General features: G+C 33.1%; 2 pseudogenes; one reads left to right on the top strand and one right to left on the bottom strand.

Moving 5' to 3' along the window:
• Positions 1-45,721: 45,721 nt before the first annotated feature.
• LOC118603162 lies at positions 45,722-45,839 on the bottom strand (annotated as a pseudogene).
• Positions 45,840-55,194: 9,355 nt separating this feature from the next.
• Positions 55,195-55,313, top strand: LOC118603536 (annotated as a pseudogene).
• The last annotated feature ends 16,776 nt before the right edge of the window (positions 55,314-72,089 follow it).

The raw sequence follows: 72,089 nt of genomic DNA, 5'->3' as shown, positions 1-72,089 counted from the left end.
AACATTTATACATATATGTTTTGTTCTCTTTTATATTGTGGGAAAATCACATGGAGGAATTAAGGTCCAATCTCTCTGTCTGTCTTTGTCTCTGTCTCTGTGTGTCTCTGTGTCTGTCTGTCTGTCTGTCTGTCTCTCTATCTTCTTAAAGGTATATTCTTCCATTCCTTTGAAATTTGAATATTGTTTTAGCTTTTAACATTGATTCAAAGTGAGACCCAATGTAAAAAAAAAAAAGTGTGTCTGTCTATGAGGGGAGGAAAAAGTAAAAATGATGGAGTTATCTAAGAGAAGAAATGTCTGAGAAATCTTTGTGCAAACCCATTAATTTACTGCTTAGGAAAATGCAAAAAGATACTTCTTGGGAGTTTGGTTAGTTAGGGTAAGTTGAGTCCTGGTGCTGGAGAAGGTTCAAAAGCAGTAAGCACAGACTGAAAATCCTGCATTGTTCCTGATATTCATGAACCACAGACAACTGCTTTATAAGAAATACCCAAGAGCCAGCCAATTCTGAGTTCAATCTGCAAATGTCTAGATCTTGTGTCTTTGTTTTCCTATTTTACTAGATTTTTTCTTTGCAGACAACTTAATGAGAATTGTGTTTTTTTTTTTCTCTTCTCATATCCAAATCTGTGTCATTCTTCCTAGTAATAATCAGTTACCTTCAAAAGCCAGTATTTTTGAGTATAAATGTCTTTGCTGTGCTTTGCCTTATAAAGTTCCTAGGTGATTACTGTAGACAAGCTTTTCAACCTGACTACATCAGTCCTCCCTAATTTACTATAACATAGTTCCTCGGCTGGAGACTATTTCATTTTGGAGAGAGGGTGATATATATTTTAAAGTTTGTGAAAGGTCTAAATGGGAACAAAGGCTTTTCGCATACTTTAATTGCCTGTAGCATACTTGAAATTTTATCTGGATGTAAAAATAAATCTCAAACATCAAGTTTTGTTGTTTTATAGCATTATGAAAGCTTGGAGTCATTAAGAAATATATTTAGCATTGACAATAAATCATTTGAAATAAAGGCAACCATTATGAATGCTTTCTCCTTTCCTGATGGATAGTGGCTTGGGGGATAAGTGCCCAGGAATCATTATTCTTAAAAGAAAAATAATACTTTATTAATAAAACTCAAAAGTGTCATTTAAAGACTTTTAGTTCCTATATTTTCTAGGAGAAATTTTTTTTTGTCTTTTAAAATATAAGTAAATGGATGTATGTGTTAAATGATTTATCCCAGGTCTGACTAAATGATTTATGCTTAGTTTCTATTTTTGTTTATGTTCATGTCTTGCCCATCCCTCAGGTGGTAATCCACAGCTTAAAGGAGGTGTGGCCAGATGTCCACCTCATGGGTTTCCCTGATACATTTACCTTTCACCAAATAATCTGCTACATTCTCTTGTGTATTAGCTTTTTGGTCTTTTAAGAAAAGATAGTGATATGACATTAAAAACTAAAGCTCACGATCTCTGATAATCTTCAAGATTTCAACATGAGATTCCTTTGATTGAAATTTTAAAATAAGATATTTGACATTACTCCCTACTATGAAAGAAATTAGAAATGCTGAAATTGATAGTAAAAACTGGCAAATTAAAGAAAAATATTTCCCATGAAGAGTCAAAAAAAAAAGTGGAAGAGAATATTTAGGTTCTTACATGTATGGCAAAAAGAATATAAATGTAGGAGAATAGAAAGATAATTATAAAGACTGATCAGTTTTCTTACAGATGCCTCTACAGATAAAATTACAAATTCATAAATTATCCTGTCCTAATTTGCAGTTAACATATCATTTGCTTTTTTTCTATCATGTCTATGTTATGCTTTCATTCGAGGTGTCAGAAGTACAATAAAAACTAAAATTCACTTGAAATTTACAAGTTGTTGGAATTTCCTGATTCTATATTTCACCTCAGGAACCTTACTTTTTATTGATTAACAACCTGTATTTCAGGCTTGAAACAGAAATAAACTGACTTATGTTTTATTTCTAATTGAAATTTAAGCAGAAGACAAATTCATGAAAATGATTATCATCCCCTGGAAAATGCATTATTTGTTGCTGGACTGTTAGTATCATTATCAATGTTTTGACCAGAAGCTCCAAATATAAACCAATGAAGTGTTCGACAACTGCTGATTCTTTTATCTAAAATCACTGATGTAAATTATCAATCATTTATTGAGTACTTATTCTAACCCTATTGTTGGATGCAGTATTGTGAGCATAAAATAATGATCTATCCAAAAGGCCATGGCACTCCATGTCCAGAACTATCCTCTTTTTCACTGATGTGTTCTTTCCAGTCATAATTAACTCCTCTCTTGTTTTCTGCCTTCAAACTCTAGTAAATTTAAGCCTTAGAAATAAATTATTATGTCAGAAACAAAACTTTCCATCTAGAATTTTCCCAGGACTCATTATCCATGGCCTGGAGCTCTTTGAGTTAGGGATCTAAAACTATAGCACTGAGGTAGGAGCAGACAACAGGAAGGCTCTATGTTCTTTGCTCCTCATTCTATCTTAATGAACACAATGTCCTTCATGTATTTTTTGTTGGCACAATGAGAGGGGCACCAATGCCAAGGTGATAGGCAAAGATGCCAGTATTTCTACAATATTCTGGAGTATTCCACTTATTAAAACACTGTACCGCATTCTAGGGAACTTTCAAATATATTTGAACATGTTTTTTAATGTACAAAAGTAGTATAGTATGTTGTATAAACAATACTAAAACATATCTTTATATAACATTTAAATCTATAGTAGCTTTTCAGAATTTCAATATTTGTAAATTTTCTAGGTACCATATAAACAGATGGAATATAACATATTTTATTTTGTTGCAATGTTGACATGATTTGTTCACTTTTAGAAAAATCACATCATGGGTAGCAATGACAGTTTCAGGCATTCAAGTTATCAATATAACAATCAGTTGGAATTTATGGCCAATTCATTAATATTTATTCTATCTATAAAAACAAGCATATCACTATTTCATTACATATTCTATTGTAACTATGCTAAAGCATTACATATTGAATGACAATTATAATCATAATTTATTTTATTTCTTTTGTTGATTACTTTTAGGATATTTTTGATTTTTAAGTAATATAAATGTTTAATATTTGTTGTAAATTTCATTAGGATACTAAAGGGGACATTATATCATAAAGTTATTAAAAAAGAACATTGGGCCTGCTAGAATTAAGAATCACAGTTCTATTACATATGAAGTGAGCATGAAAAAGTAAAGGCAAAACTGAGAATTGCCCCCATCATTTGGTGCTGAATTCAAGTCAGAATACTGGATAGAAGATCCAAAAGAAATCTGACATTAAATGTTATTTTTACTCAACTAGACAGGTTGCAAAAGTGGTTTCATGTGACTGGCTGGTTAATTCAAAGGACTTTACTCTAAGAATGGAGAAAGAAGAGGGTAAAAATTAAAAGAGGCAGGATCTGAAGGACCTTGTAGCTGAGTGGAGAGAAGGTGCAATTTGTGGTGAGGTCAAAGTAAGAACACTGTTTGAAAACTTTCCATTCAACACGGAGGCTTGCTGTGCTACTAACTCCTCTCTGGGCTATTTGGCTTTTTCATAAAGGAAACCTGAGTAACAAGATGACTCTGCTCCGGTGCCTCCTTTCTATTTCTTCTTTCACTCTCTCTTACACTTTGTTTCCATGAGCTCTTATTTCTTGGTTTCCTCCCTGCATTGCCTTTCTTCAGGTCCTTTTATTTTTACCCGGATGTGCAATTCCTGAGGTGCTTTTTATTCCAACTTTCTGTATCTACCTGTGCCTGATGTAGTGCTCTCACCAAACTATATTATCGAATATGGGAGAACTGTGAAGATCAAAATTTTTATGTTTGCTGAACTCCCACTTAGCAAGACCTTTCATGTCAAATATAGTCAACTATCTTTGACCTAATTTTTATTTTTTTATCACTGCTCTAGATTCAGTGCACTCACATATATAGGGAGGTTAAAATGAGTCTTTTAGAAATTAATTAACTCTTTTAGGTTGTTTAGGTATTTTTTAACTAATGGCTATCTTAGTGCAACGCATAGAAATTGTTCATTTTTGAGCTCTGTAACAATATGCAGATCCCATGGAAAATACTTAACAGAAAATAAGCATCGCGTGCCATATGACATAATATGAGAGTAGTGAACTATTACAGGGGTTAGAAAAATTTTCTTTAAAGGACAAGATAGTAAATATTTTAGACTTTGAGGACAAATTGTCTTTGTCACAGCTACTCAATATTGTCACTGTAGTGTAAAAGCAGCTCCATGAAATGTATAAGATACAGATGGTAGGCTGTATTTGGCCCCTAGGCCTAACCTCAGACTATTACATTGACAACTATGAATTTGTGAATAGTGAATTAATTTGAAGCTAAATGTGTTTTATCAACTTTTTTCCTTTTGTGTAATCTGTGTCCAAGATGTTTCCAGTATTAAACCACCACTTTTCCCACCAAATTGAATCAACTTGAACTCATATGAAATAGTTTGCAATATATAGTGTTATATTTACTGAATATCTATGTAAAAATTGTTAAATGTTGCCAAATTTCTGTACACAGGAATGAATAATAAATCTTAAAAGTGGGAGTTTTAAGATTTATAGTTATAAGGAACATTCTACATTTTTTACCCCCTTTTCTTAACTATGTAAAATATTTTGCTATAAGTAAATCGTATACCAAACCACTCTTTTCCAATGAAAGGTAATTTAAAAAGTGTCAAAGCTCCACATAATTAAAAAGACATAAATGTTAAGAATATGGAGTTAAAGAAAATAATGGCAGGACATTTATCTAGACACTAGTATTACATTTATCCATTCTTGGCCTGGCCAAGAATTGTGTGTGTGTATGTGTGAACACAAATGGCTAAGTCTTTTAACATTTTTCAAATTTTTTCACATGGCAGATAGAACTTATGGCCACAAAATTAAAACCAGAACCTGAAAAACATATGTATACTGAATTTAATTCACATTTAACATTTCTCTTTTGGATGACTTCTACTTTAAAATACTTGCCCAAATTATCTCAGTGTTAGTATTAAGTAATTTAAAATTAGCACAAAGGAAGGTAATCATGCCAATTATGAAAACATGGTTGGACCTTATGCTAAGTGAAATAAGTCAGAGAAAGACAAATACTGTATACCACTTTGTGAAATCTAAAAAAAATAAAATAAAAATAACGAACTCATAAAACAAAGGTCAGATTTGTGGTTGTCAGAGGTGGCGGGGTGGAGGTGGGGAGAATTATACAACGATGTTCAAAAGGTATAAACTTTCATTTAAATAAATCCTGAAATGTAAATTTTTAAAAAAGGTCAATGTGATGAGGTAGTAAGAATCCTAAGTAACTTTTAATGTTACAATAGGGGTTTTCAATTTAATTATTAGTAAAAAGAGAAATGACTGAAGAGAAATGCATATGATCTCACATGTGTTTTAAGAGGAAATTCTGGATATTTCATATGGAGCCAAAAGTGTTGAGAGGAGACCATTTAGGGAACTACATTGTTGGAACAGGAGAGTGGTATAAAAAGAAACTGACAAATCTGAGAGATACTTTAAAGGAAGAATTAACAGGATTTTGCATTCATTTATTCAACACATACTTATTGATCATATGAAACACAACTAGGTTCTTATGAAGGCAGCCAGACTGAATACAACTAAAAATTTTTAAAAATATCGAATCGGATTATTTAATAATACTGAATAATTTGGACCTTAACTAGAATTTTTGTTGTCACTCAGATAAACTTATTTCTTATTAAAAAAAAAAAAAGATGTGGTGAAAGAGTCAGAGCATAAAGAAAGTCCTCCTTTAGTTCAGAACTGCCTTAAACCAGAATGAAGACTTCCTGAATAAATGTAAACTGTTGGTTTTCATGATATTCCTTTGTTTCTTTTTTGTTTCACAAACATTCTAGGGAAGAAAACACTTTATGAAATAGCTCTAATAGTTAAATTAGACATTTCCTAATCTTCCATGTCAATTGAATTTCATTAAATATTCATTCGATTGGTGGGCAATGTCTAGAATGATCAATAATGCAAAGTGCCTGCTTTACATTCTGACATCCTTTGACAGATAATAGTAATAAAAGTCAAAACAACCATTTTCTTTTAACATATTTTCTATCCTATTGACAATAATTTTGTGTTTTATTTAATGCTATGACTCATTATAAGGTCAAATGTTATAGCAAATATTAGGATACGTGTATGTTTCTGTTCGATCTTGGATTTGTTTTAGTAAATTTAGATTTCTTAATTTACCTTTAATATTAGTTTTAGACATTGAATACATTCATTTAGAAGTGATACATTTTTTAATGGAAAGTTTTTCAAAAGGATATAGGTAGACAGCCCTTGTTTTCAAGTTCCTTTTCAGAAAATGTTTTATTTCTTGTTAAGGAAAGTTGATTTGACCCTTGTAAGAAATAATATAAATCATTATTCAGATTTTTGTGTTTATCATGGAAATGTTATCATATTCTTATTTGTGCATTAAAGATTATAGTGTTAGAATTTCTTGGAAATGATACTAGCATTAAGATTTTAAAATCTATTGTAGCATAACACTCGCACAATGACTGAAGCACTCTAAGGTTCTAGCTGAGATTGTTTAATTTTTTGAAAGAAGAACCTAATATTTCCATCATGCAAACCTTCACTATCAAGGCCACAACTGAGACTTTTAACCTTTTGTCAATTAGGTCTACATCCTGAATTCAGACTAACACTCCTGAAATTTTCCTAACAACAAAAAAAGAGAGTTATACTATCTCTACTACCTAGAATTCAGTTTCTTATGAAATAGACCAGAAAATCCAACATAATTTAAAATGACGTAACATTTGAAAGTTCTATCCTATATGCATCCATTGGAATCCTATACATGTCAATTTTTGAAACCGAATCCTACAAAGAGGATATCAATAGAAGTTGATATTTTTTTCAAGAATTAAATGAAACTTCAGAATATGATTAAATGCTTGATTCACTGTTGGTAAGAAAATATTCTTATATAATTATTTCTCCAGAGTGCCTAGTGCCTCTTGGAATAAATTTCTCCACTCCTTTTTGAGCCTCCTATCCCAATTTGTCCAGTATTATTCTTTGACCTACAACCAGGCTTTCTCTTCAAAGTTCTTTAGCTGACATTCAACAACCCACACCTCTTTCTCTGGGACCTAAAAGAGGATGTCAATTTTGGCAGAATGAATTCAGGGGAAAAATACCTGCCACTCGCATCATCTAGTTTGTTTGTGAAACATCAAAACTCTTGTGAAGACATATACCTTAAATATAACAATTATTTTAACAGGATTTTGGTTCCAGCATTGAAGCAGAGAGGTCAGAAAGACAATCTATTCCACAGTGTAGAGGAAAGTGGTAAAAACAAAAGCCAAAACAAACAAAAAAATTCGTATTCATAATCATGTCTTTTTGAACAACTTTTTCTTCTCTCAACTCTAGGATATAAGCATAGAATAATGATAGCCTCTGACCAGTTGGTTGGTCAGAAATTAGCCTTTCATACATATGTAGAAAGAGGTGTCCTCATTGAACCAACTGTATGTATCTAGGATGAACATTGTAGAAGAAAAGAGGATGGTAAATTAGCAGGCATATTTCTTTCCTGATATGGCAGCATAAGAATTTTACTACTAGAATGAAAGGTCTTTGAAGGCAAGATCTGAATTTTTTCATTTTATTCTCCAACATCATCGCCAGCTTAGTACTTTCCCAGTATAGTAATGCAACATAAATAATTATTGATTGAAAGCTCATTTAATCATTCACCTAAAATGTATGTATTGCTTACTGTCAGACATAAACAGATAAGGTCACTATCCTCATGCATACTGGGCCATTCTATTCTTCCAATTGATAAATAATTATGCAAACATTCTTTTGTGTACTTTACTGAGTTTTCAAGACAGATTTTAAGGCGTGACTGTGGCACATAACTTTGTAAATTATCAGAGCTGTGGATATTACAATATTTTAGCTCAAGGATGCACTTTACAATGCACAGCTGAGAAGCAAACATAGATTATATTCCTTTGCTTACTATAATTGAGAAATAAAATATCCCTAGGCCTTTGGGCAAAAGTATTCTAATGTGCGCATTTAATAAAAAATAAAGGTTCCTAAACCTACCTAGACATCAGAAGCAACCAACAATATTATATGCCCAAATCTCTCAGGGTAGTACCTTGTAAACTGATTTTTTAACATTTTTCAGATGGAAAATCAAGTAGCAATCATGAAGCATGCTTATAAAATAGAAATATCTTGGATATAAAAAAGCAACTAGACATAAAATAATTGAAACTTGTTTTATAGATTTAATGTGATATCTCTGAATTTATGATATTGTGATTTATTCACTCATTTGTACATCTTTAATTCAATATCCTTATTATTTAGCATGGAATTCAGTACAAAGTAGTCACTTGAGAGATTTCTTTGCTGAATAATTGAGTAAACTAAAAAAAAAATTAATAAATGGAATAGAATAAATCTTACACTCCTCCATACCTTTTAGGGGAAGATAACAAAATCCAGAGTCTCTACAATGTATCATCCATTATTTCTACCTCACATTGAATAATATCAGGCATGTAAAAAAAATAAGAAAACATGACACAGTAAAAAAAATTTAATGTAATAAAAAAGTTGTGCTAAAAATCCAGATGTTAGAATTAGTAGGTAGAGTATCAGCGAACTGGTAGATAGATAAATATTATTCTAAAGGGAAAATATAAATAGAACATCATTTGTTGGTGAGACACTATTACATTATTTAATATATGTATAATTAGAATACCAGGAGAAATTAGTGCAAAAAATATCTAAGAAAATATTGCCTAAAAATATTCTAAATTTGATCAAAAGGATAAACTTACATATCCAAGCTCAGTAAACACCAAGCGAATACAAAGCAAATTGCACCCAAGAATATCATAGTCAAACTTTAAAACAGAATAAAGAGAAAAATATTAATAGCAATAGGAGAAAAATACACATTACATATCTTAAAATGTTAATATAGAAGGTGAATTTCATCAGAACAATGGAAGTCAAAAGAACTTTAAAGAAATTCTTTCTTTGAAAAAAGGTCTTTTCATGTAGAATTTTATAACCCGTGATATTATGCTTCAAAATAAAGACAAAATAAAAACATTTTTGGAAAAATTGAAAGCTGAAATTGTCACAAACAGACTTGTACTACCAAAAACAAAATAAAACCAAAACAAAAAACTACAGGGAAGTCTTCAGGCTCAAAGAAAATGAGACCACTTGGAAATCAAATTCTACATAAAGAAAGGAATAGAAGAATCTGAAACATTAAATATGTGGATAGATATGACATAATTTTCTGTATTTCTTAAATTCTTAAAATCGATTAATTAAAACAAAAATAAAAATATATACATATGAACAAATGTGGAATATTTAAGATATTAAAGTAATGACAACAACAATACAAAGAATGGGTAGGACTAGACATTTCATTAAACTTGTGCATACTTATTACATTATGAATGAAATAATGTAACGTAAAATCAAGATAGTCAATGGTAAGTTAAGAATCCAAATTATAATCACTAGTGCAACTACTTAAAAAATGTAGAGTTAGAGATGTAAAGTCAAAAGAAATGTGGAAGAGTAAAATTGGAAGAGTAAAATTTATTTGCTTTATCAGGAAACCTAAAAACAAAACACACGAACAAAAAAAAAAAAAACAACAATGACAGAAGGAACAAATAGAATACATAAAAGGATGGAACTAAATCAATCATATCAATAATTAAATTCTATTTAAACGGGCCAAACATTCTGATGAAAGATTAGACTCCAGAAAATAGGAAAATTTGACTAAATGCTGACTAGAAAAGATGCAACTAAAATTGGAAGTCACAAAAATGTTGATAGCAAAAGTACATAATGCAAAATACATTATAGAAAAGCCCAAAATGACCATACTAATACAAAGTGACTCCAAAATAGTATTGCCAGAGATAAAAAAAAGTTGATTGTATATAAATATAAAAGTTAATTCATCAAGAAATGTATCAATTCTATATAGACATGCACTTAATAACAAAGCTTCACACCATATGAAGGAAAAATTGATAAGCTCAAGTAGAGAAATAGACAAATTCACAATCATAATTGCATATTTTATCAATCCTCTCTTATTGACTGACAAGAAAAGTAGAAATAAAGAGAAAATCAATAATGACATAGGAAAATTGAACAATCCCTAAGCTATTTGACTAAATTAATATTTAAAGATTTTCAAATCTAAAAATCTCCAGAATATACATCCTTTCCAAGTAACCATGTAATATGTACCAAAACAGAACATATACCTTTAAAATTCTCAGAGTTTAAGGCTTGAAGTCATGCAAATTATGTTCTCTGATTATACAAAATTAAATGAGAACTAAATAACCAAACTGTCTAGAAAATACCAAAATATTTAGAAAATTAAATCAAGCAACTTTAAGTAATCTATGGGTTAAATAATAAATTACAAGAGACATTAAACATTAATTTGACCTGAATGATGATAAAAGTACAACATAACATTTGTGGGATACAAATAAAGCTGTGTTTAGAGAAACATTTATAGAATTATATACTTATAATAGAAAGGAGGAAAGAGTCAAAATCAATTACCTAAACTTCCATCTTAAGAAACTAAAAAATAAGACTTGAAAATCAAATGGAAAATGAGTAGAAGGAAGGGAATAATAAATAAAAGAGTTGAAGTCAATAGGCTAGCATATAAATGACAGAATAAATCTATAACGCCAAAAGCTTGCTCTTTAAAGACTGACACAATTGCTAATACTAGCAAGTCTATTCAAGAAAGAATGAGAATGAGAATGAATGAGAGAAGAAACACATTACTAATATCAATAATATCTGTAAAGATCTCATCATGGATCCTACAGAAATTAGAAAGATAATGAGATATTAATTGCAGCTTCATGCCAATAACTTTAAAACTTAGATGATACAGAAATATTTCTTGAAAAACACAGCTTTGAAATGTAACAAGAAATTTTAAAAATCTAAATAGTTGCATGTTTTTTCGAGAGATCGAATATGTAATAAAAGTCATACAATAGGGAAGGTAAAGGTTTTTTTCAATAGCATGTAAAAAGTACTAAGTATTAAAGATAAATTATTCACTGGAATTTATCAAGATTTAAACCTTCTGCTTTTCTAAAGTAAGCATGAGAACATGAAAAGATAAGCTATATATTGGGAGAAATATTTCTAATACACTAATCTAATAAATGACAATCAGATTTTACAGAGAATCACAAACTAATAAAAATATTAAAGATCCTACTAACGAATACACAGAAATGGCTAATAAGTATAAGAAAAGATGTTCACTGTCATTAATGAAATACATATGAACTAATCATCATTTTACTACCAATGTAATGGCAGCAAACAAACAAAAACTGACAATTACAAATGTCAAGAATACGGAGCAATGACCATTTTCACATATTTTTTAGAATATAAAATGGTACAGACATTGGAAAACACTTCTGTGAATTCTTTAAAATTAAACATGCACTTATTTTCTGAACAAGAAATATCATCCTAATTATCTACCCCTAGAAATGAAGACATATCACCACACAAGGACTTTGTCTACACTTAAAAACCAAACAACTGTTGAAGGTGAGCAAATAACAGTGTGCCATTCACACACAACAACAGAATGGAATGCATTTCAGGTATGTAAAACAATGCAGATGAATATACACAATATTTCATTAAATAAAAGAAGCTAGAGATACAAAAATACTATTGTTAGATTTCATTTATACAAACTGATAAATGTAGGCTATTTTGATAGAAATAAAAAGTGTCATTGTCTCCTGGGTGCAGGATTGCCAACAAAGGGCACAAAAGGTTGTCTGTGATGATAGAAAATTTATCTCTCTACATATACATATATGTTTCTTTTTTGTATAGCAGTAACTATATATAGTAGTCAAAATTTATCTAAACATACCTTTAAAATCTGTACATTTTATTTGTACACTTTAGCTCAATAAGCTAAAAATGTATAGAAAGAAGAAAATATAGACTCTGTAGGTATTTAACATATAATAAACACTCATGCATGAGAATATAATGATACTATTTCAATATTGTATGTGTTGTAATGTGAAAAAAGGGCTACATATGAGCAAAAGGAAATGATCTTTTCTCCTGGAGCTATAATAAAGAGGATTGAGGCAGAATAGGATTAGGCAAGAGAGGAAGTATCCAGGTGAGGAGAGCTGTTAGAAAAAGAGGTGAAAATATTTTGGACTTCCCAGGAATCTATAGGAATTGGGCTTAGAGTTGCCTCTCGACAATGTAAAGTATTGTGAGATAAATGGACTTGTGTAAGCTTCTCTTTCTCTCTCTGTAGGTGTATGTATATGTGTATGCACTCGCGCGCGCACACGTACACACACACACAGTGTCTCGTAAGAGAACTATAAAGAAATTATTATTTTTATGGTTAAAGAAACATAAAAAAATGAAATTCATAAGCTATGATCTATTAGAAAGGCTATTGAAAAATCTGATTAAGGTATTATTTCTAAAATTAGAATCATGTTTCCTCTTTGTGGGATAATTTCTATGTCCCATAGGAAATGGACATATGGTTTCTAAAACTGACTGGGCATAAGAATTACTCTCAGGATTTTTTTAAAACAGGGCTTCCAGGCTACAACACTGGGAGATTGACTCAATAAGACAGGTATAGGGTTTTGGAATCTTGTTAACAAGCTCAGTTAGGTAATTCTCATGCAACCAACATGATGTCAGTATTCTATAAGCTACTATATGGAACAACTGAGCCAGATGAGTACTCTAAGGCCTCATCTATTCCTCCATCCTAAGTTACTTAGTGAATAAAAAAGGCACCATTTAAAATTTTGCAACCCTTTTGAAATTAATTTGTATTAAAATGAAAAAATTTTGGTAGAAACAGCACATGACATAATTTAAAGAAGTAGTAGATTCTCTCCAGGTAAAATGACTTCTATTATTTTGCATTCTTATAGAAACAATTTGGTTAACAAAAATATTTTGTGGTTTGAATGACTTTTTAAAAAGTTTTGACTACCATCTGTCAAGATCAATGGCTCGAGTTGACTTATGAAAGTGCTAATATGTGACTTAGACATAGACTTAAGTTAAATGTATTCAGTTAATTTTTCTAAAATTGTCTCTTCCATGTGGTTGAGCAAGAAATTGTATTGGGTAAATGTTTCCCAGGAATCAAAGTGCCTTCTTGTGTACTGAGTTCCCCTACAAACAATAACAGCAATCTTAACAAAATATACTTCCCAACTGCAAAGGAAGTGATAGTTTATTAAGCATATTTATAGCATAGCACAGTCATATGGTATTTGAAGCAACAGTTTTTCAAAGCAAATAACCAGTTTATTATATTTTAGGTTTCTGTTAAAGGAAAGACAAGTAAATAAAGGACTATTTCCATTTGTCTTATTTTTAGTGTTATGATATGTAAGATCTCTCACTTGCATATACTGCTATAGGTACAATAACTATGGAACATGAAAAAATAAAAAATATAAGTGAACAAAAGTTAAAAAGAGGAGATGTATAAGACTGAATAATAGTTAAACTTTGGCATTGATTTGACATTGGGAATGCTATTCCTTGCTTTAAGTGGTCCTCATGTGAATTCATCCCACAAAGGCTGCAATCTCATTGAAATTCATGACCACTTTAAAAGTGAAGGGAAAAAGGGTCAAGATGGTGGAGTAGGTAAATGATGTGCTTGCCTCCTCTCACACCCACATCAAAAACTACAACTACTACAGAACAATCATTGATAATGAAATGGCCTGAAGTCTAGCTGAATATAAGCTCTACAACTAAAGACATATAGAAGAGGCCATGTTGAGACTGGTAGGAGGGGAGGAGATGCAGAATGGATCAGTTCGGGAGGGATATCTCAGTGGTGGAGGCACCCAGGAAGAGCAGGGGGTTCCAGTTCCACACCAGGCTCCCCAGCCCAAGTTTCCAGTGCCAAGAAGACAAGTTCCCACAAGTTCTGGCTGTGAACAACAGTGGAGGTTGTGGCTGAGACAAGGGCAACTGAAGCCCTAGGTGTCCCTCTTAATGGGCTCACACACAGACTTACTCACTGATGGACTCACTTTCTCTGAGCTCCACTGCTGGGGCAGCAGCTTGAAAGGGACATATGAGGAGAAACAGAAATGTTTGGCTTCAGGGTAGGAGGTAGCTTTTTCTCAGACAGATATGCTGGCAGAAGCCATTATTCCTTTATTGAACCCTACTCCCTCTCAGCATGCAGACTTAGTGGCTGCCATGGCTGAGTCTCCATCAACCTAACACTGATCGCCCCACCTAGATGATTCCCTCAGACTCTGCCTCACCCAACTGTATGGCTACCCACACCACTTCCAATGACTTTTCCATACAAACACCTTGTGTTGGCTTGTGTTGCAGACTTTCCTAAAATCTCTCAAAAGTTCACAAAGCTCGAACAAGCAGCATACGGCCTTGGTATGTTCCATATCTCTTGCTGTGTAGGCCCAAGACTAGTACTAGCAGCAGCTGGCCGTGGTCTGCAGCTCGGACACCTGAAGCAACTCCAAGCACATTGCAGTTGATGGATATCTGAGGATTGTGTGATGGCTCATTCCAGATGGCCCTGGGAAGGGCACAGGCTGTGGCTAACCTGGCCTGCAGCAAGTCCCATCCCAGGATACCCTGGGCTCAGTACACCTGGTGGCTGACTCAGGACTGAGTTAGAGTATCACCTGGGGCTGCATCTGAGGACAACAAAACCAAATGGCAGACTGGGCAGGCACCAGGCCCCCTGATAAAGCAAATCCTGCTCCTTAGGATCAGCCCCTGTACAACAACTCCTCCACTGTTATTACCAGACAGTTTTCATAACCAATCAGCCAGAGGGTTGCTATCTCATTGACGTGCAAATAACAACCAAGGTTAGACTGCAACAGGAAGACACACACAACCCATACAAGGGATACACTTGGAACACCTGGCCCAGGTGACCAGGGCAACTGCATCACGGGGACTCGCAGCACATCTACTACATAAGGCCACTCTACTACAACCAGGAGAGACAGCAGCTCTACCTAATACATAGAAATAAACACAGAGAGTCAGTCAAAATGAGAAGACAAAGAAACATGTCCCAATGAAAGAACTGGAGAAAGCTCCAGAGAAAGAAATGAACGCAATAGAGACAAGCAATTTACTAGATGCAGAGTTCAAAACACTGGTTATAAAGATGCTCTATGATCTCGGTGAGAACAGTAAAGAGGTAGAAGACATAAAAATGGATATAGAAAATATGAGTGGAGATAGAAAACATAAAAAGAACCAGTCAGAAATGAAGAATGCAATGAGTAAAATGAAGACTACATCAGAGGAAATTAACAGTAGATTAGATGAAGCAGACGATTGAATCAGATCAAATTAGAAGACAAGGGAGCAGAAAACACTGAATTGAAACATAAATTTTTTTTTTTTTTTTTAGTGAGGATTAAGGAGCCTCTGGGACATTGCAAAATAGGGGTATCAGAGAGAGAAGAGAGAGCAAGGGATAGAGAACCTATCTGAAAATAAAATGTCAGAAAATTTCTCCAAACTAATTAGGGAAATAGGCATACAAGCCCAAACAAAATGAACCCAAAGAGGCCCACACCAAGATACAATATAATTAAAATGCCAGTTTAAAGGCAAAGAGAGAATCTTAAAAGCAGCAAGAGGAAAGCAATTAGTTACCTACAGGAGCTATCACATAAAACTGTCAGTTGAGTTCACAACAGAAACTTTACAGGCCAGAAGAGAATGGCAGGAAATATTCAAAGTGATGAAAAGCAAGGACCTGCAACCAAGATTACTCTATCCAGCAAAGCTATCATTTAGAAACAAAGGAGAGATAAAAAGCTTCCCAGACAAGAAAAAGCTAAAAGAGTTCAACATCATCAGATCAGTATTATAAGAAACATCAGAGGGATTTCTTTAAGAAGAAAAAAATATGAATAATAAAATGGCAATATCTATACAGCTATTAATTAATTAATGTAAATGGATTAAGTGCTTCAATCAAAAGATATAGGGCAGATGGATAAGTAAACAAATTCCTTATATGCTGTCTATAAGAGATTCACTTCAGATGAAAAGACACACACAGACTGAAAGGAAAAGGGTGGAAAAATATATCTTATGAAAACGGAAAGAAAAAAAAAAGCTGGGGTAGCATCATTTATACTGGACAAAACATACTTTTAAACAAAAGCTATAACAAGAGACAAAGAAGAGCCCAGCTATCCCATTTCTGGGTATTTATTCAAAGAAACTCAAAACACTACTTCAAAGATACATACACATATGCATTCATGCGTTCATTGCAGCATTAGTTACAATAGCCAAGATTGTGGGGCCACTTGGGTGTTCATCAATGGATGAACAGATAAAGAAAAGGTGGTATATATATACAATGGAATATTACTCAACCATAAAAAACGAAATCTTGCCATCTGCAAAAATATGGCTGGACCTAGAGGGTATTGTGCTGATTGGAATAGGTCAGACAGAGAAAGACAAATGCCATGACATCATTTATATGTAGAATCTAAAGAACAAAACAAGCAAACAAACAAAGAAAACAGAAGCAGACTCAGAGACACAGAGACATTTTGATGGCTGACAGGTAGGAGAGGTTTAGGGGGATGGGTAGAAAGAGAAACTGTAATTAAAAGAAGTATTTAAAAAAATTTTTTCAAAAGAGGGGAAAGATGGGGGGTGGGGAGGAGAGAGGTTGTCAAGTAACAGGTTACTGTAACTAAATTAGACCAATTTGTTCAGTCGAGAATATGTAGAGAGATAATAAAATATTTGGAGTTAGAAGATCTGGGTTAAAATAACATCTTTTACATAGTTTTAAAATCGCGAACAAATTATTTGAAATGCTTGCCCCTTGGTGTTCTAATTTATAAAATATAGATAATGAAACTTTTGACATGTTTGTGCACAAAACTTTTTTTTTAAAAAAAAAAATCTAGCATGATGTCTATAATATAGAGCAAGCTCAACATTCTCAGGTAGGGTCTAATTTGGATTTTTTCCTTTGGCAAGTGGCTGTTCTTGTGACCTGACAGGCTAGAAGATGATTATCTAAAACTAACTGAGAGGTACGACACACAGAAACAATAGTTGCAACAAATATCAGGCAATATTTATTGAACGCCTATGAACTACATGTGGTAAACACTTTCCATTTTTAATCCTTGGAAGAGTCCACTAAAGTCAGCAATATCGCTTTCATGTTGCAGGAGAAAATTGTGGCGCAGAGAGGTGAGTTCAATTGCCCAAGATCAGCTAATGGCTCCATGACATGCCAAAAGGAGAATGTGATGTTACCAGTGCAGTGCCTTTTACATTTAACTGGTCCCCTCTGACAATGCAACCTCACATACATAACGGTACTTATTTGATTGGTTTCACAGATTCAGGGAATGGTATTGTTGGAAGAAATAGCAGAGATGATATAACTCAGTGATTCCCAAACTCCATATACTAGGGAAGTTCCATGACAATAAGAGTAAAATGAGAAAAATAAGAAAAGGTTTTTTTAAAAACTAAATATATTCCATTTAATGAACTGTTTGCCGTTAATAATTCTTTAATAATTATGTATTAATTGAATTAATAGCTTTTTAAATAAAATAAGGTAGATCTATGTGACAAAAATCAAAGTAAACCTCTTTGCCAATATCACCCCATCTCCTTTTTTTCTTTAAGTTTTAGTAAACCATGAAATTAAAAACTTTTGATATTATTGTGAGTGCCAATTTTATGTGTTAATCTGGCTAAACTATAATCCCAGTTATTCAATCAAACCCTAATCCAGGTGTTACTGTGAGGATATTTTGTAGACGTAATAAAATTCAGTAACCAGTTGACTTTAAAGAGATATCCTAGATAATCTAGAGAGGCCCAGTTCTATCAGTTGAAAGGCCTTAAGAGTAGAACTGAAGTTGCCCTAAAGGAAAAGAAATCCTGCCTGCAGACTGCAGCTTCAGTTCTGGCTCAAGAATTTCAGCCTGCCCTTAGCAATGACCTACTATACAGATTTTGGACCTAGCCAGTCTGCAGAATCACCTAAACTCATTATTTGCAATAAATCATATATACATATATATATGATTTATATATATATACACACACATATATACATATATATGTATATATGTAATTTATCTATAAAAATATATAGTTTTTTATATATAAAAATATGTATTTTTTCAAACTTATAATTACATATATGTGTATATATACATGTGTGTGTGTGTATTCTTCCTGCTGGTTCTGTTTCTCTAGTAGAACCCTAATTGATAAATACATCAACCAACATCAACTCACCCATTTCATATGTGGGAAAATTATGGTCCACAGACAATGAGATTTGTTTAAGATCACATAGAATTTTAGAAGCAGAAATGGAGCCTGAAGTCTTTTCCCTGCAAATTCTATGCTTGTTTCTCTATCACATTGTCTAATTTAGACATTTTAATCAGGAGATGCCATGTTCTTCATTATAATTTCAAGTTTCACAGAACATTTAGCTAGAAAGTCTCATGACATTTGGAAAAACAGACACAGATATCTTTTAAATAATTATTCTATATTATATAGGAAAAAAAGTCAAATAGTTGATGAAAGTTTTTTATATTATCGTTTACCTTTAGCATTGAATTGAAAGTTTCATTAGACATTAAAGGCACGTGGTAAACTTTCACACCTACAAAGTGCGATCCTTGGTTTGGCTGTTATTCTAATGCTGAAATATTTTAATACTTTCCATATTTTCTATTTCTACCAGATTTCATGAATGAGGAAAAAGTATGTCTAACAAGGAATCATCTGTCTCTAAAATACACTGAGAATACATTTATTTTCCTACCCTGACTTCAAAGTTTTATACATATTTGCCTAAATCAATATAGCAAATTAATTGCTGCTTAAAAATTTATACTCTGTGGGACGTGATTGAACTATTTCAGGTCACCGAGATATGGCAAGTGTCACCCAAGAGTAAATTATTAGTGAATTTTCAAAAGGCCGGTGCATTTCCATTGGCAGAGAAAAGATAAACAGAATGAAAAAGTGAGAAATAGAAAAAAAAATATATTGATTCCCAATCACATATGTTTTTGCTCAACACATGTATGTATAATTATCCTCTGAGACATATTTTAGAAAACTACTCCTAGGGCACAGGGTTTTCATGTATTAAGTGAATAAATAAATAAATAGCTTCTTTTGTAACAGGTAAGGTCAATTTATTAAGTGAGAAAAAAGCCATAGTATTTTAACAAAGTGTATAGCCCAATAACAGAGACATCATTTAACTGACAAAGACCTGGTTTTGAATTCTACTCCTGCTACTACTATACAACCTTAGAGAGGCTTATTTACTCACCTATAAAATCAGGATAATATTTACTTCAAAATGGTTGCTATAAGAAACACATGAATTGTTCTTGTAAATAATGTGGTAGTGTTCCAGGAAACTTGAAGTGCTTGTCTAATGCCCTCTAAAAGACCTCATGATAATAACCTGCCTATGTCTTTATCCTTGAGTTATTTCACTCTCTGAGCCCCTTCTTACCAAGCTAATAAACTCGAGTACACTTTCAGTTCAGTTTCTCAAAAACTCTCTAAAAACCTTTACCCTTTCATAGACTCTTCTTTCTTTCTTCCTTATATTTATACAGAACTCTTCTATCACTTTTAATCTAGCTGTTCCTTCTTATATTTCATGTTTGGACTTAAATGCTTCTTTCTAAAAAAGGCTCTTCCTGGGCACTTCCTCAAAATATGTTTCCCTATTTTTCACAAATATAAATATTTGTGACTTTTTCTACTGAATTTATCAAAACTTTATTTTACTGTTTTACAGGATTATAAACTGAGATCACAAATTGTTTTTCTCCAGTAAACTGTATGTTCATTCAATGTAGAGATGAGTATGTAGTACATTCGAAACTTTTTTTTTTACTAAATCAATGAATAAATGAATAAATGAATTGAATGGATGCTAAAATTGCTGTTTGTTTTAAAATAAACTTAGAGTTACAAAGTTAATAAGAAGCACTGAGATGGGAAACAGGAGAATCAGTTTCTTGCCTTGTTTTTGCCAGATGTTGGATATACAATTTTGCTAATACAGAAACCTTAGTTTCCTCATCTGTAAAATATGCAGTTTGGAATAAACTGTCTTGCGAAGGTATATGTCAAAGAAGTTCTTAACCTTGACTGTGACATGGACCCCTTAAAGGAAATATGTACATATTTATGCAAAATAATGATACAATTTCGGTAGGATTTCCAAACCCACTGAAACCTATCTAGAGAACACTACGGATCCATAGACCTCAGGTAAAAAACAATTCTCCTTTAGAGTACACATATTCAATGAAATTATAATTATCTGCAGGATCTGGCAAATCTTCAAATCATTTTAAATTTAGCCAGAAAATTAAACAAAATTCAGAAGGTTAAGTACAGAAATATGATCTGATATTTTCATTAAGGATCTTTTCTTGATAATAAGTTCTTATATTGTTTCAGTATTTCTTTGGTCTGTTAAAATCATTTATAATATTTGCTTTTCTCTTTCTTTTACATCACTGTTTTCTTTAAACAAGTAACTCTCATAACATATTATGTGACATTCAGTCTCCTTTGTTTCAATCAACTATAGACACAAATACATAACAGAAACATTTCAATCACTATATCTATTGCTTACCAGGCATTTAATTATGAAACTATGATTACAGATATCTATGAGAGAATATATATAGCAAACATACTTGGTAAAAGAAACATACCTGATTATAGCATCAGCAATCAAAAAAACTAAACATATCTCTTATAAATTCATACAAAATTTAATATACTACGTATATAACTTTTTTTCTAAGATGCAGTTTGAGAAAGAAAAAAGAGGTATCAAAATTGAAACACAAAACAATTAACATGTGTTGATCATTACAAAATTTAGTAAATCCTAGCCAGAAGAAAGAATTCAATTGGAGAAACTAGCAGAATTTGTGTTTTCTCTAAAGAGCATTTTCATTTGTGTTTTCTCTAAAGAGTATTTGCATTTTTCTTTAATTGGCTGTTGTTTGGTGGGGAACAGTGGTTAATACTGTGAACTGATATTAGCAAATTAGAAAAAAAAAATCAGGAAATAAGTAATTTAAGGGAGCTTTCACAACCTGAGGAAATTGGAGGAAAAAAATCTCTAATATTTTTAATTTTGTACTAACTAGTTTCTATGGGTAGGTAGCTTTAAAATAAAGTGATTATTTGCATTTAGATACATCAGTTTAAAACCTTACTCAGACTATCACCCCTCGCTGACCTCAATAAAATTAAAACAAACAAACAAAAAATTCAGGAAGCCACATTTGAAGTATCTTAACTGTTATATACTTACTGAGGATGCATCATGCACTAAACTGTTTTAGTTTCTACGTAATAATTTTGTTTTTTCTGTGCTCAAATTTCTTGGAGGTAAATCTGGGGGAAGGGGTAGTTGGGAAAGACCTGGTAACTGGAATACAGTGGGATTTGTGTCGTTATGGAGCCAAGATGGAGGAACTAGTTTGATAAAGAAAGGAAGTATAATTATTAAAGTAATTTAGGCTCTAAATCACACTTAGGCACTGAGGCACCCCATAATTGGTTCATTCTCTATTGTGTGTTGCACACATAGCCTTAATCTGAAAGCATCATTATCTTTCCTTTTGGAGCCAAACTATGTGTTGTTTCAGACCTCCCAACCTCCTTGGCTCCCCACTTGTGTGGCAGCCCAGCATGCCTTTCGATTATGAGGACCATGAACCACTGCACATTGCCAGAGCACACAGATGGGTGGCAGCAGTGGTTTTTCTTTCCCTTAGTCCAGCTATTATGTAAGGCGCATCAGGGAAGTGTGTATAAAATTGGCATCCGGGTGTTAAGAAAAAAGAAAGAAAATACACTGAATGTGCCAGGCTCAATTGAACTTATTATACTGTCTAGAAACCTCTCTTGCTCCAACTGCCCTTGAAACTGTCTGGAAGAATCACAGCAGAGCTGGGGCAAAGTACAAAGAAAGGTTAAAGGGTTGCTCTTTTAAAAGAAAGTTTATTTATATATATATATATATATATATATATATATATATATATCTGTTAGCTAACTTATAAATAAAGAAGATATAAATGGTCTTTTCTTTCTTTTATTGTAAAGAGACAATAACACTTCAGAACACTATAAAGGGGGTAATAATGCCCTCCAAATAGTACAACTCTAAAAAAGATGATCACTTTCGCCCTTCTATTGTCCCTATGCCTTATACAAAGTGTGTAATTCTTGGAATTGCTTATTTTTTCCTGTGGTATTTGCTTGCTTCCCTTTCCTTCAAAACTTTTTAATGGTTTTGCTGAAGAGCGTCTTATAATTGTAATAAGAAACACAAGGGTTGATTCAGTTGTAACACCGACTAGAAAGTGGAGATGTTTGTGGGAAGCTCACCCTGGCCCAGGTGGGTGCTCCTAGGCATTTGGAGCCAACGACATTTCTATTGATGGACTGTGACTGGCACAAAACAGAAGTGCTTTGCACTACAACCTAACTATGGCTACAAGATCACTAGGTGAAAGAAATTTTTCAGCTTTATTATAATTTTATGGGACCACTTCATATATGTGGTCCATTGTTGACTGAATAGTCATTATGTGGCACATGACTGTATACAAATACCAAGGATTAAGTTTAACTTTTTTTCACTACTTTGGCCAGTTATTTGAGACCTTTAAATCTCAAAGAAGTAGAGAGTTGTGTTCTATATAAACAAACATCTTTGCATCTAAATTTGTAAACGAGAACATGAAGTTTGATGTTGCTAGAGTGAAGGTAGGAGAGGCAAGAGGTGAGGCACAGTGTAAAATAAAACGGAATGCTGAGGGTCCTTTCATAACAAAGGATCTAGAGCTTTATCCCAGGGACAACACGTACTATTAAAGTTTTAGGCCAAGGTGTTACAAAATAAGGCCTCTTATTGAGACTCTTCTGAGTGCCAACCATGGCAATGGGCACTGAGATGCCCAGATTGAATAAAATTTGACAAGCTCCTACTAGTAAGAAACAATGATAATTTAGGGTAAAAAAAAAAAAAAGCAGCAATATTAGAATAAAAGCATAGGGTGAGTCGTTTGGATCATAAGGATGGGTAAGGAAGGAGATAAATATCACTGGGCTAGGCATCAGTAAGTATAAATGATGACTAATCATTGGAAACTTTTTTATACAGGGATACTTCTTATAAAGATGGTTCTTTTTCTCGTTGAATAGAAATATGTATTTGGGCTCATAATATTATCCTAAGAGATTAGTTTAAGTTAAACATAATCTACGTAAGTAATCCAGAACAGTGGCTGACACAAGATTAGGTCTCAAATAATAATTGAAAATTTCGCACAACTTATAAGTATTGGTCTCAAATGTCATCCTAGGTTATTTTTTTTCTTAAATATTAGTAAGTCTTGGTTAGAAGTCAGGCCTGATCATCTGAACAGTACACAGAAGAAATTCCTTCCTCAGTCAGTAGACACTGTAGCTAAAGTGTATTTCTGTATCTCCTTTTCGAAGTCTCAGTGCTTGAATATACTTCTCATACTAATGAATGACCTATCACTTAGTTCTGCCCAAATCTAAAACCAAAGGCACCCAGATGAAACTGCATCCCTAATCAAAACTGAACATATCCCAGTTTTCTGCATATATTCTTTTCTTCATTTATTTAGTTTTTTTAGAACAAGGCATCCATTGTTTTATTGCCTTGACCTTCTAAAAGAAGTACAGACCTTGTCAAAGAATTTATTGTTGTTTAAAATATGGCTCTAATCTAAAATGGTTAAGATTTTGTGACCATAGTCAGATTTGAATTGCAGTCTCTGAAACCCAAAATTCATCTGTACGTGTCAATAGAACTTTGATTTATATAACAAACAAAGCCCTTTCAAATCCTTATGTTGTGATAATGTATTGACAAAAGACTGGAAACTGCTTTTTTAAAATGTATAACTAATACATTGCAGTAGAATGTCAGAATTCATAGTTCGCACATATTTTTTCAATTTAAACTTACAATGTTCTGTGTAGTATTTTAGATAAGTATTAACACTTTTATAATAAATGGCTGAACTATAACCAATAATTAGCACAATTAGGTGCTGGAAAGGCTGTATAGCTATGTGCAGGGGTTACAAATGCAGACATTGGAGTGCAAGACATCGGGTTTGAATTCTAACAGTATTACTGTGTGAGTAATAAGTTTTCATCAGTGCAATGAGAATAACCATATCTATTTCACATGGTTATTCTGAGTTTAAATAAGAATGTTCATAAAACACTGCTTCCTGCTTGGAACAGAGTATAGATAATCATTCATCAATGTCAACCAGTTATATTTTCGAGTTTATTTTGAAAGTAAATGCAGAACCAGAACCTTAGCTAAGATTTCGGTCTCTTGGCATCAACTCCATTATTTTAATTTTATATTACACTATTGTGTAGGTAAGCTGAAAAACGTCCCCCAAACATATCAGGCCTTAATCCCTGGAACCTGTAAATATTACTTTACTTGGAAAAAAATGTCTTTGCATTTGTGATTAGGATATTGTTGTGATGGGGATATGATCTTAGAGTATCTGTATGGGCTCTCAATGTCATCACGAGTATCTTTATAAGAAGCGGACACATATTTGATATACAGAGAGGACAGATGATGCAAAGAGGGAGACAGATTGGTGTGATGCAGCCACAAGCCAAGAAAAGCTGACAGCCAATAGAAAATAAAAATTAAAAAATAGTAAACTAATAAAACTATGTATAGTCATTAATGAAAATAATAATACTTATATTTTTTCCTATGTACAATATTTATAACTAATGATATATAATGAAAAGCTTAATTTTTTTGAACATTTAGTACAGAATAGGCACAGTGTTAAATGTTTTTGATGCCCTATTTCATTTGCCAACAATCTCAAATGACATTTCTTTTTCTAATAAGATCCTTGAGCATGTGAGAACTGAAAAAGTCTACCTTAACTGATATCACTCCACTTTCTATAGAACTAGATTGCCCTTTGAAGTCACAAATGGACCAGGAAAACCAGCTCCAGGGCATATGGGTTACTTATTTTTATGCTGTTCCAAATTCCCTTGCAATCATATATTTTCGTTATCAAGATCAATAAAAGATATTTGTGTATATGTAGAGGGAAAGTTGTATTGTAAGAAAATTTTGGGACAAGTGGTTCATCTGTAAAGTTAATAGATTTATATACTCAGTAGAATTTTTTGAGGCTATCCTAAGGAACACAGCTCCTGTTTTTTTTTTTTTTTAATATTGTTTTTTTAAAGCCTATTTTAAAATAAGTTTTAGGTTCAAAGCAAAAAAGATACAGAGATTTAACATATACCCTTCGCTCCCACACATGCACAGCCTCTCCATTATCCCACCAAAGTGATACATTTATTACCATTATGAACCTACACTGACACATTATAATTACCCAAAGTCCATAGTTTATATTAGTGTCCATTCTTGGTGCTGTACATTCTGTGAATTTAGATAAATATATAATAATGTATATCTACCATTACTGTGTCATACAGAGCATTTCAACTGCTCTAAAAATCCTTCATACTCCACCTACTCATCCCTCTCCTCACCACCATCCCTGGCAACCATTCATCTCTTTACTTTCTCTTCATTTTGTCTTTTCTTGAATATCATATAGTTATGTCAGATTGTTTTTTTAGTAATATGCACTTATGTTTCCTCCATGTATTTTCATGGCTCAATAGCTTGTTTAAGCCAATCTTGATAGCTTTCTTTTTTTCTGCATATGCCACAGTTTACTTGTCCATTCACCTACTGAAGAACATCTTGGTTTCCAACTTTGGGCAATTATGAAGAAAACTTCTATAAACATCCACATGCAGGTTTTTATGTGGACATAAGTTTACTCTTTTGGGTAAACACCAAAGAGTACAGTTGCTGAATCATATACTAAGAGTATGTTTAGTTTTGCAGGAAATTAGCAAACTGTCTTTCAATAAATGAGAGTTCCTGTTGCGCCACACACTGGCTGCATTTGGTGTTATCAGCGTTCTGGATTTTGGTTATTCTCATAAGTGTGTAATGGTATCTCATTGTTTTAATTTGCATTTCCTTGATGACATTATTTGGAAAATCTTTTCATATGCAAATTTCCCTCTGTATACCTTCTTTGGTGAGGTCTCTGTAAAACTAATTATCTTTAATCAGTAAAAAAATATTAATTTGAATAGAGATCGCTTCCTCAATCTCAATGATATCAGATTCTCTGAAATTATGATAGTTTTGTCCTGGGAGCTATTTTCTAAATTGTAGTTGAAAATACTTTAATCCAAGTTCAAATTCTCCAAGTACATAAAGAATTTAGTGTTTTCAATATAACATAAATATGCATCTTAGGTAAGGTTTTTAGTTTTGTTTCCATGTGCTAAAACAGAAATTCTTATCTTGGGAATGTGAAATACTTCAGAATTCATAGAAATTGAATGGAGATTTTGTGAAGTACATGTGTATTGTCAGTTTCCTAAGTAAAGGTTCCATAATTTTTACCATTTTTCACAGAAGTTTGTGATTCATAAAAAGCTTAAAATGAACTTGCTTTTTAAATGTAGCATAAAACTTAATTATCACAATTGGAATTCAATATAAATTTATAACCAAAATTATTTTTTAGTTTTAGCTTTAGATTATTCAGAAGTCGTTTATTGTAAGCAATTACAAAACTCTCCTAACGCTTACACAACACTATATATTCAGTTTATACAATCAATATCGATGCTACCTTCTACTCTTCGCCTTCTCATCTGTCGGCTGTTATCTTTTTCAAAGTTTCACATTTAGACCATTTAAATATATACTGTTCTCACTTGGCCTCTATAAATTATTTATTCTAGTCTTCATTACTTTTTTGTGTTTTATTTCAACTTTCTCATATAAATGATGACTGACGTGGTAAAGACAAATTCTGTATCGGGCCACATAATTAGTTCTAGCAATAGGATATGAATGGGAGCAATAGATACTACTTCAAGACCTGGACTGTATAACATTTTATAATACTCTCTGAATACTCTTTCTCCTTCTTTAGCCATTGGACAGCTGAAGCAGAGCACTTAGAGCAAACTCTATGGCATGCCAAAACCAATTGACAGAAGTGTCCTGAGCCCTTCAGTAGCCACTTGGAAGTACATCTGCCTAATATCTACTTAAACTATGATATAAGAAAGAAATTTACCTCTACTGTGTTAAACCCTTAAGAATTTAGGATTGTTTTCTATAAATTCTCATGTAAATTACCTTCTCCATACACAGAAAACTGTAGTTCCTTCAATCTAATTTCCTCTTCCTTTATGGGTCTCTGACATTGGGTCTTGATTTCTATCCTTGGCAGAGTAATTAAGTTCTCTCTTTTTGATTACTCCCATCTGATCTGGATTTTTTACATAACCTTGACATTTTACTGTATCTGGTTGTCTATAAACCAATATTTACATATAAGAATGGTTCAATTTTCACATTCAGTTTAATACATTTTTACCCTTTTTACCCACATAATCACCACTGCAGGTGCTTACGAAATCAAAGCCATTAATATTCAGAGGAGGACAGATGAACTCTACTGGTTATAAAGCTCATAGCTCTGTAATAATAATTTTATAAAAAGCCCTGAAGTCCTCAAGGTGTTATCTATACCATTGTAGCTAATCTTGCCACTGATAAATATTTCCATATTTGCAATTGTGATCTTCAATATATTCTTCATTTGTTTTTTCGGTTACATTTGTAGGTACTTTCAAAGTAGAAACCCTCATTACTTTCACTACAGCGAGAGTCACAGTAACATATTACTGATTAAAGACATCAATCTGGAGACAATACACACCTGGATTCTAAGCCTACCATGACATTTAATGTACCTGACAAAGCTCCCAGCTATGACCTCCCTTCTTCTTTTAGGGAGGATGCTGCTGGGTAGCTTTCTCAGATATATACAACATTACCAGACACTTTAATAGAAGTGAGATCCAAATTCACTGAGCAACCTTTTAAAATGATGTTTTAAAACCTTTTCTTCGTCCAGGACAGTAGGCCTAGTTACATTGTTAGTTACACTGACTGACATTCTATAATCTTTTTTCTATACATAGTCCTTTCCATTTTCAATAGCTATTAATGGGTACCATTTTTCTACTGAACTAATCTGTCTATGAAACCAGCCAGCCAGTCTGTTGTTATTAATTAAGCTCAGCGAGGTCTTCTGGATGCTCATGTTGTGGTACATAGTTCCGACTGCATTCTAAATATGAATTGAAGAGATGCGAGAGCCTAGGAAATCTGTATAGACTTAGATCCATCTATCTCCACAGCAAGCTATCCTAGGCTAACATCATGAACTCTGACTTACTGGAGACATTCAGATACAACTTGCAATAATCTTCAACAAGACAGATTAGTCTTGAGATGCCAGCAGTATTCTCTAACCTTTCACCTCAATTACCATATTCTTGTTAGATAATATTTTTTGAAGGGTTGATATATAACCCATAAGTCAATTCTGAAAGAACTTAAAAGCTCTTGTCTCATAGCAAACCCATCATGGGCTAACTCTCTCAATTATTATTTACTTGAGACAATTGAATACAATTTGAATGACTGAATTAGAAAATCTTCAATGAATAATGGTTGGGTAAATATGAAATGACTGCCTTCTGCTCAGAAGTGGGTAATGTAACAGGTGTGATGATACAGCTATTTTAAATAATATGAAGAAAATAATGCCTTTATAGAGGGAGGAATTGGATGATTACTGTTAAATTGCATTAATGCCCTTAAAAAATAAAAATAATAAAATAAATGCTGATAATGGCTAATTAAGAGCTAGAAAGCTTCTGTAGCAGCTTAGAAAGAAGCCCTCATCACCTATAGTGGAAGGTTAGATGCAGTTGAGTAACAGACTAAAGACCTAATTTTTAAGAGTTAACAGAGCTGCAAAGACATTTGAATGTTCAGTCAAGGTAGGCCTGTTATGCAAAGATGAGTGCCCTGGAGGGGAAAACCTATGATCCTGAAAACTCAGAAAAGAACAAATGAATGAATTCCCCTTGGGATGTCGACTATCCAACCATTTACCTTTACCTATACTCTTTGTTCTTGAGCTGGTGGCCTACCCTTCTCTTGGAAGGGTCAGGTAACTTCTTGTACTAGAATGTTGCAGAAATCTCTCCCCTAAAGTGATATATGCCCCATCCATGGCTGTCCCCTATCACCTTTTCTAGCTGCCAGGCCAAAAATAAGGGTTAGATACCAGTATAATACAGCTTTAGATATATTAGTTCTGGTGATTAGATAAAGAGATTACAGATGTAAATAATTTCTAGAACTAGTTGGCAGATACCAGGCGGAGCCAGGAGGAACACTACTAGGATTGGAATTTGAGGGTTCTTGATCAATGAAGCCAGAGTATAACACTGGATAATAATTATTGTGTTAGGGATATTTGTTTAAAATATGGAATTTAACACATTTGTAATGGCCTGAGAAAATAGAGTAAATTCACTAATGACTCTTAGAGACCTGAAAATAATTATAGCCAATATTCAGTGTATCAAAGTTGTCCTGACACATGATAGAAGAAGAAATAAAGAGACTAAGGGAAGTGGTCATATTGGAAAGTTATACATGATGTAAAACTAGAAGATCCACTGGTTAAGTTATATTCTATTAGAAGGCTTGGAATACATACCACTGACCAGACATCTGGAGTGGACTGATACTGATATCACTAAAAAGTTCTGTGATGACTCTTTTCTTCAAGCTAGGGCTGGCTATATGACAGAGTCACTTAGTCTCTCATTAACATTCATGGAGATAATGAATTTCTAAAATAACGTATGTATCTTTAGAGACCAAGGCTAAAGTTATCCACACCCTTATGTTTCCAAATTGCTATGTATGAATGAGAAAGTTGGACAGTGAAGAAGGCTGATAGGAAAAGAATATTCATTTTTAAATATGGTATTGGAGACCCTGGACCTCCAGGTTGACAAACAAGTGGGTCCTAGAGCAAATTACGACTGACACGTTAGAGTCATAAATGACACATCATGAGATGACAGGAATCTTTGAAGAAGAAGAAAAGAAAGAATAATGCTGGGAAATATAGAAGGCAGAAAGAAAAGAAGAAGACCAACTAAGAGATGTATTGACTCCATAAAAGAAGCCATAGGCATGAGTCTACAGGAGTTGAGTAGGTTGAGGACAGAATATCGTGGACATTACTCATTTGTAGGGTCACCAGGAGTCAGAGCCAACTCAAGGGACATAACAAAATAATAGAAGCAAGGTGGGCACACTTTAACCATCAGAAACCAGGAATCTACAATTATAACAGCTAATATCAAAAGAGCAGCCTTTAGGGAGTTGAGGGTTAATAGTGCATGGTATCTATAAAGATAAACAGCCAACAAGAATGCTACTTAACATCTATTACAAAACATACACACACACAAACCAAAACAACAAATACAAATCAAGAATAAAGGAACAGACTGCAGGGCACTCAATCAAAAAAAAAAATGACACTTTCAGTTCTAAAACCTAAATCAATTTTAGGATCCAGAATCCACTTATTAAAAAGGTAGCTGGGGTCCTTAGGGTAAGGATTCTACTGTACCCAGGTGAATACATACTATGATGATTCCCAAGTCCCTTCCCATAGCCACCTATGGCCAATATCTCAAGTAACTGTACCTAGGGAAAAAAGGAATGACAAGGCAGTCTTAGGACTATTGAATGTAGGAGCTGAACTGACATTTATCTCTGGAGACTCGGTGTCACAACGGCACTTTGTAGTTGGAGCCTATGTGAGTCTGATGACAAATTTAAGAATAAAACCTTGTTTAAAGTTCAGTTCACTGTGTCCACGGACCCATCAGTGGTTATTTTCTCAGTCCCTGAGTGCATTGTTGAAATTCATTGACTTGGCCACCAAAGTTCCCTTCACTTTAGGTGACTGGTCTTTGGAGTAAGAACTATCGCTGTAAGGAATACCAAATAAAAACCTCTAAATGTCCTCACCCAAAATGCAAACACTCACGTAGGCCAGAATGGCAGAGATTAAGTGCCATCCTTAAATACCTAAATTAAGCAGGGGAGGTAGAGCCTAGAATATATCGTTTAACAACGTGTCAGCCTAGGCCTTGCAGAAACCCAATGAAGAATGATCCCAGACTATCACCAACTTTACTGTTTAGTAGCCCTGATCACAACTCTTCTGCTGAATGTATTACAACCATACGTTTATACCACAGTCCATGGTATGTGACCACTAGTTTGGCAAATGTGTTCTTTTCCATTACAAATAAATAGAGAATGAGAAACAGTCTGCATTTGTGTAGGATGGAAAATAAAATTCATTTATAGTTTTGTCTCAGGGCTATGATTACACCTTTACCCTCTGTCATGGTATAATTCAAAGAGGTCTGGATCTCTTGTGAGTGAGATCAGACATCACACTGATCCACTATATTGACGACATCATGTAGATTGAACAGAGCAAGCAAAGTGGTTAATACGATGGAAGACTTGATAAAACATACAAGACGGAAGAGAAACTGCATGAAGATTCATGGACTGAATGCTTCAGTTTTTATGGTCTTAGAGTTCAATGTACCCCATCCAAAGTAAAAAAAAAAAAAAAAAAAAAAAAATTGCTTCATCTTGCATGGCCTACAACAAAGTGCAGTGCCTGATAGCTCTCTTTACGTTCCTGATACAATGTATTCCTAGGAATATTGGCACAAATGACTACCAGCATTGAATGGGGTCTGGAGAAGGGCACTGTAGTAGGTGTGGCCACAGTACCATCAGCCCTGCCTCTTGGGACGTATCACACACGGAACCATAGCGTGTTGGAGGGATCAGTGGTAGAGAGAAATGTGATATGGAGCTTGTAGAAAGTTCCAGAGGGGGAATCACAATGCTGGCCCCTAAGATTTTAGAGTAAGGCTATGCCATCTGCATAAGGGTGTTTTATACTCTTACAGAAGACCTTGTCATATTACTAGATCACAGGAGAAAGAGAACACTTGACCGTGGGACACCAAGTGACCAGACATTCAGATCTATTAAGAGCTCATGTCTGACAAGATAAAGTCAGATAGTCACAGAAGTAGTCTGCAGTAAAATGAATTGGTACATCTAGAATAGATTCCAAACAGGATCAGTGGGAACAAGTTTGATGCTGGCAGTTGCTGATTTTATCTGCATTATTTGCTTGCTAATGTCATTGTAAACTCAAAAAAATTCCTGATATCTGTACATTATTTTTCATAAATTAACAATTTTAAAGTATTGTCTTTAAATAATTTCCCTTTCTATTTTTCCTTTTTGACCATGTTCAGGACTGCTTCTGTTAGCAACTCACATTCCCTTATATGCAAATTATGTATAAAAGAATAACAATCCATAGTAGTGAATATTGATTTCCTTGGAATTCTGTGTAAAAATTTTTATAAATACTTTTATAAAATAAAGAATAATTTTAAATCAAATTTTAATGAAGTTAGATAATGTAATTTATATCAGGATAAAGAAAAATAGTGAATAAAGAGAATAGGTAAATAATATTTAATATTTTTATGTAGTTTAAGTTTATGGTAAGAACAGAATTTTAAAACAAAGTATTTATAAACCAAATTCAATGTTATTTTTCAAATGTAATATGTAAATAGAAAAATTCAATTGGTTGAATCTTCACATCTGGGTTAAATCACTTGACCTTTAAGTGTCTTACACAGTATCACTAAAGTGGCTCAATGAAATCGTAAAATTTAGAAACAGAAAGTAGCACAATGTGTGCCACATGGATGGAAAACGCATTAATGACAAATGCATTTTCTGAGCATAACAAACACAATACTTCTTATCCTTCATTATGACATTTTTTATTTGCTATGAAATAAAATTAAAAACTTGAAATACAAAGATGGCTTTCAATTGTGGACTTTCACAACTTTTGTAAGCCGTTCGGAAATCTCTCTTCTGGTCCAGACACTGAATGTGGTTAAATAGTTTTATTCGCTATCTTGTTAGGTTTATATAGAAAGTGCCAAAAGCAGATAGCAACATGGCTCTGCATTAACAAAACTCTTCTGCAAATGACAGTTATGACTTCTTGGCTAAAGGAAACATAATAGGTCTGATTCTGCGAATGTGGCCTGCTTCAACAAAGTCTAATTAGTAGGAGAGTTGTACGAAAGTATGGGAAAAGTTTTTTCTGGTATACATTTGTTAGATAACTTAAATATGTTCACTAGTTCAATCCTATTTCAAGTGGTTGCCATAATGAATTATATTATTAGTAGCCAGCCTGGGCTCATGTTTCCATCAACAACTGGGAGAAAAATGTATCAAAATTGCACAGTTATTTTTCATTGGCATAGTAGTCATCAATGGTCTGTGGATAATCAATTTACATTAAAATTTGATGTCTCTGCTAACATTCATAGATGCAAATTTTATTGATGATTGCAACTACAAGCAATGCCTCTTAAAAATTTTGTCACATTCCCTTTCTTTGTTACCTTATGTCCCAGACCGGTTGGACTGCTTATTTTGTACTTAAAATGTATAGTTTCATAGAGATCCCTGGGTAATCTTGATTCTTTCATTTTAAGAGAACATGTAGCTGTAGTGATTTCTGGAAATACTAATAAATCAATATTTGTGTTTACAGTTATGATAACTATGAAAAGATGAGGGTTATTTTTACCTGTAGGTGTAATTAATCATTGGTTCTTAACTCCATTTCTTGATAATGTAAGCATTCATAGCGTAAAATTAGTGTCACATTATTTAAATAAATGTCTCAGTGGAGTGATTATTTTAATATTAATTTCCACCTAAATCTAAATGTTAAATGTAATTTGCTTAACTTAACATAGTATCATTCATGTTTGTACTTTATCACTTCATAACAACATTTTTCTTGAGTTCAGATAACAGTAAACATTTTGAAAGAAAGGAAGGGAAGGAGGAAAAGAGGAAAAGAGGGAGGAGAGGAGAAAGGGAAGAAAGAAAAAAGCAGTGTAGAACAAGTAAGAGTAGTGTAAAAAAAGAGCAAAAATTTTTAACTGGGCTTTTAAAAACAAGTTTATTTTGTTTTAGGTTCTAGAACATAAAGAATGAAAGTAAAAGGATACAAAAATAAAAATTATAGTCAAAAGAAATTCATATGGCAACAAATGGTATAATTAAAATGTTTATCTAATATCATCGAACATAAACATATAAAGCAAAAACTATGGAAGCATAGAAAGATATAGACAAATCCTTAATATATTTGGAGATTTTAAAACTTTTCTCATTGTCAGGGGCTAAGTAAGGGGCGGACAAATTGAGTACATGTTTAATGGTATAAACTTGAAACTAGTACATAAGTCCTAGAAATTTAATGCACAACTTAGAGATTATAGCCAACAATTCTATATTATAAACTTCAAAGATGCTAAGAGACTAGATCTTAATTTTTCTCACCACACACACAAAAAAAATTATTATGCAACATGATAGAGAAATTAGCTAATGGTATGGTTTTTATCATATTAAAAATTATAAATGTATCATGTCAACACATTGTACACCTTCAATTCACCCAATGTTATATGTAAATTATACCTCAATTTTTTTAAAAAGCAGACAAAATTGTTTAATGAGATTATATCAACAGTACACTTAGTAATCATCAATTGATGGACAGTTGTAGAATATCTAACTACAAAACTCTAAATTATACATTCTCTTAAAGCACGCATGGTACATATTAAAAACTGACTATATTCTGGGTTAGAAAGTGAATTTCAACAAATTTGAAATGATTGACATGATCAGATTACATTATCCTATCACAATGTTACTAAGCCAGAAATCTACAACAAAAATATTACTTGAAATACCTGATCTTCTTAGAATTTAAGAAAAATTCTAAATAATTCAAGGTTCAAATATGTAACCAAACTGGAAATTACAGAAGTTTGAACAGAAGGAAAACAAGAGTTTTATTACATTTTAAAATCAATGGAATGCAGCTACAACAGTGTATAGAGGGAAATGTATAGCTCAAAATGCCTACATTGGGGAAAAAAAAAGCAGACCGATGATCACTAATGCTCTATCATGAAGTTATCATATAGTGAACAGGAAAATAAAAATCCCAATGTTAAGAATGAAACAGTAAAAATGAGAGCAGAAATCAATGAAAGAAAATACATGCACACACAAACTTAGGGTAGCTCAAGATATCTAAAATTGATTATCTGTAAATACATTTGCCAAAACATTGATGGGATTAATCAAAAAAATGGGGAAAAGGCAAAAATAATCAATTATAACCAATATAGAACTGCAAATGGGGCATTACTGTGACAGCATATACATTAAAGCAATAATAAAAAGCCCACGATATGAATATGTTAGGTAAAAGATGTAAAAAAATTGAAAGAAACTTTCTTCTTAAAAAAACAAATACTGAAAACAATTCAAATACCTATCAAAAGTAAAATGAATAAATTGTGGTATTCCACATAACAGAATTATATATAACAATTAAAATTAAAAAAACAAAACTGTGACTATACACACCTTGGAGAATTCTCCCAGACACAAGAAAAATTAGCCAGGTTTAAAAAAATTCATATCATATTATTTCATTTATATAAAGTTCAAAATTGGTCAAAACTATTCTATAAAAAGATAAATCAGAACTGTGGTTGCCTTTGGGGGATATCAATTCAGAAGGGGCATGAGGAACCTACTGGAGCACTGCATTGGCTTTTTATCTTGATCTTAATTACATGAATATGTGTATAAATAAGTAAATCTAGCATGTTGTACACTTAATATTTGTGTACTTTATATAAAATATATAACCTGTTTTTCTGTGTGTGAGCTAAAGCTGTGTGTGGGTAGTGGGCGTGTGGGGTTCATTTTCTTAAAATCTACAGGGGCTAAGAATAACCAGAAGACATCTCGGTGGCACTATATTGATAGATATTTTTTCTTTCATCTTCATAATGTAAACACTAGTCTTGAGTAGATAGCACATTTGAAAGAGAGGTAAGGGTTACTCATAGGGAAAATAGACTAAAGGGTTACTCTTTTCATTATCTACTTTTTATGTATTATGAATTAAGTCTCACTAGACTGTGAGTTCCACATGACAAGAAATGTGTTGGTCATCTTTGCATACCTCCATCCTTAGGGATGTGTTATAATACAAACATTCTATTTTTACATTGCATTTGGATGAATCCACAGAAATTAGAAAACTCGAAACATTTATGTGTTGTCATGACTAAAAAATGTGCATGAAATTCAATGTGATATGGTTATGTTATACTTATTTTTATATATTTTCAATTAAGAACAGATAATTCTTAGTTTTGAAACATATTTCCAGAAATTTTGTTACACATTTTTCAGCCACTAGAGTCTTGTAACAATCTCTCCTAGTGGTTCTAGGAATCCTGTCAGAATTCTGATTCAGACTATCCTAAAGGTAGTAGCTATGTTTAAGTATTTTTGCTGTAGTAATTTTGTGGGGCTACATTATATTTGAAGGTAGGGTTTTATAATAATTTGTCACTAATTCTACGACTACTTAGTGCACCTGAGCTCTGGAGATTGCTGTAGGTTTAAGTACTTAAACCATGTAGATGGGCTTCCTTTAAATGAGGGTATTTTAAGTGTGAGGTATATGATCTCTAATTTTAAAACAGTCAATACAGTCATAGAACTTTAATCAAATTGGATGAAAAGGGAGAGTTGTTAAGGCATAATTCGATTCAAGTGGCTTTAGGATATTGATTATTTTATGAGTTCTACTTTTTATAAGCCAGATACTAAATAGTGATGCTAGACTAGGTATCTGTATTTGTATTCTTATCACCTAGGCCTTTGTTTTAACATTTTAAGTTTCCTTCTCCTCCAGTTGTAATTACTGACTTTATTTTGCATTGACTGTAGATACCATATAAGATGTAATTTCTTTGACATATTTTGGTTGACTCCAAACCTACCCTCTCATTCCATTAGAGAGCTTCTCAAGTATCATTCCATAGACTCATTCAGTGAGCTCGTTATGGATAAATTTTGGGGGAAAATGATTATTTCCTTTAGGAAGTTGTGAAAGAAGCAACTATTACAAAGTGACGACTTCTGGTGTGATATACCACAGTTCCTATAGGCATAGTTAACTGAGAGAGAAATTTTTATGCTTTTCCCTGAATTACCTGTCTTTCCACCTCCCTGCCACCAAATTTTTGGGGAAAAAAGAAAGAAATATACTAAAGGCTAGTTTAGGTCAGTGTATCCTTGGTTGGCACCAGGGAATTCAATCCTCAAAGGCATTAGGATCATTACCAAAAACTATCCCTTTCAGAATTCCCCAGAGCCAGGAAGGAGCTTCTTTTGCTTCAAATTCTCTTTTCTTCTAACTCATATTTTCCTTCCCTTGACTCTAAAGTTTCTGGCTAAGCCTTAGTGGAAAATGGGAACCTTTAAATTTATATTAAAAAACTGTGTAAATTCAATACTCCAGACTCACTGAAATGTACTTTCTCAAATCAATATTTGGCTATTATCTTATTCCAAATTTTATTTTTAAATCTTAGTAGCTAAGTACTATTTCTCTTCCTTTTCATTACTTCAATAACAAATTATAATTCACACTTCAGAGAGAGGTATTCTATGTCAAATAAACAAAGGCCACATATTCAGAGTGATAAAAACAATAGAAGTGTATATTACTAGCCTCTTTTTAAATTATCTCCATTTTACTAAGACTGGAAATAAAACAGTGTATGAAAGTTGTCTATTTTACTCTCCAGTTAATTCACAGCATGTCCAACATGCACCTCTTTTGAAACATTTGTCTGATAAAAAATACAGCCCAAGAATGGTATCTTGAGACTTATCTTTTTTTTTACGGCATATCCAATGATATAAAACTTAAAAATGGATTCAAGAAAAAGCTGTTTTCCACCAAGCAGTCATACTCAATGATTACTTATGCAGCCCATGAGCTAATAATTTAAATAAATACGTCCTCTTTCCCTGAAGTAATAGCGGCATAGATTCAAATATTTCAAGGCTTTCCTTGTTGCTCTCATTGTACTCTTGTCAATAAAGGTCATTTGCTAGTGGATATAAAAAGTATTTAATGTATACAATTTAGCAATACTTTTTTTTTATTTTTTAAATAAAGATTCACAGAAATGAAAAAAAAATATGTGATGTTTTCTTGATTTAGGGCTCAAACATATCTGGAAACTTATTCATGTTTCTCCTTAAGAGTCAACCTATTCTAAATGACTTTAACATATTTGACTATATTTATTTCTTATAATCTACACTTAATTTCAGACAAATGTGTAATTAACTATAAAACTGGATGTGCAAAATACGTGCCTATATATAGTATTTGCTTGAGTATATATGTGTATATTATATGCATAATCCACAATGAGGAAGGTTGAATGTCATACAGCAAAAGTAGTCTGGGAGCCCTGAAAAATACTGACTTAGGCAATCAGCCACAGACATGAGAGCTTTTGTGGAGATCTAGGATAAGTGAAGTTCCAGTACATCACTGGAGCAAAAAAAAATTGAGATTGGACTCATTCGAGAGGGCAAAAGGAACAATTTGGTCCTCAGCCCCTAGGGAGCACGGAGGCTGAGAACCAAATGAGCTAGTATGTGCATATGAGTGCTGGGCTTCCCTATCTATATGGGATGCTGTCTAAGAAGACAATTTCTTTCTCCTCATCTAGAGTATTGAGCTGTGAGCTGCATAAAGGTGGTTGGGGTTGAGGGGTGGAGGGTGTAAGTGGCTGGGAGGACAGCAACCAGGGATTGGGAATGCATCAATGGGACACTGATCCTACTAATTACATCACAGACTCCACAGAAGACCCCAACACAAGCCACTGGGGCACCTCATGTATTAATATCCCTATTGGTTCCTGGGTGCCTCCAGTGCCCCACATGCATCACTCACACCCTTCCATCCCGTGTGCGTGGTCCAGACTGCAGCAAGAGTGAGCTTTGGCAGACAGCTAGTAAACATGTGCAGAAAGCTGGCCTTAATCTGTAGGCCAGAGATAACCACAAATTAAGCTTTAGTAATGCTTTTGAGAAAGCAAAAGGGAAGCTGTCAGCAACTAGGCCTGAAAACATAATATATCAAAACCTATAGGATGCTGCAAAAGCAAATCTAAGAGGAAAGTTTATCGTGATAGAAGTCTACATTATGAAAAAATCACCTACCTTTACACCTCAAGGAACTAGAAAAATAACAAACTAAGGCTAGTATTAGCAAAGGAAGAAAAAAAAAGATCAAAGCACAAATAAATGATGAAAGAGACAAAAAAGATAATAAAAAAAAATCAATGAAACTAAGAGCTAATTAATTTTTGAAAGAATAAACAATTGGCAAAACTTTAGCTGGGCTAAGAAAAAAAGAGAAAAGTCAAACAAACAATCTGAAATGAAAGTGGAAATATTACATTCAATACCACAGAAATACAGGATCATAAGGGACTACTTTTAACAATTATACCCAAAGAAATTAGATAACAAAGAAATTGATAAGTTGCTAGATATATACAACTCACCAAGTCTTAATCATGAAGAAATAGAAAATATAAGCAGACCAATAATGAGTAAAGAGACTGAATCAGTTATCAAAACCTTTCAGCAAAGAAAAGTCCAAGACCAGATGGGTTGACCAGTAAATTCTACCAAATATTTAATGAAGAATTAACGTTAGTTCTTATCAAACTCTTCCAAAAAAAATTAAAAGGAAGGGCATACGCCCAAACTCATTTTCCATTATACCCTGACACAAAAGCCAGATAAGCATACTACAAGAAAAGACAACTACAGGTCAATATCACTGAAGAATATAGATGAAAAGAATCTCAAAAAAATTAGCAAAACAAATACAACAGTATTAAAAGTATCATACACTGTCATCAGGTGAAATTTATTTCTGGAATGTAGGATGATTTAATATATGCAAATCAATAAATGCGATACATAAAATTAAAAGAATGACAAAAATCAAATGGTTATTTCGATACATGCAGGAAAAGCATTTGACAAAATATGACATCATTTCATAATAAAAACTCTCAACGATGTGGGTAAAAAAAAAAATGTACCTCACTATAATAAAGGTCATATATGAAAAGCCTTCAGCTAATATCACACTCAAAAGTAAAATGTCTGAAAGCTTTTCTACTAAGATCATGGAGAAGACAAGAGTGCCCATTCTCATCACTTCTATTCAAGAGTACTGGAAATTCTAGACAGAGTTATTAGGCAAGGAACAAATGCATCCAAAATGAAACTGAAGAAGTAAAATTATATTTCTTTGCAGATGATATGATCTTATATGTAGAAAATCCTAAAGACTCAACTAAAAAAACCATTGGAAATAACAAAAAGTTTCAGAATTCAAAATCAATATGCATCAATTAGTTGTGTTTCTATATACTAACAATGAAACGTCTGAAAAAAATATCTACAATGGCATCAAAAAATAATTTAAAAATTATGTTCTAGAAGATGGTAAACTAGGTAAAAGCCTCCTCCCAAGTTTGCACTTAAATTACAAACAAATTAAAAAATAATCAACATGGAGAATCACCTGAAGTCCAGATGATTATAACACAAACATCTGATAATATGAAGAAGAAGCTACCACATCGAAGCTGGTGCAAAGGGAAAAGTGAATCAGGCTAGACCTGCACCTGCGGATGGTGGATGACAACCAGTAGGGAGAGCAGGCTGCAGAGGCTCTCCTGAAGGAGACTGGAGTCCTGGCCTCCTTTGGGAGCTCATCAGCCCAGGGTCCCAGCCCAGGGAAGAGGAGCTTCCAAAAAAAACTGGAGAGAATTCTAGTCACCTGGGTGAGACCAAAGGAGACCGAAACCCTAGACAACCTTTCAAAGGGTCCACGCACAGGCTCTCTCACCTGCGGACATTCACCTTGGGCATCAGTGATGGGTCTAAGGCTCACACAAGATTCATACTGGGAAAGTCTGCATTACCTGGCACCAGAACAAGCTTTAGAGGAGCAGCCAACATCATGCCTTAGTCAGGGCCCCCTATGGCCAATCTACAAATCAGCTGGAATGTGCAGACCCCTCCCACAGGGCCATTAGGGTTGAGCATTCTGCACAGGCAACAGACCTTGGCTAGCACAGAGAGCACATTTCAGGGTAAACAGTTTTGGGCAGACCCTTGCTGCCTGTATGAGCTGTAATATCTCTTGAGGGGATTGCAGGTGTTTGTAGGACTGTGCCAGCACAAGAAACAGTATTGCTTAAGCGAATCTCAGGGGTTTTGTGGGCCCATCATAGATGATGGTAGGTCACACAGTGATATGACTTTGGTGGGAGCCCACAGTCCCACAGGTGGCAGCAAATCTGGTGCTGTGTAGGCCTGATGGCTCCATGCCTCAGTAAGACAATGCCCTACCTAACCCACAAATCACTTGTGGCAAGCCTGCTTCCAGGCAACCTAGTCCCATCTTGTGCTTTTCTTGGTTCAAAAATTCAACAGCAAACAACAGCACTCAGTTTGTGCAGCCCACACAAATCCTGTTCATCCAGGAGAAGCATTGGGTAGCAGGCCACAAACACACCCATGAGCTTCAATAAGTCTTAAATACAGCTTGGGTGTTTGCAGCCTTAGGGTGGGCAGCAGTTGACCTTGCTATGATTAGAAACTTGCACGGGGAGCCACAGAGACAGCACTGGCATGTTAACTGACATTGCAATAACGGGGGGAAATTTACTCTACCGATCCAGGAGATTCCTGTGGTCCCTGCACCACCCAACACGAAGATCACCCAGAGGCTCTTCCAGTTTCAGAGACTAACAGGAAACTGAAAGGCAGTGTCAGGCCTTGAGGAGCACTGGTTCTTCTGCTGAACTGCTCTAGGTCAGGAATGGGGCATAACTGGACCGTTGTCTAGAGCACTGTCTCTTCCACTTACCTATAAATCCAGCATAGGCAACTGTCTGTGGACCACTTTATAGTTCCTACCGGGTAGCCCTGAGCAATCAAAGGCAGCAGTTGACCTTGGTTTACTCTGATATTGCTAAGAGAAATTTCTTTTCAGATATATTTCCTCAGACAAAGGAAACAAAAGAAAAAAATAAACAAATGGGACTACATCAAACTAAAAAGTTTTTGTACAGCAAAGGAAACCATCAAAAGATTGAAAAGACAATCTACTAAATGGGAGAAGATATTTGCTTATGATATATCTGATAAGAGGTTAATATCTAAAATATATGAAGAATTCATGCAACTCAACAACAAAAAACAACCAATCTAATTAAAAAATGAGCAGAAGACCTGAACAGATATTTCTTGAAAGAGGAAATACAGAGGGCTAATAGACATATGAAAAGATGCTCAAGGTCACTAGTCATCAGAGAAATGCAAATTAAAACCATAATGAGATATCACTTCACACCTTTGAGAATGGCTATCATCAATAAATCAAAGAACAAATGTTGATGAGGCTGTGAAGAGAAAGAAACTTTCATACAATGTTGGTGGCATTGCAAACTAGTACAGCCACTATGGAAAACAGTATGGAGGTTTCTGAAAGAATTAAAAATGAATATACCTTTTGACCAAGCAATTGTAGTTCTAGGTATTTATCCAAAGAAAACCAAAACAATAATCTGTAAAGATCTGTGCACCCTTATGTTCATGGCAGCACAATTTACAATAGCCAATATAGGGAAGTAACCTAAATGCCCATCAATAGACATTTGGGTAAAGATGTTATGATTCATATATACAATGGAATATTCATCCATTACAATGAAATCCTACCATTTGCAACCACATGGATGGACCCAGAGGTTACTATGCTGAATGAAATAAGTCAGAGAAAGATAAATACCATATGAATTCACGTATATGTGGAATCTGCAGAAGAACAACAACAAAAAAAGCTAATCAAAAACAGACTTATAAATATAAAGGACAATCTGGTGATGGGTCAGAGGGGAGGGGTTTGGGGACTGGGAGAAAGGAGTGTTAAAGTGTTAAAGAAGTACAAATTAGTAGTTGATAGTCACAGGGATGGTGAACATGGCATAGGGAATGCAGTTAGCATTAATGTAACGGTTAGGTGGAGAGCCAGAGGAGAGAGAGAGCAATTAGGGGGATTGTTTTATAAACTATATAAATGTCTAACCAATGTACTATATACTTGAAACTAATAATAATAATAATAATAATAAACCTATTCTATCTAGCTAATTAAATAAAATTCTAATAAAATAAAATAAAATAAAAATACTTAGGAATAAATTTAACCATGGAAGTGAAAAATTTGTACACTGAAAACTATGACATTGATAAAAAACATATATATAAAAGATAACTTGTGTATATGTACCAAAAAAAATAATATTGTTAAATACTACCTAAAGCCATCTATAGATTCAGTAAAATCCCAATTAACAAGAATTCCAAAGGCATTTTTCAAAGAAATATAAAATACAATCCTGAACTTTATGTTGAACCACAAAAGACCCTGAATAGCCAATGTAATCCCGAGAAATAAGAACAAGGCCGGAGGCGTCACACTCTTGATATCAAAATGTATTACAAAGCTGCAGTTAATCAAAATTGTATGGTACTGACATTAAAAATGAATGCAGACACAATGGAACAGAATCTAGAGCCCAGAAATAAACCCTTGTATATATCATCAAGTAATATTTGACAGGGGAGCCAATAATACTCAATGGGGAAATAATAGTATCTTCAATAAATGGTACTGGGAAAACTGGATATTCACATGCAAAAAATAAATCTGGACCCCTAACTTACACCATTCACAAAAATTAACTCAAAATAAAGGCTTAAACATAAGACTTGAAACCATAAAACTCCTAGAAGATATAGGAGAAAAAGTTCCTTCACATCAAACTTGCCAATGAAATTTTGGATCTGACACCAAAAGCAAGAACAAAAGTGGAAATAAACAACTGGGACTACATTATAAAGCTTCTGCACAGCAAAGGAAACCATCAACAAAAAGAAAATGCAATTTACAAAATAAAATATCTGCAAACCATATATCTGAGAAGGGGATAATATCTAAAATATGTAAGAAATTTATAAAATACAATGGCAAAAGGAAACAAAAACCCCAACCTGATTAAATAATGGGCCAGGAATCTCAACAGATATTTTTTCCAAAGACAACATACAAGATCCAACAGGTACATGAAAAGATGGTCAGCACTACTCATCATTAAGAAAATGCATTTCCCAATCTCCATGTGGTATTACCTCACACCTGTTAGAATGGCTATTATAAAGATGAGGGAGAATTTTTAGTGAGGATGTGGAGCATAGGGAATATTTCTGCACTGTTGGTGGAATGTAAATTAGTATAGCCACTATGGAAAACAGTATGGAGTCTCCTCAAAAAGTTAGAAATAGAATTATCATATGATCCAGTAATTCCACTTCTGACTATATAACTAAAGGAAGTTAAATTAGAATCTTGAAGAGATATCTGCACTTCCATGTTTACTGCAGTATTATTCGCAATAGCCAAGATATAAAAATATCTTAAGGGTTCACCTACAAATAAATGGATAAAGAAAATATATATGTATACAATGGGATAATATTTAGCCATGAGAAGCAAAGGAAATTCTGTCACTTGTGACAACATGAATGGACCTTGAGGGTATTATACTAAGTGAAATAAGTCAGACCAAAAAAAAAAAAAAATACTCCATGATCTCCTTTACATGTGAAATCTAAGAAAGTTGAACCCATAGAAATGAAGACTGGGATGTGAGGGGAAATGAGGAGATGTTGGTTAAAGGGTACAGACATCTTGTTATAAAATGAAAAAGTTCTGAGCCTAATGAAAGACATAGTAACTATGGTTAACAATATTGCATTATATACTTAGAAGGGGCTAAAGGAGTAGATCTTAAATGTTCCCCCCACAAAAAGAAATTATGTCAGAAGATGGAGGTAATAACTAATCCTACTGTGGTAATTACTTTGCAATCAGAAGATGGAGGTATTGACTAATCCTACTGTGGTAATCGCTTTGCAATATATATGTTTCAAATCAACACATGGTATACCTTAAACTTATACAATGTTATATGTCAATTAATCTGTAGGAAAAGTAATACATTTAAGGTACTCAACAGTTGAAGGAAAGGGAATTACCTTTCAGGTACATAAGCTAATATAACACAAAAGACACATTTTATCTAAATCTGGTCAAGTTCATAAAAGAAAGTTTTAGTCAAGAAAAACAGTTTTTCGTTTATTTTTAATGCCTATAGCACCTGGCCTTCCTAGCTTGTCTCCCATCCAAGTACTAACCAAGCCCGACCCTGCTTAGCTTCTGAGATCAGAAGAGATTGGCACATTCAGGGTGGCATGGCCATAGATAAGAAAACATGACTGAAAAATTAAAATAAAATTATCCCCTTATTTCACTGGAAAAGAAAAAAGAAACCTCTTCTTCACTAATTCTTTTAAAGTCTGACCAGATTTAAGCAACAATTTTGACATCATTTACAGTAAGAAAAGCTATCTCCTTTGGTTGTTAAATAATTTAGGCATTGAGCTGAGCTTAATTTTTGGTTTTCCTCATAATTAGGACAGAAATTCATGGTCAGTGGCCTGAAAAGCAAATTATGATTTAAGAACTCTTAAGTTACTTCTAACTCTATTAGAACAGAAATATAAATATATTCTGAAACAAGTGCTCTGGTGTGACACTAAAGCTATAGATGAAATGGAGGTTTACTATTATACTGTTCTATTAGTTTGTATTCACAGGCAAATTTAGTGGAAGGAAGGTCATTATCCTCTCTGAGTATACTATGAGCAGGTATGAGCAGAGCTGCCGGCCCTAAGCAGAACACACCTGTGTTCCTCACCATATCGTTTGGCAGGCCTCCCAATTATCCACCCATCACTGTTTCCACATTTCATGACTCAGATTCTCTCTTCCTCCTCCTCCTCCTACTCTCATGCCTTACTCCATCCTTTATGATCTGCTAAAAATAAAATCATTCAATCAATCGATAAATAAGCAAGCAAGCAAGCAAGCTGTTGTAAGACTATTTCATATTTGTTTCATCTAGATAATTTAGGGTTACCTGAAGTTTTAGGACTGACTTCAGGGTACCATTTCATCCATTCTAAAAGCCCTGGAATTTGATCCTTCTTTCCTTTCCTCCTTAATTGACAACCATTTTTTTTTTTTTTATTTCTAAGAGTTTGTATTCTGAAGATTAGTTGCAGATGTTAATCTAAAAAATATAATTATTCTAGAAATTTTTCAGTTTGTATTATTTATACTTTTATTCCTTTCATGTAATGGAATACATTATGAATACAATTCCAGGTATTATGGTCAGCTGTTTATAAATATATAATGCAATTTATATTTTATTTTAAGAAATATTCTCTATTTTAGTGACTAATCTACTTGCACAATATAGAAGAGTAGGTTCTAATAAAAAAAATGTAGAGAGCAAGTGGGCTTCCAGCAATGGCAACTCATCTACTGAAAACATCTATAAAAGCTAAGAAAACATATATGTGTGTGTGCGTGTGACACACATATGAAGACACTGTAACACTAACAAGGAAGTGAAAAATTATAGGGCTGAGGTACAAGAGAACAAGTAGAAATGTTGCATAGCATTATTTGACACTACATTATCCCTAAGGTATCTGCACTGCAAAAAAATCATCTGGAAACCCGAGAAGGGGAGAAATGTTAACTGTTCTGTATGTCTAAAAGGACAAAAATTAAAGTTGAAGGATATTTACAGAGAAATATCATGGAAGAAATCCCAAGCACTCTGGGCAGGGACTCCAAAAGGACATATTATAAGATTAAGGAAGACACACAAAGAGAACTACCCTCAAGGACTGAAACAAAGCTTTGCATTATTTTATTCCCTGATTACATTCATGTGATCCAAATGGCTAGTGTCTCTAGCCATCTGCCAGAAGCAAATGTAAATTTATTCTGAATTACGATAACATACTTAGTATACTTAGCCTCCAGGATTTTTCCCTCACATTTAAAAAATGCAGTGCTCATCACTGAAACATAAATTATCAGGCTCATAAGGGAAGAGAAAAGAATGAAGCAGAAGTAATATTTGAAAAGGTAATGGCTGAGAAATTTTCAGAAAGGGAACAATATTAAGCTATAGATTCAAGAAGTTCTGTGAATATGAAGTGTGTTAAAGAGAATTCACTGGCACCTGAAGATAAAGAGGGTAGACTTTTTACACGTTATTGATGGACTCTGAAACATATCATTATTAACAGACTAAGGAAGACTCAGAATGGGGCCTGGGCAAAATAATAATTGATAAACCGGTAGGATAATTATTGTATTATTTTATCTAACAGCAATATTACAGATAATATACTATTTTTTCTAATTTACAAATCAGGAATTAAGATTGAAAAATGTTTGTTCAAGGTCACACAGAGAATAATAGGTGATATTGAAACTGCAATTCATGTTTGCTGATAGAACCAATCTCTTAATCATTGTGTTCTACAATCATGTTTAGATGTAAATTCCTTTTTAGTCTAACAAATTATGATTTTAAAGGTCTAGCACTTCACAAATACTATGATATATTCACATAGGTGCTCTAGTTCCTTTCTTATTTATTCATTCACATATTATTAACATATTTAGTTCAAAGAGCTGCAGGCATTTGACTTACACCAGCATTAACGACTGTGAAAGGTATGAAACTTTCCCCTACATGCAAGCTAACGAGTTAGCCTGTCATGGTTTCATAGATGTTGGCAATAAAATAAGCTTCCTGAATCAAAGACAAAGGGAATTATTACTCATAGCATAGCAGGAAGTATGAACTATGTGTTAGCACCAGTTGTCCTTGCCCCTTCAGCCATACAGAGCGAAAGGGCATGGTTTCAGAGGATTCTGCGCACACAGTGGGTTTACATCACTCCCGAGGAAACCCAAGCTTAATAAACACCAGTCTTTCATAATGAGATGCAAGTAAACATGGCCAATTTTTGCCCCAGAGGGAATTATGCTGATTATACTGGGAATCAAAAAGACCTGTCCTCTCTTTTGAACCAAGATAGTATCTATGATTTCTTGCAAAGATGCTTGCTATACAAAGATCCTTGAAAAAATAATCCAGATGAAAAAGTTGTAGTGCCTTTGTTTATAAAAAGTACAGAAATAAAAATGATATATAGAGAACATTCTCAATAATCAAAGGACAAAAATTCTTTCTTGTGATGCTTACATTCTAAGGCAAAATAGTAAATATAATAAAAAGGTTTAGTAGATCAGAGGTGATCAGTGATCTGAGGGAAAGAAAACAGAGTGAATAAAGGAAACAGCTTTGTGGAGCACAACATAAATTTGGGTAGATCAGAGTAGCCCTGATTGAGAAGGTAAGATGAGCAAAGAATTAAAGCCTTGAAGAAAAAATTGTCCTCGATATTGCATTTTCACTTTTTTAATTTTTTCATTTTTAAAATTATTCTTGGGGGAAAAGAATACAATTAAAAGAGACTATATTTCAAATTTCGTTCATTGTAGGTTAAGACCTCACAGGAGAATGGAAAGAAGAATGTAGACGAAGAAACCTGTCCTAACATTTTTGTATATAGTATTAGAGATAGGGGTATATACTTCTATTTGGGGTTTGATTAATGGCTATATTCAAGTCCCAAAATTTTGCTCTGTTAAAGCAATATTGAATCCCCAAAGTGCATTAGCCTATTTTATAAACTGTTTGGGACCCATTTTCTTGGAAATGAGAAACCAATTTTCTCAAGAAAAGCAGACATAGACAACTTCATCTCAAATTCCCAGAGGTTCAAGCTGACTTTGCAAGTTAATGCCCATGAGGTGAAAGTGTTTCAAATCTTGACAATGTACATTTTCCTTGCTTGTGATATCTTTTCTGATCATTACCCATGGTGCTCTCTCAATTTCGACTCGCAGTTAATTCATGAAAACTGGTTTCATCCTCCAGGACAAAACAGGGAAGTTTGGGCCTCCTGATGGCTACAGGAAATGTTATTCTGTGTATTTTGAGGGAAGAGGAAAATGATTTGGATATAAAATCCTGCAATCCCTTGAGGAAAATATACTTCACATAAGGATGATGAAGAAAAGATACAACAAAATATTTTTATGCTGATATACCAAAGCAAGCTCAGAGACATATTATAGAAAATTTATACCACCATATAACTAAATATTACATATAGAATTTGTATAAATATCTGAATTAGGTTTAAGGACAGTGGAAATTAATGAACTACATATAACTTACTAAAAGAAATTGTCTGTTGATTCAGCAACTGGAAGATTACTTGCCTGACAGAGTGGAAGAAATATAGTTCTGGATATAGAAATGATATTTTTTTATTACTTATTTTTCAAAATAAAGTTGTACTTATGGCCAGAAGTTTTATAAACTCTAGATTTTTCAGTTGCTAACCTCTAAAATGATTGACTAAGGGTACAACATTTCTGAAGTATAAATTATGTTTTCAATACCGTTAAAAGTTGTATCAGTACTTTCTCTTATACATATGGAAAAATTGATTTACATTTTCAGAAAAATGCACCTACTACTTAGCAGATAGAAACATAGTTTCTGAAACATGAAAACATAGTTTCTATCTTAAAATCGTGAGGACATAATAGACCACTTTCAGCCATTTTATCATATCTACTACACTAGAATTTAGGCATTTATAAACTAGTTTTAGAAAATCAAATAAGCTTATTTTTAAACAATACAGTTCATATTTTTTAATGATATATTTTTGTAACTTTAAGAATTATTGGGGTGACAACAAAATCAAATAAGTTTCAAGCATACAATCCAACAGTATGTCATATATATGGCACAGAGTATTCACCAAAGTTAGATTTCCTCCCATCACCCCCTTCCCTCTAGTAACTACTAATCTACAGTCCATGTCCATGAGTTTGTTTGTTTGTCATGTTTGCCGCTTTCAGTTTTATAGCCCACATATGAGTAAAATCATATGGTTTTCAACTTTTTCTGTCTGGCTTATTTCACTTAGCATGATTATCTCAAAATCAATCCATGTAGCAAATGACAGTATTTCATCTCATCTCATGGCTGAGTAATATTCCATTATATATATGAATCTCCATTGTATATATGTAAACATAGCTTCTTTAGCCAATCACCTATCATAGGACTTTGGTTGCTTCCATGTCCTGGCCACTGTGAATAATGCTGCTATGAACATCAGGGTAAATATATCTTTGCTGATTAAAGTTTTCAGGTTTTTTGGTAATACCAAGAATAATATTGCTAGATTATATGGTAATTCAATTCTCAGTTTTTTTAGGAAACTCTATACTGTTTTCCATAGTGGCTGTACCAATTTACATTCCCGCCAGCAGTATATGAGTGTTTCTTTTTGCCCACAACCTCTCCTAACACTTATTACTTGTTCTGTTGATGAAAACATATTTTGAATAAGCATATGAAAATGTACTCAACATTTTTATAGAGAAAATACAAATTAAATCTGCAATTAAGTATTACTTAATATTAAAATAAAAATACAATAATTCCAAATATTGGTAAGGATGTAGTACAATTGAAAACTTTACACATTGTTGGGGGTACTATAATAATCTGGAATAGAATTTGGCAATTTCCTATAAAGTTAAAGATACACTTAGCATATTATTTAGCAATTATAATCACTGGTAGACTATCTCAAAGGAATGAGAACTTGTGTCCACAAAACAAAAACAACAACAAAACAACAACAACAACAAAATGACTGATCAGAAGCAGCAATCAGAAATCAGAGAACAGATCTCTAACGTTTGGAGGACAGTCCTTTTGACTTACCATGCTCCCGTAAGCTGCTACAGGAACATACACCCACCATGTGGTTGGGAGTGGGGAATGGATGCCTGCAACTATACTAAGAGCTGAAATTGATGGAAAGCAACCACAGTCAACCTCTAAGTCTTCCACCTGGAAGTTTTAAGTCTGCAACACACTCCAGAGTTCTAAAAACAGTTATATCAGACAGGTTCTGCCAATCTGGCTGGCTAGGTGGAGAGACAAGATTCCTTGTGCAAACTTCCAGAATTCTGTTCTCTATAGAGATTGGTTTATGAAAATCAAAACACCCTTATATTTCAGGAATACGCTTAACATGACTGGGATGTATCATACTTTTTAATACACTTCTTAAATTTGCTTTTCTGATACTTCGATTAGAATTTATTTATTTAATTTTTCATGAGATGATAATTTTCCTTCCTTGTAATGTCTTTATAAGTGTTTGGTATCTATAAGAGCCTCATGAAATGAGTTTTGAAGTATTCTTTTTTTCTATCCTCTAGAATAATTTTGTAAGACTGATGTTATTCCTTTTGAAGTTTGGAAGAATTTACTGATGAAGCCATGCAAGTTAGGAGATACATTTTGTGGTAAGTATTTAATTACTTATTCAAATGCTATGATGGGTATTTAGTTTTCAAATTCTTATAGTATTTTTTACTGTTTTTCTAGTCAATCATTACTTTCAAATTTAAATATTTCAAATTTAAATATTTCTTATATGAGTTATTTAGAATACTCTCCTGTTATTTTTTCAATAGCTGTGCTATCTCTAGTGAAGTCACCATTTTTCTTCTTGTTTTTGTCTTCTTTTGTTAACTGTTAACAAGCTGGCTAGAGGCTACAAATTTAATTGGTCTTTTCAAACAAATAATTTTTGTATTTCTTGGTATTATCTCTCATGTTTGTTTTCTGTATTACCTTTTTTTTAAATTTATTCCCTTTTCTAATAAAGTTTATGTTTCATGTTATCCTTTTCCAGCTTCTTGAGATCAAAGATTTTCAATCTTTATTTCTTTTATATTGCTACAAATTTCTATTTCTACGTGAATTTACTTGAAATCCACAAATTTTTTGGTTTTATTTTTGTTATTCAGATTAAAATATATTTTAATTTCCATTAGAGTTGTTCATTGACTTATGTAATATCTAGATGTATATTGCCCAATTTACAAATATTTAAGGATTTTTCTTTTCTTTTACGACTGAATTCTATTTTCACTTTATTCAGTAAACAATCTGTATGATTTAATCATTTATAAATTGTTGAGGCTTGTTTTATGACATGATCGATTTGATAATATCTTCAAGACAATTTAAAAATAGTATTTATCTTGCAAGTATACTGCAGAGCTTTCTAGAAGCAAATTAAATTTGTTAATTATCTTTAAATCTCTTAAATGTCTTTGATTTTTTTGTCTCTTTGAACTACTCATAATTAAAATAGATATGTTAAAACCCATCAGTGAATTTTGCTAATTATCCTTTTTTGTTGTTTTGTTTTATATGTTAAAAAGCTATGTATTCTAGAAGTTTTTTTATCTGCCCCGTGCACTGATGCTGCACTCATAGGATACATTCCCCTTCATTTCTAGTAATGTTTATTAGCTTAAAATATCCTTTTGTGCACATTAATATTACTCTAAAGGTTTTCTTTTGGTTAAAGTAGTGTGGTATTCTTCTTTTTCATTTTTGCTTTCAATCTTTATCTGTCCTTATATTTAAAGTATGTCTCATATGCTATAGTTTAGGTCTCTTTGTAACTCAGCTATATCATCTTACACTGTTAAATGTATATAGTCCAACTAAATAATATTAAGTATAATTAATATATTAGGTTTAATCCCTCTTCTTACTACCTGTCTTCTTTCCACTTTTTTGCATTTTACTCCCTTTATCTCCCTATTTTCTCTTCCTTTCATGTCTTCTTTTGTATTAAACAAGCATTTTTGTTATAATTTTTATTCTATCTTGTATGTTACATATTATTTAATATTATCATAGATAATAAGCTAATAAAGTTAATGTGCAAGTTACTTAGCTTGTGTGTCTTAGTTCCAAAGTTACCCATCTATATTCTCTTCTCTGATGTTAGAGCTGAGATGCTGCAGCAGGTACTTCTTTTTTCAGATAATGACCTGTCAGGTTTTGGCCCCAGAGTGTGACTGTGAGGTAAAAGTACGGTAGGACAGTCTTGCCTCTACTTTTTTGCTTGCCGCTCCCTTTGGCATTTGCCCAGAAATGATGGCAACCATTGATTTTAGTCCTTAAATTCTTTAAACATTACTAGATCCAACTTCAACATGATGCTCATACATACAAGTGCACAGACAGACAAAGAGCTCACATCAGAAATCAGAGTTCCTGCTACATGAGGCCTCACTTCTCATTTACTCATCTCCAAATGCATTTATCATAGTATTTAACTTATAGGTTTCTTTAAAGATCAAGTAATTTAAAGCAAATGAAACACTTAGAATGGTTATTGAACCTCATAAGTGCTACATAATCTATTATTGACATACATATTAATACATATATCAAGATACATTATTCGCATATGTACATATATAAAAAACTCTATCCCTTGGCTTTGGAAGAGATATTCTATAAAAAAATGTATTTAATTACATTTTAAAATAAAGTCTAATCATATATCATTGGACACAATATAAACAGACTATCACTTTTGGAAACCTCAAGGAATTGCAATTTTAATAGGATTTGTAAAATCATGCCTAAAAGTACACTACATATCTTTATAGGTTCATGTATTAATAAGATAATTAGATTTTCATTTAAAAACCATTAATTAGAGAGTACAAACTGTGGACAAGTTCAAATGTTATATATGATTTTCAAATGAGCATCTAAAGAAATACCTATGCTCATGCAGAGATGACTCATATTGAATCTTTATTTCAGAGACCAGTTTTCATTCAAACAAAATGTTATTCATAGCAGGATTTTAAATAATACTATGGAAAAAATCTTGCTTCAGTTATAAAAACAAATTATATTAGTTGTTGAAAGAACATTAGAGCATTTCGAGGAACATAATCTATAGACTTAAATTATTTAAGGTTAGTTTCTAATTAGGCTTAATAACATCAATAATTAATGATTCCCCAAACTCATAGCAAAAAACGCTTTATTCTTTTCAAAGAGCTTTCTTTTTGTTTCATTATTAGATGTTCACATAAACTCTGTAAGGTAACTTGGAAAATGTTACCCTCATTTATCGGTTAGAAAACAAAATCTTAGAGAAGTCTGCAAATACTTTATCATATAAGTACTATAATCACAGGATTAAGAACGAATTATGATTATATTGTCTCAGTACCTACTTCGTACTCTATGATGTGCCCTAACATTTCACTGTATCCATTCTGCTTTTTTGTGGGGCTCATACAACCTATAATAGTTTATGAAGTCAAGTTTACAAATGCACTACATTTAAATATAAACAAAGGAAACAAAGAAATAAGAAGACATCAACCAACAAAAACATAACTATCATGACTACTTGTTGACGGAGTTGCCATAAGGAGAAACTATTAATTGTATAAGGAGAAACAAAAAGAATATGCTCTGAACCAAAACAATAAGCATCTCTCTGGCCAACAGTTAAAAAAACGAACAAACAAAGAAGGAAGGAAGAAGGGAAGGAGGGAATACACACAAACAAGCAGACACCTCAAGAAAGGGGAAAAAAAAAAAAATGATGGCACAGTTCAGCAAGAAAAAATAATATCCATTATCCCCTTTGAAATTCAATACAGAGCATATAAAACAGGCCTCATACAGCCAAGAAAGTAGCCACAACCAATACTAAACAAAAATCTAAATGAGTAAAAAATATCCTTTCAGTCTACAGCCATGCCACCCTGAACAAGCCTGATCCTGTCTGATCTTGGAAGCTAAGCAGGGTTGGGCCTGGTTAGTACTTGGATGGCAGACCACCTAGGAAGACCAGATGCTATAGTCATAAAAAATAATAAGGGATTGTAAGATGACAAGGTCCTTGTAATCTGTGAGGCCAACCAAGGTTAAGGTTGCCTCGCCTAAAAAAAAAAAAAAGAGAGAGAGAGAAAGAAAAATGTCCTTTCAATGTAGCTGGAAAATCCCTGAAAGAATGAATACTAAGAAGGTCTTAATGGAGAAATATTGCTTTATCTTTCAACATCAGCATCATTATCTTCATCAATCTAACATTTCGAACATTTTAGCACCAAATGCTTTAAAAACATTGTCTCCTTTGCTCTTTGATGCATTCCATGAAGTAATTTGGATTACTGTTTTACGATCTATGATGAGAAAACTAAGGATTAGAGAGGGTAAGTAGTTTGCTTAAGTTTGAAGAGCTCTGATAAAAATTTTGTACCTCTAAAATCGAAAGCAAACTGTCTTTTCTACCCTAGACTTCAAACACCCAGGAGTTCAGAAATATGACACACTTCACTTAACAGAAACTGAATCAAGTTATCCCAGGAAGGCAGACCATCTTTATATGAGACCTCAAGTGAATCTCGTTGAAATTGCCCTTAGGACAATGGCATCCCAGTGTGAGATGAGAATTGTGATTTTTACTCTAAATTTATCAAAATCAATAATTGGATCATTTAAAATTTTTTAAATTAAATTTATTGGGGTGACACTGGTTAATAAAATTACATGGGCTTCAAGTGTACAATTTAATGATACATCATCTGCTTATTGCATTACATTCACCACCCAGAGTTAAATCTCCATCACCATATATTTTACTCTTTTACCCTTATCTACTTCCTCTCTCCTCCCTTTCATATTTCTTGACTGTCATTACGGATTAAACGTTTATGCCTCCCCCAAGATTCATATGCTGAAACCCTAATCCTCAATTAGATAGTAATAAGAGACAGAACCTTTACGAGGTGATTAGGTCATAAGGATAAACGAGACTAGTGTCTTTATAAAAGATCCCAGAGAACTTCTGATCCCTTCTGTCATGTGAGGACACAATGAGAAGAGGGCTGTTTATGATCAAGGAAGCAAGTTTTCTCCAGACATAGAATCTACAGCACTTGATCTTAGTAGAGTTCTCACCCTCCAGAACAATGGGAAATAAATATTGGTTGTTTACATGCCACATTATCTCTGGTACTCAGTTATAGTAGCCTGGATGAATTCAGACAACTCTTTTCTACTACGTTAATTTAAGTGAGGAATTTGGAGCTTCTTTACTTCTCTATCCATTGCAGGATCTTTTTTAAAAAACTTTGAAACCATGGATACTATTATCAAATTATTCTGACATTACATATCTTATCATTCTTGATATTTTTATTAGATCTGTAGCCATATTAACAGCAAGTACCCAGGATTAATCCTGTGTTTTGCTGTTATTACTAAAAATTTTATATGATCTATTACTATTGTATATTACTCAGTTAACTAGAAAAAACTTCAAATCTATTTTCAGTATTTTTACTATTTCAAATATATATTAATTTTTAAAGTTATATAGCTACATATACTTGAGCTCTCTAATTATCTGTGAAGATTTTATTTTCCCCCAAATTTTTCAATAGATGGATACCTAGTTACCTTTTATTTTTAATTTTTTGGCTATTGTCCTTGTAGCTTTTATTATCTTTAGATTTAAGTTTATTCACACTATGATTTTATGACCTTATTTCAAAGGATCCATATATTTTTATATTTTAATTAGGATGCCAACTCATTTTATACTATCTTTATAAATATGACTTTTAAACAGTTATATGCCAGACTCATATAAGATATTATTAACAGAAGGGTAAAGAACCTTAAATCCTTCCCTCAAGAATAAGCTGTAAGCAAAGGTAGGACACTCAATACCGTCTGGTTGACTACACTTTTTTTATTGTCTTACAGTATCTTTTTATAGGAACTGTAATGGTGAATTTTGTGTCAACTTGACTGCCTAGATATTTGGTCAAATGTTATTCAATGTCTGTGAGCAAATTCTAAGATGAGATTGGTAGACCAAGTAAAGCAAATTGCCCTCTTTTATGTGGGTGGGTCTCATAAATAAATTGACAATCTAAATAGAACATAAGGCTGACCCACTTCAGTAAGAGAAAATTTCTCCTACTTTTCTTGCTTTTGCGCTTGGACATTGGCTTTTTCCTGCCTTTGAATTTGAACTGAAATATCTCTTCCTGCTCTTGACCCCATTGGCCTTCAAACTGGAACTAGTTGAAGCTTGATGAAGTTGTGAGGAACCCAGGGGGTGAGTGTCAGTTAATGCAAACATACCTTTGGGGCAAAAAGCTTGTGAAATCTGTAGGGGTCTATAGCAGAGTAGATTATTGTGAACTATGATAGCTCCCACAATTGTGGCTGCTCTTGGTAGCTCTTGATTTTTTCCCCATGTTCCTAGTCATCAATAAGGGCTAAGCTTTGCCTGTCTGGGTCAGACAAAATCAAAGTAAGATCTTCATTTGGTCTCCAAAAACCTTGGAAAGCTGATTGCTCACGTCACTCTTCCTTTCCTGGAAAGGGGAACTATTTCTAGCTGGGAAGTTCCTTTTTGGCATTGTGTAAAACCAACATGGGGTGATGGAATGATTACTGGTAAAATAAAGCTGTTTTCTTTTCTTGGGCAATTTTTCTCATGTTTTCATTACACTGTGTTGCTAATGTTTAAATGGAATCTGGAGCTATCCCAGAGCTATTTTGCTCACGGATAGCGGTCTAATTGCTGATCGTTGTGTGGGATGGAGGCAGAAGTCTCCTATGTTGCCATTTTGGTCACATAACTCAATTAATCTCATATTTTACATATAAATTACACACACACACACACACACCCTTTTAGTTCTGTTTCATCGAAGAACACTGACTAAAACAGGCGTCATGCTTTTATTTTTTGTTCTCTTTTCCATTTATACACTAGGTAACAGGAGAAATCTATCCAGCCCTTTAGATTGTGCATAGATCATTTGCCACTTGTCAGTAGCAACACTCATTATCCACTTTGATGTGTCAGATCAAATACAATTCCTGGTCATACAAACCTGAAGTTTATATGGTATCTATGATAATTATTTTCTTATAGAAAGATAAGTTGACATTCAGAATATAACTTGACAGCTCATGTAGGTTTGCCTAGTAAGAGAAAATGGGCTGATCATGAGGGGTGTGAATGTTGTTGTTCCTATGACAGTTATATTTCTCATAGTGAATTAATCATTTGTCATTCTGAATTTATAAGTGTCTTAAGAGCTTGCTTAATTTGTCTCTCTCTGAGATATTAATGTCCTCTTGGTGTGCTGATAAAATCAGTGTGCTGAGCCAGCAAAACAAAAAACCACATCAGAGGCATAATAAATTCATCAAGATAATGAATTTAATCCCCAGAGGCCTCTTGGCTGTATTCTTATGTGTATTCACCAGGCAGATGATATAGAGGAATCAATATTTCTCTTTCTTTAAACATGGAAACTAGGCATTTGGTTTTCTTTTGAAATTTGGACCAAGGATAAAGAATGCGAAGGAAGAGAGAAAAAAAAGAAAACAGATGTTTCAATATATGAATAATTTAATTTCTAATTTGTTTAAAAAATTAAGTTTATATAATCTAAAAAGACTGAGCTCCCTAATTATACAGTATAATTAGCACTAGAATATAAAATCCTCAAGGATAGTAATAGTGAATAATATAACTTTGCATCCCTTGCATCAAGCACAATACCTGTCACATCACAGATGTTTTATAAAAATTGAAGGGATGAATATTTTAATGATAACAAAGTATTAAATTATAAGATGACTGATAAATTACTCATCCTGATAGAATACTTTTATTAATGACCTATCTTGGACATTGTCCCTCAATTTTATTCTTATCTTTGTCCCTAGTAATAAAATATCTGCATTTTAGCTGATATTAAGAATAAATGTTAAGAATAAACATTCTATTTCATAGTTTATTTTCTAAGCAGATGTCTCCAGGTAACAATGTGCTAATGAATGGCTTAAAATATAAGTGTTCTGTAACATATTCAGGAAATTGTTAACTATCACGAATTTCTCTGTTCATATCCTTGAAATACAGGTATGAAGATGGGAACTCTAGCCCCTTTCTGGCTCATGGGGATGAATACTACATATTGATATTAGTGAGAAATAAGTTTCAAGGAGACGGAGTTTCTGAGTACTTAATGCTATGGGCTTGTCAAGTAAGAATCGAACTGCTAACGAGACTAAAACAATAGTAAATGTCAGTAAAACTCAGAGCTTATTCTCTGAAAAAAATAAAATTGACAAACCTTTAGCTAGACTCACAAAGAAAAAAAGGAAAGAGGGCACAAATAAGTCAAAAATGAAAGAAGAATGATTACAAGTGAATCCACAAAAATATAAGTGATTATTAAAGACTACTACGAACATTACACCAACAAATTGGATACCTAGAAAAAACATGGATAAATTTCTAGAAACATAGAGCCTTCTAAGACTGAATCATAAAGAATTAGTAAATCTAAACAGGTCAATTATTAGCAAGGCAATTGAATCAGTAATCAAAATCTTTCAACAAATAGAAGTTCAGGACCAGATGGGTTCACTAGTGAAGTCTATCAAAAAGTCAAAGAAGAATTAATGTCAATCCTTCTCAGACAATTCTAAAATAAATTTAAAAAAAAAGAGACAGAACTCCTTATCAACTAATTTATAAGGCCAGCATCACCCAGATACTAAAACTAGCCAATGACACCACGAGGAAAGAAAAACACAAGCCAATATCCCTGATGAATATATATGTAAATTGGTCAACGAAATATTAGCAAATCAAATTTAATAATAGAGTAAAAGGATCAAACATCATGATCAAGTGGAATTCATTCTAGGGATGCAAGGATGGTTCTATATCTATAAATCAATGTAATAGACCACATTAACAAAATGAAAGCTTAAAACCATATGATCGTCTCAATAAAATGAGAAAAAAATGTGACGAAATTCAACATCCATTTATGGTAAAAACTCTCAACCAAGTGAATATTGAGGAAATATATGTCAACATAGTAAAGATCATATATAACAACCCCACAGCTAACATCGTAGTTAATGGCGAAAAGCTGAAAGCTTTTCCTCCAAGATCAGGAAAAGAAAATCTACTCTTGCCACTTTCATTCAACATACTTTTGGAAGTCCTAGCCAGAACTTTAGATAAGTAAATTTAAAAAAGGACATCCAAATTGATAAGGGAGAAGTAAAATTGTCACTGTTTGGAGATATGATATTATAAATAGCAAACCCTTAGAGACTCCACCAAAACCTGTTAGAACTAATAAAAAAAATTGTAATGTTGTATACAAAATCAACATATGAAAATCTATTGCATCTATACACTACTAACAAATTAGCAGGAAAATCAAGAAAATGATGCCATTCACATGTTCATCAAAAATAATAAATTTATCCCAGCAGATAAAAGACCTGTATACTGAAAACTATAGGGCATTGATGAAAGCAACTGAAAAAGATATAAATGGAAACATATTTGCTGCTCATGAATTAGAAGATTATAATGTCCATACTACCCAAAATTATTTATAGATTCAATAAAATCCCTATCAAAATTCCAATGGCATTTTTCACATAACTAAAACAAATAATTCTAAAATTTATATGGAACAAGAGACTCCAAATAGCCAAAGCAATCATAAGAAAGAAGAACAAAATTGGAAGCATCACACGTCCTGATTTCAAACTATATTACAAAGCTATAGCAATCAAAACAGCATAGTATTGGCATAGAAACAGATACATAAATCGATGGAACAGAATAGAGAGCCCAAAAATAATCCCAGGCATATACAGTCAATTAATTTATGACAGAGGAGCCAAGACTGTACAACAGGGAAAGAAAAGTCTCTTCAACAAATGGTCTTGAAAAAACTGGACAGCCATGTGCAAAAGAGTGAAACTGGATAGCTATACACAATTTATGCCATACACAAATGTCAGCTCAAAATGGATTAAAGACTTTAGTGTAATACTTAAAAACAAAAAGCTCCTAGAGGACACAGACGTTCCTCGTCATTGATCTTGGCAATGACTTTTGTGTTTGGCACCAAAAGGAAAGGTAAGAAAAGCAAAAATTAACAAGTCAGTGAAGGGACCCAAAAAGTACGAAGTTCCAGTTATAAAATAAATCATCAGGATATAATGTACAGCACAGTGATTATAGTTAATACTGCATTGCATATTTGAACATTGCTAAGAGATCTTAAAAGTTCTTATTACAAGTAATAAAATTAAAATTGAATATCAAAAAATAAATCTGTTATTTTATTGCATTTGACACTCACTACTGAACATACACACAGCAGAACTGACAGACATACAGAAAACAGCAATGGGGATTTCTGCTTTATTGCTTCACATCCATTAAAACCTGCTAGTAGAGTGAGAAATTGTACCATTCAAATGCATTTAGAAGTCCAAACTCAGTTGTAGTCTGAACTCAGCTGTGGCCCAAGAGTACCCATCACATGGAAATAGAAGCAGAGTTGGAGACCTGGTTTACACTTAGTATGATGAAAAATAAAGAGAGTGCCTAGAAAAAATGGAGACACACATGCTTAGTTCTTTTTCTTGTATTGTTTTTATCATATAAGCCACCTAAAAAAATAAGACATGAATACAAATGAAAAGGAAGACTAATAGCAGTTCACTAGTTAAGTCTCCAGTTCCATTGTAAAAAATCTGAAATTATGGCCCGAGTGATCTTCCAACATTTATAAACTTAGAATAAAAAATGTGATGTTTCCCAGACAATAAATTAAAAAATCATTTTCTGCCTCTCCACCCACAGTTTAAATTTTGAGACTTCTTACCCTGAAATTTGGCCCAACTATATGAAACACTAGTACATAACTGAATCAGTCATCTCCAAGGAATCTGTAATCATGTAACATGAAAAAATCAATGTCTCTATGAAGAACAAGAAAGTCACTTTTATACTCTAAGAGCTGTAGAATGGCCGTGTTACACCATGTAGGACTATGAAGGAGCAGTTTCATTTAGTCGCAGAGAAAGAACATTAAAAAGCATCATACTCTAAGCAGATATGAGAGACGAAGTGGCTAATGGCTTTCGGATCCTTATATTCAGTCTCTTCTTGAGTAAACTCATATATGCCTTTCTGAATACAGAAAGTTCAAGCCCTGCAAATTGTTAGTCCTATAAGTGATGACTCTTCTTGCTTTAGCTCATGCAGCAAATATATACAAATATGTGTATACACATGGATTTTTTTTTCAATAAATATATTGGAAAATTGGAGAGTGACAACTTGAAAAACTCAGACATACTGCATAACTTAGAAATACCGAAAAAAATAAGAAAATGTTAGTCATGTCATGAACGCATAAAGTATATGTAGATATTGTTTTATTTTATTATTTAATACTATAAAATATATACGAATCTATCATAAAGTTAAAATTTATCAAAACTTATGCACATAATCACAGACCATGCATGGCGCCATCTGCAGTCAAGAGAAATGTAAACAAATGTAAAGATACTGAATAAAATTAATTGTAGTACATACCGTACTACTGTAATAATTTCATAGCCACCTCCTGTTGTGATTGCAGCAGCTCAAGTGTTTCGAATATCTGATTAAAATGTCATGTGATGCTAATCATTTACACATGAACAGTTTGTCTCTCCAGTAAGTTGCATTTGGCAGTAAAAAATGATCTCTTATGGTCCTCATGTACCTTTCATCATGTTTACTACAATACCGTAAAGCTTGAATAACAACATGGTTCCCACATGAAGTGTCACTAGTGATGCTGAAGTGCTCCCAAGAAGCAGAGAAAAGTCATGACATTACAAGAAAAAATTGAATTGCTTGATATGTACTGTAGATTGAAGTCTGCAGCTGCAGTTACCCACCATTTCAAGATAAATGACTCCAGCATAAGGATCATTGTAAAAAAAAAAAAAAAAAAAAAAAGGAAATCAGGAAATTCATGAAGCCATTGTTGCAGCTAAGCCAGCAGGTGCAAAAAAAACCCTTGCTCTTTTTATGGAATACTTTTTCATCACATATTGAAAATGCAGCTTTTATGTGAGTGCATGATTGCCATAAGAACAGCATACTTATAGACTCTAGGATAATATGAGAAAAACCAAAGCATTATATGACAACTTAAGCAAAAGAAAGATGAAGGATCTAATGCTGGAGAACTTAATGCCAGCAAAGTAAGTTTGATAATTTTAGAAAAAGGTTTGGCTTAAAAAAAATATCAAGATAGGAGAAGCAGCTTCTACCAGCCCAGAGGCAGCAGATGACTCCCCAGACACCATTAAGAGAATCATGAGGAGAGACGATATGTGCCTAAACAGGTATTTAATGCTGATATAACTGCCCTGTTCTCAGAAAAAAAAAATGCCACAAAGGACATTTATTAGTAAAGAAGAAAAGCAAGTACCAGGTTTATGTCAGTAAGGGAGAAGATAATTCTCCTGTTCTGTGTAAATGCAGGAGAGTTTATGACCAGGACTGCCTTTATCTAGAAAGCTGCTAATCTCTGAGCCTTAAAAGGAAAAGATAAACACCAGCTGCCAGTCTTTGGGCTATACAACAAGAAGGCCTGGAGACTGAGAACCCTCTTTCTGGATTGGATCTATTAACGTTTTGTCCCTGAAGTCAGGAAGTACCTTCCAGTAAGAACTACATTTTAAAGTTCTTTTGATATTGAACAATGCCCCTGGCCACTCCATGGGTTCAATACCAAAGGCATCAAAGTGGTCTATTTGCACCCAAACACACCTCTAGATCAAATGTCATAAGGACCTTTAAAACTGAGTACACATGGTATTCTATGTAAAAGACTGTCAATGGTACGAAAGAAAACCTTGATAGAATATCATGAAATGATGAGAGACCATCATGAACATTGTATGAAAGAAAGGATTACACCACTGAGGATGCCACTGTCATAGAAACTTGTTCCTGATCTGAGGAAGAAAACATTCAGTGTTTGTCCACTTCATATGGTAGTAGCTACCGATATTTTATAGATGCCCTTAAGTAAATTGAGAGTTTCTTTTTGTTTCTAACTTTGAGCATTTTTATCATAGATATTTTTCTCTTAACGTCTTAAAAATCTACAGTAACTTCAGAAAAAAATGCTAATACTTAAATATATATGAGTGATACTGTATGTATTTAATATATAATTATATATGTGTGCAGATAAACAAGTATATGTATGCATCTATGTATACATAGATATTTAAATTGCTTCACTGCTATGGAAATCGATCAACAGGCAGCCAGAACAAGTTGACTTAAAAAAAGATTGTGATAAATGAGACAGATAAGTTAATTTGAGGAAAAACATTATAGTCCAAGCGGGGACTAGAATCTGAAAGTCAATATGTCTTTAATGTAAACATCAAAGCAAACTCTTCTAGTCACAAAGCCTCCTCTGCCAGGCACACTTGCAATCATACAATGGTGATCATCTAATATTAAAGAAAAAATAGAAGCAGTTTAGATTCCCTTTTCAAATTTAAAAAGGCATGCATTAAAATTAAATAGCATAACCATGGACAACTTTACATCATCAATCTAACAGTAACATGAATAAACTTCATTTCATAAGCATTAATAGAAATATGATGCTGGAGAAAGACATGTGCCATTACTTATGTAGTATATTTAATCTGGGGTCAGAAGTCTTAAGAGCCACAAACTGAAACAGACAACAAATGATGAACATCAGCATCGGTTGTTAGAACAGAGCTCCAATTAAATCCTTGGGTAACATTACATGTTCTAAAATTACTTACAGAATACATCATCAAAACAGAATATTAGGCTTTTTCTTAAGCAAAACAAGAATTTTTTTTTCAGATTGTTGTAAATCCAGTTTTTTCATTATAAAACTGTTTTCAAAGAGTTGAGCTAATGTTCATGAAAAAAAATCATTTATAAAGACCTCCACAGAAAGCTACTCTGAAATTTCCTTTGATAAGCAATTATAGTATTAAAATTTTTTTATGGCTTGGAAATTTTCATTGTTATTTTACATAAACCCCATGTTCCAGTTTTATTCTGAATCTGACTCTGCTTTTAGAAAATAGAACTCATTTTATTTTTGAGTTCCACATGAAGACTCTTGCTATAAAAAAATCAATAACATAGTTTTTCATCTTTCATCCAATACATATTTATTTCCATTTTGTCTTTTGACCATGTAAGAGAAAAGATCCAAATTTCACTGAGAGGCAGTACTTAGAAATAGAGTGCGTAACCTAAGCAACAACTTCAGCCTTTGTCCTCTATGTAGTATCCTCATAATTCTTACTGTTTTTGGGTTTTACTCTCAGGCCAGCCATTTTTATTTCTTTGAAAATAGTAATTGCTAAGCTTTGAAGGCTTTCTAATGTCTGTCACTGCCCATCCCCTCCCACCTCCACCACATACAATATGTGAAGAGAAATGTTACATAAGATATGACACTAGTAAAGGGCAAAACTTTAAGCACATATATCCCTGCTAAAACATGTGTATGTGTGCACGCACTCATACATTTTTATGAGGATACCCCCTCTCTAAGTCCTCTTTACTACTTTGCATTTTGCAGCAGTTCCTTGCTGACATATATCTTCCATTCTCACACTTAAATGAAAATATTTCTAATCCAATAAAAAATGCCAACTACTATGAGGTTTTCAAACCTTTGCCTTTGAATATTTTGCCCTTAGCACTTTAACCCTAATTGGACCTTTCACAAACCAGGAAGTTTCCCGTATATAAAGAAGAGCTACAAAACTGCACAGCTCATTTACACTTTCATTTAACAAATAATTATTGAGTAAGGTGCTAGGGTTTTGGAAAACACTGGTGAGAAAACATATAGCCCCACACTATACTTCATTTTGTTTCTGTTTGGCTCTGAGATCACAAACATGATCTCATCACACAGTCATCGGATTTGTATTTTGACTTGCATTCTACAGTATTTAAACACTAGACTTTCCAACACAAATTGACGTGGCCATCCCCATGGCATTTGATACTCTATTAAGTCTCTGGAAATATGTTCACACTCTAGTTCTGCCCACCATGGCCAACTTCCCACCGTAATGAGCTTTGATTCTTCCCCCGCCACCCCCCCCCCCAAACACACACAGGCCTGGTTTAGAGAACCAGGGCTATTCTCAAGTCTACATAGTGAAACAACCTCTTCTGATTTTCTTTTCCTATCCTGCTAATCATGCTGTCTCCTTTCACTTGCCTCCCCTCTTTGCTTTAATCCTAGAGTCTAATATTTAATCAGGATATTATATTACTGCCTTTATATTGTTAATTCAAAAAATACCTTGGCTTCTTGATCTTCAAGATTTCAAAACCATAACATTTTTGTAATTTGCTTTTATTGTTAGACTTTGTTATTATTGTAAATTTAATTTTTTATACTCACCCAGAGACCATGGCAATGGGTGCAGTTTTATAAAACTAAAAATTAAATGAGTAAATTATAAACAGATGTATCATTTCTTGTCTATGTGTTCAGAGACTGAGAAAATGACTACAATTTCAAACCAGTATATAAGTACATAAGCATTTCAATATTTAAGTACGGTGTCATTATGCAAATTATATTCTTCATTTCATATTTTTAAAATGTCATTTTCCAAATCTGACAAAGACAATAGGAGTATTACATAAAAATATAAATAAATAAAAAATTAAAATGGCCAGTGCTACCATTACTCTTATCCTCACTTTTGAGAAATGAATTCTTAGTGCCATTTTCTTTGCTTTTGAAGGCATCAACATTTTAATGTTTGATACTCAGCATGGAAAATGGTGGGAAAGAAGAGCTGTGACCTTAGTGTGCAAGCTCCCCTTATACGGTCATGGCAAAGATATGGGATTCAACAACCAAACAGCCTCCCCTAAAGGATAAACCACAGTAGTCTGCTTCTCTCACCTAAACATTAGCAACTGTATGTTATACTGTAAGCCCTACAGTATAGGGGCAAAGATTGTAATGAGATGCGGCACAACATAAATATATCCTTATACAAAAAATAGCAAGGAGAACTGAAAACCACCAAGAAGTCTTCTCAGAAGACTTCTCTGTTGTTATTTGATGGCAACTTTGTGGGTCTTCCTCAGAGCTTTCCCTGCCCCTGAAAAATAGATACAGCTTTTTCTTTCATTTTCATTTATTGTAGTTCACAAAAATGAGAGCTGTAATTCTTATATCCATTATCCCTCCCATTTTTTTCTGGAGTTATAGTGTTCATAGGTAGTATCTTTCTGAGGTAGTGCTAAATAGCAAGGTGAGAAAAAAATAATGATAATCATCATATAATACAACCTTAAGCATGCACTTAAGAGCAAAAAATGTTTTAAAATGTCTTTTTGTCTTTGTTATTTTACAGAATCCTGATGCTTTGGGGGGCGGGGGATATTCCCTGTGGATTTTTGCTGCATCTATCTCATAAATGATTCTCTTTAATCAAAATCTAGTGCAAGCTCTTTTTTTTTTTAAGAGTCATAGAGGCAATGATTTCATATCACAATATTTTGACTCTTGACAGCTCAGTGGGAGTGAGGAAAAGTAGGAAGGGGATTATCTAAAGGAGAAGAAAAAAATGAGGGAGAAGAATTCAAAGTCAGGCCAAAGATGACAGAAAGTATAGGAGCAGCTGTAAAAACTGTTACTTGATCTCTTCTAGAGCTTAGATATTGGGGCGAATGACAATTTCTAATTAAAAAGGTGGCTGATTATCATGTAAGAAATAACACAATTTGTCTAAGACCTAGAGTAGAAGATAAATCAATTTTATTTGTAGAAAATTCTAATTTAGAGATATGCATTTTTAGCTGAACATCTGTGGTTTGTTTTTGATGGGAGACGTGTGATAATTAAATCCTTTTTTATTTTGTGCCTGAAATGTAATGTTCATGTTGTATTTTTGTCATGTATCAATTTTTATATTTTTATAAACAAGAATAAAGCAAGTCTTCAATACTCACATGCAAAATTGAGAAGTTTATGCAATTTAGGAGTGTTATAATTAGATACCCAGATAATTGCACATTCATATTTCACCATGAAGTCCTTTGGAGTTTTAATTTTCTAAGGTAAATGATCTCCTTAGTAGACTTATATGCATTAAAGCTGATTTGTAGGCCTCTTTCAGGGCAAATGTATATGCCTGTCCTCAAAATACTTGTTGCCAGGTGTTTTGTAACTTTGGTTTTGTCTTTTTAATATATCTCTTTCAGAGCCAAGAAGCATTTTCTAATTATATATGTACAGAAAATGATTTTACTGTTCCAAAGGAAAGACATACCTCTGTGAGTGTAAATCATTGTCTATAATTTGGCGGAACTTGTCTGGTTAAGTTAAAGAATGCCATATATGGATAAGCAAATATCTCAATAAGATAATCTCAAATAAGCAGACATGAATTTAATAGTATATATAAAATGTACTATATATTAATATATAACATTATGTATCATGTATAATATATACATTTTATATATTATGAACATATAATTATACATGTTATATATATAACATATTCACACATGCACATATTACATTATATACATGTTATATATATATGGATAATCATTTATATTATAGTAGTATATATGTATGTATATGTATATGTGTGTGTGTATATAATGTGGATGCATGTTTATATTACATATATTATATATTAGCATTTATATATGTGATAATGTATATAATATGTATCATACATACCTATAGTGTAGATATGACCTATATGACATAGGTATATATCCACACACCTTATGAATACATGTGTATATGATATAATATCAAGTATATATGATGTCTGTGCATGTGACACATATCAAATTATGGTTGTGAAAAGCAAGTAATTGTCTCATTTTCCAATGAGCTCCCTCTAAATTTGGTTCTATACATACTGGCTGCCTTAAACTTTCTATTGCTATTCTACTCTAGTACACACAGATATATCAGGCATGATCAAAATTCAGTTGGTCTCATTTACCATGAGTGATGATTATGATGAGAAACAGAAACTACCTGTGTGCTCCCTGCACCTATCTGAATCATCTGCCAAGCAATTGTATATTTTATTTTGTTCTTATAAGATTTGATTTCTCTATTACATTATGTTTATGGGGCTGGTATATATAAGAGAATAATAGTGCTGTATACCTATCATCCTATAATTTTATGTTTATTATCACTGGTAATCCATAAAGTTTTCCTTTGGAGGAAGTACCGGGACAGCCCTGGATTTCCTTTGGAGGGAATGGAGAAAAAAACAAGGTACATGTGGTTGGAAAATTGGTAAGAGGTAGAGCCTGAACTCAAATTCAGTTGTTTTGATTTCAAATGTTTTTTGAATTTTACTAGGCTGCTTGTTTTCTCAGTTTCTGAGTCAAGACTTGTGGAATTGTTCATCTGTGACAGCCTCTGCAGGGTCCAGAAGGAGACTGGTTGACAATGACTCGACTCAAGTTGCTTTTTAAGAAGGCTCCCGATCTTTTCCCCATGTTGTTGTTCCCTTTTGCATTTGCTTAGTATATACATTAGTTTACTCATACAGAGAAAACTGGGACTTAAGTATAACAGTTAAAGAAGGATCATGATGCTAGATGTTCATTTTTTGGACTCTTCTTTCCCCAGTGATAGTTTTGCATCATATAAATAAACCAAACATGCTTTCATTTAATATACAAGAAGATAACAATTACCTTATATATTCCTGGACGATGAAAGAGAAAATTTCTCAACAGTGGTAATTATCAATGGTTATAAAGATAACTTTGATACATAATTATCCTTGGATGGGGTTCAAAAGAGACTCACGCTATGTTAATTTGAAGTCACACCTACGGTGAAGAAGTTCTATCTCCCCTCATAGTCCTATACTTCTACCAGTGTTTACAGAGCACATAGTCTCAGTCACAGACCTAACTGCTCATATTGATTCAATCAGAGAAGGGGAGGGAAAGTATAAAAACATTCTGGTCCAAGAAAGCTGATGGTAAAAATGAAGCTGGATATGAGACCTAAAAGTCAATGATCCCAGAGGGCTTCCATTAAAATCACAGTAGCCTTTGAGAGTTAAAAGAAATTCAAGCTTTCCACTCTATCTCCCTTAGTAATTCCTATTTTTTTCCCCAAATATGTTTACAAACCCCAAGTGTTCTACATTCTCTAAGTTCTTGCAACTATGAAGCTCTTAATCTAACTTCCATCTCTCATCACTTGTTCTTCTCTTTGTATGGTTCTATGTTAATTTAAATGATAAACTTAACCTCTTTTAACTTACATCTCTACTGGTGTGACTATTTGAGCGTGTTTAAATGTATGTGGGAGGGGGAAGAGGAATGATGGAAAACATAATTTTTTTTAAGTGGTTTAGTTGGTATAATAAGAAAACACTACAAATATCGCACTGACCACTTTTCACCATAGATTTCAGCTCCTACCCAAGTAATAAGCAACCTAAATGACTTATATATGCTTATTTATAACAATTACTCAATAGTTACTTTTAAAGTTTCAGGTTATCATGGGATTTTTGTTGAGAAATGTAGCTAGGGAAAACTTTTTTTCTCAAAATTTCTTAAAACAATAGAGACAATTGAGAAACAATAATGAATTGGAAATCGCTACTTCCAATTATTTACCATTTAGATTAGAAAGTCTTGCTTTAATAGCAGCCATATTTAGAAGGGTAAGGTTCATGTCTGCGTTGCTCACTATATACTTAACAGAATATGGAACAAAATGGGAGCTCACATATATGTATTGAATGAAAATAGAACTTTTTTCGGTTTTAGCATTTTGTTTTATTTCATATTATTTTTTCCATTCCAATTTTGAGCTCCTGAATCTATCTTAACATTGGTATTTTCACTTCCTATGAATTTTTTGTCTCTGTTATCAGTTATACATAAATTTTAGCTTCACTATTAAAGGGTGAGACCATTACATGTGTCAGGACTGAGGAGGGAGTCAGTAAAGTTCATCCATGCAGGGAAGATGTTGGAGCAACAAATCAAGTAGAGATCTAAGGCAAGTAAAAGAGGAAACACAGGGAAAAAAGGGTAGAAAACGAGAACTAACCATGTTAAGATGTATTTGTAGGAATTATACTGCTTGACAGAAATTTTTTAATCTTAAATACAATAATAGTCTGATATGTTCTTTATCATTTCTACTTTAGAAAAATTTTTAAGATCAGAGAAATTGTTGGATTGGCAATGGGAATAAAACATAAAATGAATTGAATAATAATAAAAACTTAGATCCCTAGCTCCCAACACATATAATAATTCACAACAAATCAAAATTTAAATGTAAGAGCCGAAATTATAAAACTTTCAGAAGAAAGCTTAGACAAAGATCTTCGTGATCATGGATTTGGCAATAGTGTCTTAAATGTGACACCAGAACTATAAGTGAAAAAGGAAAACAGCTAAATTGGACTTTAATAAAATTTTAAATTTTTTGTATTTTAAAGAACGCTATCAAAAAATGAAAAACATCCACAGAATAGAAAATATTTGCAAAGCATGTATTTAGAATTACTTGTATCTAGAATATATAAAAAACACTTACAACTTAATAAAAAAGACAACTCAACTAAAAATGATTTGAATACGTTTCTTCAGAGATGTAAAAATGGCCAATAAGCACCTTGAAAGGTGCTCAACAACATTATTCATCAAAGA

Source organism: Rousettus aegyptiacus, unplaced genomic scaffold, assembly GCF_014176215.1.
Source record: "Rousettus aegyptiacus isolate mRouAeg1 unplaced genomic scaffold, mRouAeg1.p scaffold_m13_p_5, whole genome shotgun sequence".
Taxonomy (NCBI): Eukaryota; Metazoa; Chordata; class Mammalia; order Chiroptera; family Pteropodidae; genus Rousettus; species Rousettus aegyptiacus.
This window is presented reverse-complemented; position numbering and strand designations above follow the sequence as displayed.